The sequence below is a fragment of the Oncorhynchus tshawytscha genome, unplaced genomic scaffold, assembly GCF_018296145.1.
Source record: "Oncorhynchus tshawytscha isolate Ot180627B unplaced genomic scaffold, Otsh_v2.0 Un_contig_2_pilon_pilon, whole genome shotgun sequence".
In the NCBI taxonomy this organism is placed as follows: domain Eukaryota; kingdom Metazoa; phylum Chordata; class Actinopteri; order Salmoniformes; family Salmonidae; genus Oncorhynchus; species Oncorhynchus tshawytscha.
Window position 1 is genome coordinate 23,720 of NW_024609069.1, and position 72,089 is coordinate 95,808.

The window sequence follows — 72,089 nt, forward strand, 5'->3', positions numbered from 1 at the left end:
GGGGAAAGAGAGGGGAGATAGGGAAGAGTGGAGGAGTGAGGGGAGGATAGAGAGGGGAGATAGGGAAGAGTGGAGGAGTGAGGGGAGGATAGAGAGGGGAAAGAGAGGGGAGATAGGGAAGAGTGGAGGAGTGAGGGAGGATAGAGAGGGGAAAGAGAGGGAGATAGGGAAAAGTGGAGGAGTGAGGGGAGGATAGAGAGGGGAAAGAGAGGGGAGATAGGGAAGAGTGGAGGAGTGAGGGGAGGATAGAGAGGGGAAAGAGAGGGGAGATAGGGAAGAGTGGAGGAGTGAGGGGGAGGATAGAGGGGAGGAAAGAGAGGGGAGATAGGGAAGAGTGGAGGAGAGGGGAAAGAGAGGGGAGATAGGGAAGAGTGGAGGAGTGAGGGGAGGATAGAGAGGGGAGATAGGGAAGAGTGGAGGAGTGAGGGGAGGATAGAGAGGAGAGATAGGGAAGAGTGGAGGAGTGAGGGGAGGATAGAGAGGAGAGATAGGGAAGAGTGGAGGAGTGAGGGAGGATAGAGAGGGAGATAGGGAAGAGTGGAGGAGTGAGGGGGAGGATAGAGAGGGGAGATAGGGAAGAGTGGAGGAGTGAGGGGAGGATAGAGAGGGGAGAGGGGAAAGAGAGGGGAGATAGGGAAGAGTGGAGGAGTGAGGGAGGATAGAGAGGGGAGAGGGGAAAGAGAGGGGAGATAGGGAAGAGTGGAGGAGTGAGGGAGGATAGAGAGGGAGAGGGGAAAGAGGGGGAGATAGGGAAGAGTGGAGGAGTGAGGGGAGGATAGAGAGGGGAAAGAGAGGGGAGATAGGGAAGAGTGGAGGAGTGAGGGGAGGATAGAGAGGGGAAAAAGAGGGGAGATAGGGAAGAGTGGAGGAGTGAGGGGAGGATAGAGAGGGGAAAAAGAGGGAGATAGGGAAGAGTGGAGGAGTGAGGGGAGGAGAGAGGGGAAAAAGAGGGAGATAGGGAAGAGTGGAGGAGTGAGGGGAGGATAGAGAGGGAAAGAGGGGAGATAGGGAAGAGTGGAGGAGTGAGGGGAGGATAGAGAGGGGAAAGAGAGGGGAGATAGGGAAGAGTGGAGGAGTGAGGGGAGGATAGAGAGGGGAAAGAGAGGGGAGATAGGGAAGAGTGGAGGAGTGAGGGGAGGATAGAGAGGGGAAAGAGAGGGGAGATAGGGAAGAGTGGAGGAGTGAGGGGAGGATAGAGAGGGGAAAGAGAGGGGAGATAGGGAAGAGTGGAGGAGTGAGGGGAGGATAGAGAGGGGAAAGAGAGGGGAGATAGGGAAGAGTGGAGGAGTGAGGGGAGGATAGAGAGGGGAAAGAGAGGGGAGATAGGGAAGAGTGGAGGAGTGAGGGGAGGATAGAGAGGGAAAGAGAGGGGAGATAGGGAAGAGTGGAGGAGTGAGGGAGGATAGAGAGGGGAAAGAGAGGGGAGATAGGGAAGAGTGGAGGAGTGAGGGGAGGATAGAGAGGGGAAAGAAAGGGGAGATAGGGAAAAGTGGAGGAGTGAGGGGAGGATAGAGAGGGGAAAGAGAGGGGAAATAGGGAAGAGTGGAGGAGTGAGGGGAGGATAGAGAGGGGAGGGGAAAGAGAGGGGAGATAGGGAAGAGTGGAGGAGTGAGGGGAGGATAGAGAGGGGAGAGGGGAAGAGAGAGAGGGAGATAGGGAAGAGTGGAGGAGTGAGGGAGGATAGAGAGGGGAAAGAGAGGGGAGATAGGGAAGAGTGGAGGAGTGAGGGGGAGGATAGAGAGGGGAGAGGGGAGAGGGGAAAGAGAGAGGGAGGGAGGGAGGGAGGGAGAAGAGAGGGAGATAGGGAAGAGTGGAGGAGTGAGGGGAGGATAGAGAGGGGAGAGGGGAAAGAGAGGGGAGATAGGGAAGAGTGGAGGAGTGGGGGAGGATAGAGAGGGAGAGGGGGAAAGAGGGAGGGAGGGAGGGAGGGAGGGAGGGAGGGAGGGAGGGAGGGAGGGAGGGAGGGAGGGAGGGAGGGAGGGAAAGAGAGGTGAAAGAGAGAGGGGAAAGAGAGGGAGAGAAAGAAGAGAAGAGAGAGAGAGAGGGAGAGAAAGAAGAGAAAGAGAGAGAGAGAGAGAGAAAGAAGAGGAGAGAGAGAGAGGAGAGAGAAAGAAGAGGAGAGAGAGAGGAGAGAGAAAGAAGAGGAGAGAGAGAGGAGAGAGAAAGAAGAGAGAGAGAGAGAGGAGAGAGAAAGAAGAAAGAGAGAGAGAGAGAGAGAAAGAAGAGAAGAGAGAGAGAGGAGAGAGAAAGAAAGAGAAGAGAGAGAGAGAGAGAGAGAAAGAAGAGGAGAGAGAGAGGAGAGAGAGAGAGGGGAGAGAGAGAGGGGTAAGAGAGAGGGGTAAGAGGGAGAAGGAGGAGATGAGAGGGAAAGAGAGGGGAGTTAAAGGGGAGAGTGAAGAGGGAGAGAGAGAGGTAAGGGAAGGGAAGGGAGAGAGAGGGGAAAGAGAGAGGGGAGAGGGAGCGAGGGGAGAGAGATAGAGAGAGGGGACATATTGAGAGAGGGGGGAGAGATAGTGAGACAGAGAGGGGAGAGCAGAGGAGAGACATTAAATATGGAGAGGGGAAAGAGAGAGGAGAGGGAGAGAGAGGAGAGGGGAAAGAGAGAGGAGAGGGGAAAGGGAGATAGAGAGAGGGGAGAAAGGGGGATAGGAGAGAGGGGAGAGGAGGAGAGAGGGAGATGGAGAGAGGGGAACGAGAGAGGAGAGGGAAAGGAGAGAGAGGGAGGACAGGGAGATGGGAAGAGAGGGGAGGAGAGAGAGAAGAGAGAGAGAGGAGAAAGAGAGAGGGAAGAGAGGGGAGAAAGGGAGGGGAGAGAAACTTTGTCCCTGACCTGTTTGGAGAGGACCTTGGTCTTCATGGTGCCTCTTGCTTGGTGGTGCCTCTTGCTTGGTGGTGCCTCTTGCTTGGTGGTGCCTCTTGCTTGGTGGTGCTCTTTGCTCAGTGGTGTTGCAGACTCTGGGCCTTTCAGAACAGATGTATATATACACTGAGATCATGTGACATATCATGTGACACTTAAATTGCACGCAGGTGTGCTTTCTTTAACTAATTATGTAACTTCTGAAGGTAATTGGTTGCACCAGATGTTATTTAGGGGCTTCATAGCAAAGGGGGTGTATACATATGCACGCACAACTTTTTTTTTTTTGTTGTTTTTTTGTTGAACAAGTGATTATTTAAATTTCACATCATCAATTTGGACTATTTTGTGTATGTCTATTACATGAAATCCAACTAAAAAATACATTTAAAATACATGGACATTTAGCTAGCTTGCATTTGCTAGCTAATTTGTCCTGGAATATATTTGTTATATTACCTGAATTGGACAAGGTCCTTTTTTTCTTGCACACTCCTTGCACACCTTGCACACTCCTTGCACACCCCTTGCACACCGCATTGCAAACATATCATACCCGCTAACCACTACAGACAGCCTACATTGTTGTCACCATTTTAGCTAATGTCATAGCTAGTCAACATAGCTACTAGAACTAATGCATTAGTAAACCCACTACAATCATGCAGTACAGTGTACAGTCAGCAAGCAGTTGAGCAGTTACACCCGCGGGCCCTGCTGGCAATACATTTATGTGTTCCAGTGTTGGAAAGCCATAGCCAGCTAGCTAACATATTATCCCTATTTATTTGAGTCAGGTGTTTGAGAAGGCTAAAGGCTAAACTTCTCCTTCATTTTTAAAGAATTTAATTTGATCAAAACTGTTTAACTATTGTTTCCACTATCTTTGAGTCACCTACTCAACACATATTATGCTCTGCAGTGCTAGCTAGCTTTAGCTTATGCTGTAAGTACTAGATGTATTCTCTGATCCTTTGATGCGGTGGACAAAATGTCAGTTCATGCTGCAAGAACTCTAAATGGTTGAGGACGTCCTAATAGGTTGAAGTTGTCATAATTACTCTGTAAGTCTGTGGAAGGGGGTGAGAACCATGAGCCTCCCAAGTTTTGTATTGAAGTCAATGTACCCAGAGGAGGAGGTAAACTATCTGTCCTCTGGTTACACCATGGTGCTATCCTACAGAGTGCTGTGTAAGCTGCTGTAGACCTCTAATTGTATTAATATTTAGAATAGTTTTATCAAAAGAGGATAACTGTTTTAATGTTTCACTTTTTTAATGAGATTCCTTGGATGGTCCTCCCCTTCCTCCTCTGAGGAGCCTCCACTGCTGGGATCATTGACCTGTCTGTCACTGTAAGTTTAATAGTTTTGCTATATGTTCATTGCTTATCCCTTAGTTATAAGAGATGGTTACTACTTACATGATGTTTTAGCTAGTAACTATGTATTTATACTCTGAGGATAAAAGGAACAACTTGTGAAGGAGTTTTTACGTTTACAAGACTAATACAACTGCAGAGACCAGCTACCGACCAGCTACACCAACCTGACTAAAGAGAGAGACTAACCAAAGACAAACCTTACTGAGGAGTGAGATCAGCTACTAACCAGTTACAACAACCTGACTAAAGAGAGAGACCAGTTACAGACCATTCACTTCGACCTGACAAAAGAGAGAGACTAGTTACTGACCATTTACAACAACCTGACAAAAGAGAGAGACCAGTTACAGACCAGCTACTACAACCTGACAAGAGAGAGAGAGACCAGCTACAGAACAGTTACAACACCCTGACTAAAGAGAGAGACCAGTTACAGACCAGCTACAGCAACCTGACTGAGGACAGAGACCAGCTACAAACCAGTTACAACAACCTAACTAAAGAGAGAGACCAGTTACAGACCAGATACAACAACCTGACTAAAGAGAGAGATCAGCTGGAGAAGGAGGAGAGGAGATAAGAGGAGAGGAATCTAGGAAAGACTAATTGAGATAGAGCTTAGTGTCAGAGAGAGACATAGAGGAAGAAGAAGAACATTAGGAGAATGAGGAAGAGTGAACAAATAATTGATCTGTTTAGATATAGAGGAGAGTGTGTAGTCATACTGTATTCTGTAAAATGCTTCTTCATTATTTGTGTTAACAACATTGCCATCGGCTTATGCTTAACTGTAAGTGACAGTTTTAACTGATGAGAAACTGTCAAATCAACACGTCACTGGCCACCACTTGACTTCCCCACTTTAGCTTCTAACAGAAAAGTTTTAGTTTCCGACCATGCTTATGTTTTAAACATATATTTTAGTAGATACAAAATGTGACCTGAGTTCACATATAGATCAAATAGTATTACTGAGACTTTGAAACCCCAGCCTTCAAACTGAGGTCACGTTATGTCTTGTATTCTGTGACCAGCCACCTATTTCATCACATACATCACCAATGGTCTGAGGCCATATAGGGAGGGGCCTTTTATCTATCTATACTGTCTGTGTGTGACATCGGTGTGAAGAGTTAGACAGAAGCGTCGGTGGGAAATCAATCTCTGCATCTTTCTCAGAAGTTAAAAAGGGAGTTGTGTGTGTGTGTGTGTGCTCTCAATCTTCAGTGTTTGTGTCCAACTGCAAGTCACACTGTTTAATGTAAAATATATATATATATATAATTAAAACCTCTTATGGATAAGGGAGACGTCTCAACTGGCTAATTGCTGGGGGAAATGCACAGCGCCAGATTCAAATAAAATGCTATAAAATTCTAACTTTCGTGAAATCACACATGTAAGATACTCAATTAAAGCTACACTCGTTGTGAATACAGCCAACATGTCAGATGTAAAAAATGGTTTTAGGCGAAAGCATAAGAAGCTATTATCTGATAGCCTGCACCATCTGCACCAGCAGTAAACAAAGGAGCAGGCACTACACAAAACGCTGAAATAAAATATAAAACATGCAATACCTTTGACGAGCTTCTTTTGTTGGCACTCCAATATGTCCATAAACATCACAAATGGTCCTTTTGTTTGATTAATTCCGTCCGTATATATCGAAACTGTCCATTTATAAAGCATGTTTGATCCAGAAAGAAACAGCTTACAAAAATGCAACGTCACTACAAAATATTTCAAAAGTTGCCGATAAACTTTGCCAAAATATTTCAAACTACTTTTGTCATAGAACGTTAGGTATTTTTAAACGTTAATAATCGATCAAATGGTTGACGGGGCAATCTGTGTTCAATACAGGAAAGAAAAGAAACCAGCGCTGCTTTTCACGTCTTGCGCAACTCACAAAGTGTCCCCAGTTCCGAGTTGGCCTACTTCTTCATAGCACAAAGGAATAACCTAAACCATATTCCAAAGACTGCCGACATCCAGTGGAAGCGGTAGGAACTGAAAATAGGTTCCTATTAAATATCCAATGGCAAAGACAATATAGGGAACAGAGAGGGGAAAAAATAATAATTCTGAACAGTTAGTCCTCTGGGTTTTGCCTGCTACACAAGTTCTGTTATACTCACAGACAAGATTCAAACCGTTTTAGAAACTTCAGAGTGTTTTCTATCCAAATCTATGAATAATATGCATATCTTATATTCTTGGCATGAGTAGCAGGAAGTTGAAATTGGGCACGCTATTTATCCAAAAGTGAAAATTCTGCCCCCTAGCTTTAATAGGTTAATTAAAGGACTAATGAATCACTATGATATGGACTAACATCTAGTTGATAAAGGACTAATGAATCACTATGGTATGGAGTAGCATCTAGTTGTTAAAGGACTAATGAATCACTATGGTATGGACTAACATCTAGTTGTTAAAGGACTAATGCATCACTATGGCATGGACTAATATCTAGTTGATGAAGAACTAACGAATCACTATGGTATGGAGTAGCATCTAGTTGTTAAAGGACTAATGAATCACTATGATATGGAGTAACATCTAGTTGATAAAGGACTAATGAATCACTATGGTATGGAGTAACATCTAGTTGTTAAAGGACTAATGAATCACTATGATATGGAGTAACATCTAGTTGATAAAGGACTAATGAATCACTATGGTATGGAGTAACATCTAGTTGTTAAGGACTAATGAATCACTATGGTATGGAGTAACATCTAGTTGTTAATGGACTAATGAATCACTATGGTATGGAGTAACATCTAGTTGTTAAAGGACTAATGAATCACTATGGTATGGAGTAACATCTAGTTGTTAAAGGACTAATCAATCACTATGGTATGGAGTAACATCTAGTTGTTAAAGGACTAATTAATCACTATGGTATACATCTAGTTGTTAAAGGACTCAAATCAAATCAAATCAAATGTATTTATATAGCCCTTCGTACATCAGCTGATATCTCAAAGTGCTGGACAGAAACCCAGCCTAAAACCCCAAACAGCAAGCAATGCAGGTGTAGAAGCACGGTGGTTAGGAAAACTCCCTAGAAAGGCCAAAACCTAGGAAGAAACCTAGAGAGGAACCAGGCTATGAGGGGTGGCCAGTCCTCTTCTGGCTGTGCCGGGTGGAGATTATAACAGAACATGGCCAAGATGTTCAAATGTTCATAAATGACCAGCATGGTTGAATAATAATAAGGCAGAACAGTTGAAACTGGAGCAGCAGCACGACCAGGTGGACTGGGGACAGCAAGGAGTCATCATGTCAGGTAGTAATGAACAGTGTCATATGTCATAGTAATGAATCACTATGGTATGGACTAACATCTAGTTGATAAAAGACCAATTTATCACTATGGTATGGAGTAACATCTAGTTGTTAAAGGACTCATTAATAACTATGGTATGGAGTAACATCTAGTTGTTAAAGGACTCATTAATAACTATGGTATGGAGTAACATCTAGTTGTTAAAGGACTAATGAATCACTATGGTATGGAGTAACATCTAGTTGTTAAAGGACTCATTAATAACTATGGTATGGAGTAACATCTAGTTGTTAAAGGACTAATGAATCACTATGGTATGGAGTAACATCTAGTTGTTAAAGGACTCATTAATAACTATGGTATGGAGTAACATCTAGTTGTTAAAGGACTAATGAATCACTATGGTATGGAGTAACATCTAGTTGTTAAAGGACTAATGAATCACTATGGTATGGAGTAAACAGTTGTTCTAGTTGTTAAAGGACTCATTAATAACTATGGTATGGAGTAACATCTAGTTGTTAAAGGACTAATGAATCACTATGGTATGGAGTAACATCTAGTTGTTAAAGGACTAATGAATCACTATGGTATGGAGTAACATCTAGTTGTTAAAGGACTCATTAATAACTATGGTATGGAGTAACATCTAGTTGTTAAAGGACTCATTAATAACTATGGTATGGAGTAACATCTAGTTGTTAAAGGACTAATGAATCACTATGGTATGGAGTAACATCTAGTTGTTAAAGGACTCATTAATAACTATGGTATGGAGTAACATCTAGTTGTTAAAGGACTCATTAATAACTATGGTATGGAGTAACATCTAGTTGTTAAAGGACTCATTAATAACTATGTTATGGTGAAGCAGTGTGTAATAGATTGATAATTGACATGATGACAAATATGACATATTGTTGAGATTTTTTATTGTAAAAAGTTTCCTTTGTTTAATTCTTCTATTGGAAAGTGTATTTAGATGTCTTGTTTTCGACCCAAATCAATAAACATATTAAACAGCATCATCTTAGTTAATTTATTCATTTACTAGACCTACTATTGACCAATAATAACTTGTGTTTGGGTTGACAAATCACTTATATTATTAGGCCAAAAAAACATGAATGAGAGTTAGAAATAAAGCACAGAACAGAATGAACAAGGAATGAAGAGGAAGTTACACACAACTGCTTCCTATTCACCCATGTAGTGCACTGAATAGAGAATAGGGTGCCATTTGTCTCACATCCCAATAGTCTCCTTCTTATTGGTGGATAGAGCCTTGACACATTCTAACACCTACAGCCTTCTTATTGGTGGATAGAGACTTGACACATCCTGTCACCAGCTGTGGGCCACAGACAGAGAACAGAGAAGTACAGGATTTAGACACATTAGACCAACTACTGAGTCAGTTAGAAAGGTAATCATACAGTAGATATTACCATTAGGAGTCAGTTAGAAAGGTAATCATACAGTAAGTTAATACAGTAAGTAAACGTAAGTAAGAATCATAAATATTACAATAAGAGGTCAGACAGACTTAATTAGTTGATTTATCGATTGATTGGTTTAATCATTGATATTCGGTACGGTTAGTTAAGATGGCCGAGTACGTCAACAAACAGGTGATTGAATTGAATGAAGTTACTGAAGAAAACCGGAACAGATTAACGAAGAGCGTGAAGACTGAGACCCATCTCTCAGGTAAGAACTAAGTATTCTAAGTATCTTATTTTCTCACACAGTAGCTGAGGCACGCAGACAGGTCTGCACGTACAAACTGAACGCATTCACACACTAATACCACACACTAGAAAAACACTTGTACATTTGTATTGTTCTGTCTTCTGGGTGGTTCAGTTAGAATGGAGCAGGGTGTTCAAAACCTGCTGGGGTCACGTACACCAAAATGTATCAATTCAATGTATTTTTTTACTTCAGGTATTAGAACTATTTGGAACTATTTAAATAAAATTGATGATAACCTTTTTTAGCAACAACACAGTGGACACCCCACCAATGTTTTTGGTAAACAGCTGAGGGGCTGGAAAAATGTAACCACTCAAATTCATAGAGAGAGCTACAGTATGTCTGCAAGGAGTGACCATTCATGATAAAAAATGATACCATGATGCTGAACCATGAGGCTACATACACAGTGTTTGTTTACAAATCCATAGTTTATCATTTTATGGTAAAACAAGTTTATATTTGGGTTCTGATGGGGCTAGACAGTTAAACTAAGCTCATGAGGTATTTCTCAGTTACATTTTTCAAGAATCAAATAGGTAAATATCATTCATTTAAATTGATGTTAAAAAAATTGATATAGCAATCGCAGATCTACTCTTTAAATCATGCTTCAGCTATATTGTGTAATTTCTACATACAGCAGCTTCCTGGTAATCAGATTTGAGATAAACCACACTCTTGAGCAAACAGTTGCTGCCAACCCTCCATTGGGGGAAAACCAATGACACATTCGAAATGTTTGGTTCTCAGAATTAGTTAGGGACGTGGGATGATGTGTGTTATGTTTTAATCTTAATCATTAATGATGATGATGGTATGTGTATGTGTGTGTGTGTGTGTGTGTGTGTGTGTGTGTGTGTGTGTGTGTGTGTGTGTGTGTGTGTGTGTGTGTGTGTGTGTGTGTGTGTGTGTGTGTGTGTGTGTGTGTGTGTGTGTGTGTGTGTGTGTGTGTGCGTGTGTGTCTGTTGCCGTGTGTGTGTTCCTCTGCAGATGGAAGAACAGGAGTCTACAGGCTGGCTGCTGGGTGTTTAGGAGTGCTGTGTGTTCTACAAGTCACTCTCAACATCTCCCTGAGGCTGGCTTTCTGTGAGTGTATTGTTATCTAATCATTACACTATATCAGAGTCCCAAATGACACACTATTGGGGCGGCAGGGTAGCCTAGTGGTTAGAGTGTTGGACTAGTAACCGGAAGGTTGCAAGTTCAGATCCCCGAGCTGACTAGGTACAAATCTGTCGTTCTGCCCCTGAACAGGCAGTTAACCCACTGTTCCTAGGCTGTCATTGAAAATAAGAATTTGTTCTTAACTGACTTGCCTAGTTAAATAAAGGTCAAATTTAAAAAAAATAGCCCTCTAAAGTAATGCACTCTATAGGAAACAGAGCGCCATTTGGGAACCTGTTCCATGTGGGACCCTATTTCATGTTTAATGGATTCATTTTGACCAGGGCCCAAAGGACAGATATGTATGTCATTGTCACACCATAGTTCTGTTCTCACAAAGCAAGGAACACAATTCAGACTTACAGACGTTACATAGTTTGTGGGACCAGTAGTTTGACAATATGTTTGAGAAACACACAAAGAACGACAACACCACAATTGTTATCTCCCAAATAGCACCCTATCCTCTTTAAAGGGCACTACTTTTGACCAGGGTACATAGGGCTTTGGTCCTCGGTACTGCACTATAGAAGGAATAGGGTATCATTTGGGATGCATCACATGCAGGAACTTCTTTGTTTTTCAGCCGGTTCTAACGAAGAGAGGAACCAGTTAGAGGCCTGTTACAACACCCTGGCTACAGAAAGGGACAGGTTGAGTGGCATGGTCAGTGTTCTGACCTATGATAAGGTGATTCTGCAGAAGAGGCTCTCTGGGTGTGGTAAGTTGTCAAGTCAGTCACTTGGGGCTGCGTCCCCATTCTCTACCTTTCCGTCTCCTGAAGTGTGCACTTGTAGTGTGCACTCCGACACTGGCAGTGTTCCGATTTTCTAACTTTCTCCAGAAGTGTGCACATTTCAGTCGTACATTTAAATGCATTGGATTGGTGTAAGCACGGCTAGAAGGAGTTTTCACCATATTCCTTTAAATCCATGAGTGAGAGTGTATGAGTGTACACTTCGGGAGAAGGGCATAGCATCGGAATTTAACCCTTGTGGGCAGCCTCGTTATGGATTTACTAGCAGTTAATTACGATGTTAGAATATGTTGTTCCATAAAGTATAATGTATTTCTCTGACAGAGCTAAACAGTTGTTGGAAAAGCTGACGGGAAGGAAACCTGTCCCAATAATCTCTCCTTTCTCCAGCAGTGTGCACTTGTTCACTTCCCTTCATGGATTTAAACAGACATGACAGGTATATGGGAATTCCCTCTAGCGTCCATGCCTACACCAACCAAATGCTTTTAGATTTCAGGAGAAAGAAGAGTTTACTGGAACGCAACCCAGACCTGAATATTTAAAAACAATATGGTGGACGCTGTGTGTGTGTGTGTGTGTGTGTTGTCTGTAGGTACTGGAAGAGGGGTGGAAGGGAGATACATGGCAGTCCCAACGATGAGGACTGTGTTAAAGTGTCCTAAAGGATGGAGGATGTTGGGATCCAGCTGCTACTTCCTTTCTACTGAGATGAAAACCTGGCAGGAGAGCAGACTGGACTGTTTTGAGAGAGGAGCAGACCTGGTGATCATAAACAGTGAAGAGGAAAAGGTGAGAGAGAGAGAGAGAGAGAGAGAGAGAGAGAGAGAGAGAGAGAGAGAGAGTTAATTTTTATTGTTTATTTCACTTTATATATTCACTTTATATATTATCTACCTCACTTGCTTTGGCAATGTTAACACGTTTCCCATGCCAATAAAGCCCTTGAATTGAATTGAATTGAATTGAGAGAGAGAGAAGAGAGGAGAGCAAGGGAGAAAGCGAGGGAGACAAGAGAGGAGAGCGAGGGAGACCTCACTGGAGAGAATTGTACATGAGCAAATGTATGAATATGTTAACAAACAGGATGGAATGTATGACTTTCAGTCTGGTTTTATAAAAACATACTCCACTGATTCATGTCTACTTTACTTGACTTCATCAGGAAAGAGATTGATGAGGGGAATCTGTGTGGAATGGTACTGCTGGACCTACAGAAGGCCTTTGATACAGTTAACCACTGTCTCCTAATCTCCAAACTGGAGGCTTAAGCAGTATCCCTCTAGGCTGGGTAAAGTCCTATTTATCAGGAAGTAGTAGAGGTTAATGGTTCACTGTCTCAGGCAAAACCAATGAGCCTCTGCTGTTTTTATTGTTTAATGATATGAAAGATGCTTGTTCTTGCCGTCTTTTCTTTATGAGGATGACTCTACACTACTGGTGTCTCACAAAAGTTAAACTATGTTGGAGAGCATGCTTAGCACAGAGCTTACTAACATTAGCAAATGGCTTGGAGATAACAAGCTATCTCTGCAATTAGGGAAAACTGAAGCAATTATTTTTGGATCCAGGCGTAAATTGTGTAGGTTGTCTGAAATCAGAGTGGAGTTAGGGGGTGAGGTGCTGACTACTAAAACCTCTGTTAGCTACTTGGGATGTATCCTTGATGGAAGCTTGGATGGTGTGAGCATGGCCAATAAGGTGCTAGGGAAGGTTAATGCCAGGACTAAGTTTTTGTCTAGAATGTCCAAGCTGCTTGATAAGGACTCCATGAAAGTGCTAGCTACTGCCCTCATTCAATGCCATTTTGACTATGCTTGTACTTCCTGGTTTGGGGGCTTATCTAAACTTATGTAGGGGAAGTTCAAGATAGCCCAGAATAAGTTGATCAGGGTAGTATTGAAGGTGAGTCCACGTACTCACATAGGTAGGAGCTGCTTTCTGGAACTGAACTGGCTGCCTGTTGAGGCTAGGGTGTCCAATATGAGACTAAGTTTGGTTTACAGGAGTATTTATGGTCCTGCACCCAGATATTTAAGTGATTACTTTCCTCGTGGTAGGGATGCACACAATCACAGCACCAGATCAGGTATTAATGTGCTTGTATGGCTTTTAAGTTTGATGTGTGCTTGTTTTTTTTTTAAATGGTCGAAATAATAAACTAAACTAAACTAACCATAACAGAAGTTGTTGTACCAGCTGCATGGTGATGCAGATCTCCTGGTCTGGATTGGTCTGACTGACTCCGTTAATGAGGGGACCTGGAAATGGGTGGACGGCACACCACTGACCACATCGTAAGAGAAATTACTACTTTTATAATACGGCTCTAACATCTGGATAGCATTTAGGATGATGTTTCTACCACAGTATCTGACAGTGTCTGACATTTTCACCTGTGTGTCTAATGTGTGTCCTGTCCTCAGTGGAATGCATAAACAACATTTGGGGAGTTTGCCACACCAAGATTTAAATGCTAAAATCGTCACTGGACAGCATGGCCAATTTATTTACCATTTTCTGGCCCATGGTGCTGCGAGTGAATGTTTATCTTTTTAAGCTTGGAAAAGAAAACATTTCAGACAGATGTTTAAATCCTTAAACCACACACCCTCTCCACCGAATAGCAGGCAGGGGAAGCAAAATAGTGATTGCTTTGCAATGTTTGCAGTTAGCCACTGATTCCTTCCAAACCACTCATTGTTCAATTTGCGATTTCCAACTTGTTGTGTAATGTTCATGTCCAATGGCCAATGAGCACTGATACATTTTATTTATAATTTCTGTTCATATGACAAGGATTTAAAAGGATTTGCCAGTAGATTGTGGACATGATTCATGAGGATGACTGCTTGTCTAGATTGCTAGCTAAGATTTTGAAAGTAACATGATCAGTCCAATCAAAGCTACAGTGTATTCGTAAAGTATTCAGACCACTTGACTTTTTCCATATTTTGTTATGTTGCAGCCTTATTCTAAAATGGATCAAATGAAATAAAATCTTCATCAATATGCACACAATACCCCATCAGGACAAAGTGAAACAAATGTATTACAAATAAACAACTGAAATACCTTATTTACATAAGTATTCAGACCCTTTGCTATGAGACTCGAAATTGAGCTCAGGTGCATCCTGTTTCCATTGATCATCCTTGAGATCTTTCTACAACTTAATTGGAGACCACCTGTGGTAAATTCAAATTATTGGATTTGATTTGGAAAGGCACACATCTGTCTATATAAGGTCCTACAGTTGACAGTGCATATCATAGCGAAAATCAAGCCGTGAGGTCGAAGGAATTGTCCATAGAGCTCTGAGACAGAATTCTGTCAAGGCACAGATCTGGGGAAGGGTAGAAAGCTATTTTTGCAGTATTGAAGGTCCCGAAGAACACTGTGACCTCCCTCATTCTTAAATGGAAGAAGTTTGGAACCACCAAGACACTTCCTAGAGCTGGCCGCCTGGCCAAACAGAGAAATAAGGGGAGAAGGGCCTTGGTCAGGAAAGTGAAGAAAGTGAAGAACCCGATGATCACTCTCACAGAGCTATGGAGTTCCTATCTGGAGATGGGAGAACCTTCCAGAAGGACAACTATCTCTGCAGCACTCCACCAATCAGGCCTTTATGGTAGAGTGGCCAGACCGAAGCCACTCCTCAGTAAAAGGAACATGACAGCCCACTTGGAGTTTGCCAAAAGGCACCTAAAGGACTCTCGGACCACGAGAAACAAGATTCTCTGATGAAACCAAGATTGAATGCCAAGCGTCATGTCTGGAGGAAGCCTGGCACCATCCCTACGGTGAAGCATGGTGGTGGCAGCATCATGCCGTGGGGATGTTTTTCAGCGGCTCGCACTGAGAGACTAGTCAGGATCGAGGTAAAAATAAACAGTGCAATGTACAGATAGATCCTTGTTGAAAACCTGCTCCAGAGAGCTCAGGACTTCAGAATGGGGCTAAGGTTCACCTTCCAACAGGACAACGAACCTAAGGACACAGCCAAGATAACGTAGGAGTGGCTTTGGGACAAGTCTCTGAATGTCCTTGAGAGGCCCTGCCAGAGTCCGGATTTGAACCCGATCTAACATCTCTGGAGAGACCTGAAAATTGCTGTGCAGTGACACTCCCCATCCAACCTGACAGAGCTTGAGAGGATCAGCAGAGAACAATGGGAGAAACTTCCCAAATACAGGTGTGCCAAGCTTGTAGCTTCATAAACAGTCTGAATTCTTAAGTAAATGTAATATTTCCGTTTTTAAATTTTATACATTTGGAAATATTTCTAAAAAGCTGTTTCTTTCTTTGTCATTATGCAGTAAATTAAATAGATTAATGAGGGAAAAAACTATTTAATCAGTTTTAGAATAATGCTTTAACGTAACTAAATGTAGAAAAAGTCAAGAGGTCTGATTACTTTCAGAATGCAATGTATAGCGTGATTTGATGTCATTTCATCTGTGGCAAATGGCCTTGAGTCTTCTTGATGGGATCTTCTAATGTAAATCTACGGCAGCACCCAAGGGGGCTTGAACTGCCTAGCTCTCCCTGTAGATTCTGCTGTGACGTAGTGTCCCCATTAGTAACGGAACACTGAGCCAATCACAGCACAACTAAAGAACTCTACCAACCCGAACGCCCTGTATATTCCGCTGGCTGAAAACACCCCCACAGAAAGCACTAAGCAAAGCTGAAACACCTGCATTTTGCAGCTGTCTTACTCAAGAAAACAAAAAGGAAAAAACTTTGGAGGGAGGGACCTTGGATATTCTCTCCCAATGCGTTTTGAGAATGAGGTGAGGAGAGAGGACAGAAGGAATTGAGGGAAGGTGAATTCAGAAAGAACCAAGGGGTGCATTCAAATATTCTATATTTTCTCCATAAGTGTACACTTGTTCACTTCCATTTATGGATTCGGAAGGTAATCACCAGTATATGGTAATTCCCTCTAGCCCACATGCCTACACCAACCCAATGCCTTTATATTTGTGGGAAGTAGTGGATGAACGCACCCTTCAGGAGAAAGGAGAGATCATTGGAACGCAACACAGATCTGAATATTAGAAAACTAATATGGTGGACTCTATGTGTGTGTGTTATGTGTGTGTGTTATCTGTAGGTACTGGAAGAGTGGTAAGCCGGACTATGGTGGTACCAACAACAAGGATTGTGTCGAGGTCAACCATCGGGACAACGTTTTGGCCAACTGGAACGATGCACCCTGCAACCGCATGCTGCACTGGATCTGTGAGAAATTACAGAAATAGCTACATATACCTCAAAGTTTAGGGTCACTTAGAAATGTCCTTTTTTTATAGAAAATAAAATGTTTTGTCTATTAAAATGAAATCAAATTGATCAATAATACAGTGTAGACATTGTTAATGTTGTAAATGACTAATGTAGCTGGAAACGGCAGATTTCTTATGGAATATCTACAGTATTGGCCAAAAGTTTTGAGTATGACACAAATATTAATTTTCATAAAGTTTGCTGCTTCAGTGTCTTTAGATAATTTTGTCAGATGTTACTATGGAATACTGATGTATAATCACAAGCATTTCATAAGTGTCAAAGGCTTTTATTGAAAATTACATGAAGTTGATGCAAAGAGTCAATATTGGCAGTGTCGACCCTTCTTATTCAAGACCTCTGCAATCCGCCGTGGCATGCTGTCAATTAACTTCTGGGCCGCATCCTAACTGATGGTAGCCCATTCTTGCATAATCAATGCTTGGAGTTTGTCAGAATTTGTGGGGTTTTGTTTGTCCACCCGCCTCTTGAGGATTGACCACAAGTTCTCAATGGGATTAAGGTCTGGGGAGTTTCCTGGCCATGGACCCAAATTATTGATTTTTTGTTCCTCGAGCCACTTTGTTATCACTTTTGCCTTATGGCAAGGTGCTCCATCATGCTGGAAAAGGCATTGTTCGTCACCAATCTGTTCCTGGATGGTTGGGAGAAGTTGCTCTCAGAGGATTTGTTGGTAACATTCTTTATTCATGGCTGCGTTCTTATGCAAAATTGTGAGTGAACTCACTCCCTTGGCTGAGAAGCAACCCCACAAATGAATGGTGTCAGGATGCTTTACTGTTGGCATGACACAGGACTGATGGTAGGGCTCACCTTGTCTTCTCCGGACAAGCTTTTTTCCAGATGACCCAAACTATAGGAAGTCCAGCAAACCCAGAGTCACCTCTTCACTGTTGACATTGAGACTGGTGTTTTGCGGGTACTATTTAATGAAGCTGCCAGTTGAGGACTTGTGTGGTGTCTGTTTCTCAAACTAGACACTCTAATGTACTTGTCCTCTTGCTCAGTTGTGCACTGGGGCCTCCCACTCCTCATTCTATTCTAGTTAGAACCAGTTTGCACTGTTCTGTGCTTTTCTTTCAAAAACAATGACATTTCTAAATGACCCCAAACATTTGAACGGTAAGTGTACATATAGGTCAAATCCACATCTTGTTTAAATGTGTTTATTATTTCATTACCTACAAATGTTTGATGTACATTAACATTTTCCTTAAGATTGTGAAATTAACTGTGAGCACATTTACATGGTACCTGACATTATCTTTCTTGCTTTCACCTGTAGTTAATTTGTGGCAATAGATTATTGGCAGCCTTTAGAATCAGTCACAATACTTTATCAGTTTCAGCTTTGTCCTTTTCCCTCTAAACAGTTTATTAATTAAGTATTACTTCTATGAAATTATGAAATGGAATGAAATGGCATTGCTTCTATGAAATAAAAAATATGAGGATACTGTGTTGTGTTCTGTGTATTGGCCATAGAGACTATAACACATTAACATTTAAACTTAGGTTAACAGAAAGAAGAAAACATTAAGGTAATATGGAAATGTTTTAGCTTTGCTTTCGGACTAATCTGAAAAAATATGTGCAAACTCTACACTTGGTGCCAATGCTTAGCTAGTCTTACTAACAATATTTCTGGTCTGATATCAATCATCGTTTTCACACTGACCACATTAATTAAGTACAGCCCTCCTCCTGCCCTACATTTGACGACAGCCTTATGGGGCCTGGTCAAAATTTGTGCACTAAATAAGGAATATTCATATGGCACTCATGGCATTCTCTCAACCAGCTTCACCTGGAATGTTTTTCCAACAGTCTTGAAGGAGTTCCACATATGCTGAGCACTTGTTGGCTGCTTTTCCTCCACTCTGTGGTCCAACTCATCCCAAAACATCTCAATTTGGTTGAGGTCGGGGGATTGTGGAGGACAGGTAATCTGATGCAGCACTCCATCACTCTTCATCTTGGTCAAAAGCCCTTACACAGCCTGGAGGTGGGTTGGGTCACTGTCCTGTTGAAAAACAAAGGATAGTCCCACTAAGCGCAAAGCAGATGGGATGGCGTATCGCTGCAGAATAGCCATGCTGGTTAAGTGAGCCTTGAATTCTTAATAAATCACAGACAGTGTAACTAGCAGAGCACCCACACACCATCACACCTCCTCCACTATGCTCCACGGTGGGAACCACACATGCAGAAATCCAGTGTTGGGCCGCCAAGGCCAGCAAGGCCTTCTCTGCTGGCCTAAACATCATCAGAATATGATTTTTTTTTTTTAAATATATTTCCCCACAAATATGTATTAAATTATTCCCCAGAGTAAAGTTATAGTCTTCATTTCATAGCTTTCCTCTTGGTTGCACTGCTTCCAGCCCCAGGTTGAGATTTGGAGGGCTGGTCTTTACGTCTTTATGGCTGGTCTTTATGTTTATGATCTTTTATCCAATCATATTCAGCCATCATGTGTTGCCAGGGGTCTAAAATCTGCCCCCAGGCCTTCAGAATCAACAGTGGGGGCGCTTGTAGCTTAAAGTGAATGGAAATTAAAATTTTGTGTCAACCAATCAGCTTTAGAGTTGGCTATTGCACGCCTGCTGGCTGGCTCCAGTGTTACACAGGAGCCAGCTAGCAGGCGCTACTGCAGAAACGTCTTTTGATTGGATTACCAATATTGAGAGGCAGGTCCTATATGGGCAGGTCTATGCAGAATCTCAGAACTAGGAAACTGAATTTGATAAACAAATTAATTTGCGTACTACTAAGCTGTTTTTTCAACCCACAATGGCGGAAGGAGAAGATATCGATTTGGTCGAGGATATAATTATAACGCCATTCTCAAGACAAACTTTTCGAGAAAAGTTAGACATTGTCAGGAGAGGTCGAGCTACAAAGCCTGTCACAGGCGGGAAAGGGGTTCGTTCGCCACTTTCAAAGTTCCAACTACGAGCGCTATCAATGGCTCACAGGCTCCGAGAAGCACTGCAAACTGTACTGCTGGGAATGCCTGTTATTTGCAAGTGATCGATTTGGTGTTTGGAGCCACACTGGCTTTGCAAACTTGAGTTGTCTAACCAAGGCAGCAACGACACCAAAGTACGGCTGGGCTTTTACAAGCAATGGTGCTTTTGAAAACTTTTGGGGACCCCGAGTGGATCTACAGCTCAACGAACAAGCGCGCACGAAGCTGCACAATGAAAAGGTATTGTACTCTTCCCCTGCAATTCTCTGAATAAAAATGTCAATTTCAAGGTGACGCAATGCCTAGTTATACTGCGTTTCTGTCTAAATGTATAGTGTCTAGAGCCATGATTACTATAATGATGGTAATAAGAGGTGGATTAATTCGGGTGGGACTGTGTAGGACTTCACTGAAGGCCCAGGCCCCAGGCCCACGGCACGCTACTGCAGAAATCATCTGTGTTTCTGCGTCTCAAAGACACAGTGATTGAAACCAAAAATCAAACATTTGGACTCATCAGACCAAACACTAGATTTCCACTGCTCGTGTTTCCTGGCCCAAGCAAGTCTCTTCTTACTATTGGTGTCCTTTAGTAGTAGTTTCTTTGCAGCAATTTGACCAAGAAGGCCTGATTCACAGTCTCCTCTGAACAGTTGATGTTGAGATGTGTGTTACTTTAACTCTGTGAAGCATTTACTAGGGCTACTAATTCTGAGGCTGGTAACTAATAAACTTATCCTCTGAAACAGAGGTAATTTTGGGTCTTTCTTTCCTGTGTCGGTCCTCATGAGAGCCAGTTTCATCATAGCGCTTGATGGTTTATGCAACTGCACTTTAAACCACCCCCCACAAAAATTGTGAAAAATTGTGAAAAAAAAAAATTTGGGGGAAAAAAACATTTTTAAATGTTAAGAAAAAATATATATATATACATTTACAAAGTAACATGGGTAACTACTAACTACACTTTCAATATTTGGAGGACCCTCAGTCCTCTATCAAATCTATTTATCTAGTGAGTGTGTGGGTAGAGTCTAGTGAGTGTGTGGGTAGAGTCTAGTGAGTGTGTGGGTAGAGTCTAGTGAGTGTGTGGGTAGAGTCAGTGAGTGTGTGGGTAGAGTCTAGTGAGTGTGTGGGTAGAGTCTAGTGAGTGTGTGGGTAGAGTCTAGTGAGTGTGTGGGTAGAGTCTAGTGAGTGTGTGGGTAGAGTCTAGTGAGTGTGCGGGTAGAGTCTAGTGAGTGTGCGGGTAGAGTCTAGTGAGTGTGCGGGTAGAGTCTAGTGAGTGTGCGGGTAGAGTCTAGTGAGTGTGCGGGTAGAGTCTAGTGAGTGTGCGGGTAGAGTCTAGTGAGTGTGCGGGTAGAGTCTAGTGAGTGTGCGGGTAGAGTCTAGTGAGTGTGCGGGTAGAGTCTAGTGAGTGTGCGGGTAGAGTCTAGTGAGTGTGCGGGCAGAGTCTAGTGAGTGTGCGGGTAGAGTCTAGTGAGTGTGCGGGTAGAGTCTAGTGAGTGTGCGGGTAGAGTCTAGTGAGTGTGCGGGTAGAGTCTAGTGAGTGTGCGGGTAGAGTCTAGTGAGTGTGCGGGTAGAGTCTAGTGAGTGTGCGGGTAGAGTCTAGTGAGTGTGCGGGTAGAGTCTAGTGAGTGTGCGGGTAGAGTCGGGTAGAGTCTAGTGAGTGTGCGGGTAGAGTCTAGTGAGTGTGCGGGTAGAGTCTAGTGAGTGTGCGGGTAGAGTCTAGTGAGTGTGCGGGTAGAGTCTAGTGAGTGTGCGGGTAGAGTCTAGTGAGTGTGCGGGTAGAGTCTAGTGAGTGTGCGGGTAGAGTCTAGTGAGTGTGCGGGTAGAGTCTAGTGAGTGTGAGTAGAGTCTAGTGAGTGTGCGGGTAGAGTCTAGTGAGTGTGCGGGTAGAGTCTAGTGAGTGTGCGGGTAGAGTCTAGTGAGTGTGCGGGTAGAGTCTAGGAGTGTGCGGGTAGAGTCTAGTGAGTGTGTGGGTAGAGTCTAGTGAGTGTGTGGGTAGAGTCTAGTGAGTGTGTGGGTAGAGTCTAGTGAGTGTGTGGGTAGAGTCTAGTGAGTGTGCGGGTAGAGTCTAGTGAGTGTGCGGGTAGAGTCTAGGGAGTGTGTGGGTAGAGTCTAGGAGTGTGTGGGTAGAGTCTAGTGAGTGTGTGGGTGTGGGTAGAGTCTAGTGAGTGTGTGGGTAGAGTCTAGTGAGTGTGTGGGTAGAGTCTAGTGAGTGTGTGGGTAGAGTCTAGGGAGTGTGTGGGTAGAGTCTAGTGAGTGTGTGGGTAGAGTCTAGGGAGTGTGCGGGTAGAGTCTAGTGAGTGTGTGGGTAGAGTCTAGGGAGTGTGTGGGTAGAGTCTAGTGAGTGTGTGGGTAGAGTCTAGTGAGTGTGCGGGTAGAGTCTAGTGAGTGTGCGGGTAGAGTCTAGTGAGTGTGCGGGTAGAGTCTAGTGAGTGTGTGGGTAGAGTCTAGTGAGTGTGCGGGTAGAGTCTAGTGAGTGTGCATAGTCAGTGCAAGAGAGTCAGTGCAAAAAAACAACAAAAAGGGGTCAATGTGTATTTTTTTAATTACATTTTAAGATATATCTTTAGTTCATGTAGAATGACATTTCTGAGTGGAAACTTTTTATGAACATGATTGGAAGCAATATATCATTGTTGTTTTTTATTTCCATATCACAAGGTAAAATGGTCAAATCTCTCACCCTGTGGTCAGTGGGGTGCCGTCCACCCACTTCCAGGCCCCCTCAGTAACAGTCAGTCAGACCAATCCAGGCGCTCAGGTGGAGGTTGAAGAGAAACTCCTGTTGGTGAGAAAGATACTGATATTGTCAACTACTATAGACTACATGTGTTAAATACTGGAAGATACACTACTCACCAAGAGATGTTTGATTCTCTCACCTGTTCCTTATCACTGTTTACATCACCAGGTCTGCTCCTCTCTTCAGACAGTCCTGTCTTCTCTCCCCCAGGGTTTTTTCACAGTAGACAGGAAGTACCAACTGGATTCAAACTTCTGCCAGTCTTCAGGACAGGTTTGTTATACAAGACAGAAATATTATTTTCCATCTCATTATTCTGCATCTATTATTGAAGAATACAAACACAAGTTTACTGCATACTAGATATGTGATGTTAAAATCAAATCATTTATCAGGTAAACTCACTCAGATTTGAGAACTTTGTCATAAGATCATCTCTCTCCTTCTGTTGCCGGTCTCTCTCTTTAGTCAGGGTGTTGTAACTGGTCTGTAGCTGGTCTCTCTCTTTAGTCAGGGTGTTGTACCTGGTCTGTAGCTGGTCTCTCTCTTTAGTCAGGGTGTTGTAACTGGTCTGTAGCTGGTCTCTCTCTTCAGTCATAGTGTTGTAACTGGTCTGTAGCAGGTCTTTCTCTGTAGTCTCATTGCCTATGTTATCTGGAAAGGATTGATACATATAGCTCCTGGTTAATTCACTCACGAAACAGTAATTCAAGAAATCTAAATGCATATTCCCATGACAACGACTGAGATGATTGGCATGCGGTGTTTACATTTCACCAGTAAAATGTGATGAATTATCATTCAAGATTGACATGGATGTTTAGTCTATTTTGAAATGAGCTGTTCCTGACTTGGTGAAGGACAAAGAACATTTTCTTGAGACAATGTGGATATAGTCAGACGTTGTAATCTGAGGATGCATTTGATGTATATTCTATAAAGAGATTCATAAGATGCCATCTGTCGGTACATACTTTGATTGAGAAATAATGATGTCATAAACTATTTTTTGTACTCCCTCACCTAAACAAGTATCACTCCACCACTGTTTACAAAAGACATGATTGACATCGGTGAAAGTGGACAGAATATCAGCTGATTATTGATGATGATTGATGCAAATCTGCTAATTAGCTAGGTCGATAATTCTTTCACTGATTAGGATTTAATCTTCAATGCTCTCAAATATTAACTTCATAATGTAGCCTGATCTTCATGGTCTGACCTTCAGCTTATAATGGCTTCATAAAGCCTTCATATCAAAGGCTTCATAAAGCCTTCATAATGTAGTCATAAGCACTACATAAATGTGTTATTAAGCATCTAAGTGTATGTCATGCTTTATAAAGGGTTCATAAACGTGGCATAACTGTGTGACAATATCTCCCATGTCAAGTGTGACATAACCCACTATGTTGAATATGATATAAACGTGTAAAGGGTGATATGTTGTGCTGAAGGATGAAGCTCTAAAGTTAAGTCATTTTAGTCACATTACACCTAATCTTGTTCCCAGACACTTCCGCCCAAATGCTCGGAAGGTCTGGTGGACCAATGCATAAAACTTGGCCTTCATTAGTTAGGTTAGATTTAAAAGCACATTTTAATTAAGAAGAGAAGTTATGGAAATGGGCAGGGCTTAGCCATAATGATGACTTTGTAGCTGTGTTAACTATTGATGACCAGTGGGAATGTTTTTGCTGAAGGACATAGGCTGATGGAAAATATTTTACTCAATATGGCCAATCAATTTTAGTGCTTGATATCCCAGGCTTATACAGCGCATTTGGAAAGTATTCAGACCCCTTGATTTTTTCATATTTTGTTATGTTACAGCCTTATTCTGAAATGGATTAAATTGTTTTCTCCCCTCTTCAATCTACACACAATAACCCATAATGAGGCAAAAACAGGTTTATAGACATTTTTGTAACTTCATTAAATATTACAAAATGTAAATATTACATTTACATAAGTATTCGGACCCTTTACTCAGTACTTTGTTGAAGCACCTTTGGCAGCAATTACAGCCTTGAGATGCCTTAGGTATGACACCACATTCATGGCACACCTGTATTTGGGGTGTTTCTCCCATTCTTCACTGCAGATCCTCTCTAGCTCTGTTAGGTTGGATGTGGAGCATTGCTGCACAGCTATTTTCAGGTCTCTCCAGAGGTGTTCAATCTGGTTTAAGTCCGGGCTCTGGCTGGGCCAATCAAGGACATTCAGAAACTTGTTCTGAAGCCTCTCCTGCATTGTCTTGGCTTTGTGCTTAGGGCCCTTTTGGAAGGTGAACCTTCACCCCAGTCTGAGGTCCTGAACTCTCTGGAGCAGGTTTTCATCAAGGATCTCTCTGTACTTTGCTCCGTTCATCTATACCTCAATCCTGACTGTCACGTTGTTACGTCCTGACCTTAGTGAGTGTGTGATGGTATAGATGGTATTGAGTACAGTATATTCATATGAGATGAGTTGTCACGTCCTGACCTTAGTTCCGCGTGAGTATGCGTGAGTAGGAGTATGGGTGGATATTCTAGGTTTTGTATTCTAGGTTTTGTATTTCTGTGTTTAGCCTGGTATGGTTTCCAATCAAAGGCAGCTGAGAACCATACTTAGGCAGCCTGTTTTCCCACTATGGGTTGTGGGTAGTTATTTTCTGTTTAGTGTTTTTGTTGCACCTTGCAGAACTGTTCGTTTTTCGGTTTGTTGTTTTGTTCCAGTATTCATCTTTATTAAAAGTATTATGAATACGTACCACGCTGGACTTTGGTCCTCTTCTCCTTCTCCCGACGACACTCGTTACACTGACTAGTCTCCCAGTATCTGCTGCTGAAAACATCCCCACAGCATGATGCTGCCACCATCATGCATCACCGTGGGGATGGTGCCAGGTTTCCTCCAGACATGGAGCTTGGCACTCAGGCCAAAGCATTCCATTTTGGTTTCATCAGACCAGTGAATCGTGTTACTCATGGTCTGAGAGTCTTTGGTGTCTCCAAAATCTCTGCAGCATTCCAAGCGGACTGCCACGCGCCTTTTACTGAGCAGGGACTCTAATCAAGTTGTAGAATATCTCAAGGATTATTAATGGAAACAGGATGCATCTGAGCTCAATTTCAAGTCTCTTAGAAAATAGTCTGAATATCTATGTAAATAAGGTATTTCTGTTTATGATTTTTTTTTATACATTTGCTAAAAAATCTACTTTGTCATTGTGTTGTATTGTGTGTGGATTGATGAGGGGAAAAATTATTCTATCAATTTTTTAATAAGTCTGTAACAAAATGTGAGAAAATTGTCTGGCATCTGAATACTTTTTGAATGCACTTGGCTTGTGTAGTCAAGTAGAGCTGATGCAGTTTTTTTTATTTTTTGTCACATTTTTTGAAAAATAAGTACATTTGAGCATTAATGGTTTCATTACTGGCAGTGCTTGACTTTGACTGAAATAGGTTCTGGTACTCATTTTGGATTCGGTACTGTTTCATATTTAGGTGTAGGAGCTCCACACTATGTTTGATCTGATATAGAGGAACAGGAGCTCAAGCAGTAGAACATTTGAGGTGCCGGTACTCTGCTCCGGTGAGATCCTGCCCAAGTCAAGCGCTGGTTACCGGAAGAATATCAGGACCACTTTGAAAGTATCAGAGCGTTGTATTGAGGATTTACAAAAAATGGAGAGTTGGCGCCACCTTGCGGAAATATTGAAAACAGGCTGGTGGATCGCATCCTGACAAAACCCCTGGGAAGAAGTTCTGGCTTGGCTACTCTTGGTGTTGCCAACTTCGAAGGTACGAGAGGGCCGGGGTTCAAGCCCTTATCTCATCTCCTGAAGTTGTTTTCACCTTTCATCTGTTGCCTCGTATTTACGCGCGCGCGCGTGTGTGTGTGTGTGTGTATAGATGACTCGGTTCAGTCCAAGAAGAATGATAGAGGACTTCCAGCTAGATGGGGTGACGCTCACCCGCATTGCCATGATTACCCAGGACTATTACCCAGTGGAATTGGAAATTAACTTATATCTGGGCTGCACAGTAATGACACAGTTCATTTGTATAAAATGTTTCAAATACTTATTGTTCATAAACATATTTTCCAATCGGATATTGAAAACAGTGGTGGGGTATCCACTGTGTTGCTGTTAGAAAGATTATTTTCAATTGATCTTATTAAATAGTTCTACATAGTTCCAATATTGAATTGATGCATTTTAGTGTATGAGACCCCAGCAGGTTGTAAACCCCAGGCTCTGTACCAACTGAACCACACAGAAGACAGAACAATACAAACACGTACAAGTGTTTTTCTATGATGTGCTATTAGTGTGTGTGCACGTGCCAGAATACGTGTGTGCTTTCGGTTTGTGCGTTCATACCTGTCTGCATCTGTGTGTGTGTGAGAGAGAGAAAGATAATTCTTTGTACCTGAGAGATGGGTCTCAGTCTTCACGCTCCTCGTTGCTCTGTTCCGGTTTTCTTCATTAACTTTGTTTAATTCAATCATCTGTTTGTTGACGTACTCGGCCATCTTATCTAACCGTACCAAATATCAATGATTACCCCAATCAATCAATTAATCAACTAATTCAGTCTGACCTTTTATTGTAATACATATGATTTTTACTTTTACTTATAGTATTAACTTACTTACGATTACATTTCTAACTGACTCCTAATGGTAATATCTACTGTATGATTACCTTTCTAACTGACTCCTAATGGTAATATCTACTGTATGATTACCTTTCTAACTGACTCCTAATGGTAATATCTACTGTATAATTACCTTTCTAACTGACTCCTAATGGTAATATCTACTGTATGATTACCTTTCTAACTGACTCCTAATGGTAATATCTACTGTATGATTACCTTTCTAGCTGACTCCTAATGGTAATATCTACTATATGATTACCTTTCTACCTGACTCCTAATGGTAATATCTACTGTATGATTACCTTTCTAACTGACTCCTAATGGTAATATCTACTGTATGATTACCTTTCTAGCTGACTCCTAATGGTAATATCTACTATATGATTACCTTTCTACCTGACTCTAATGGTAATATCTACTGTATGATTACCTTTCTAACTGACTCTAATGGTAATATCTACTGTATGATTACCTTTCTGACTGACTCTAATGGTAATATCTACTGTATGATTACCTTTCTAACTGACTCTAATGGTAATATCTACTGTATGATTACCTTTCTAACTGACTCCTAATTCTAATATCTACTGTATGATTACCTTTTATCTGACTCTAATGGTAATATCTACTGTATGATTACCTTTCTAACTGACTCCTAATGGTAATATCTACTGTATGATTACTAGTAATTGAGTAGTTGCTTTGATATGCATCTCCACTGGTACCTCTCTGATGTCTGTCTGTGGTCCACTACAGTTGATTAGAATGTATTAAGAATCCTATCACCTTCAAGAAGGAAGTTGGTAGACCTAACAGGATATTCTAAACCGAGTGATATAACATGATAGCTGCATGACAACAAGTAATGAGGAGTTATTTCGAAGTGTATGAAGAACATCTGTCTGCATCTTAATCAGGGGTTTAAAAGGTGAACTTCACAGAACACAATGTGTGTGTGTGTGTGTGTGTGTGTGTGTGTGTGTGTGTGTGTGTGTGTGTGTGTGTGTGTGTGTGTGTGTGTGTGTGTGTGTGTGTGTGTGTGTGTGTGTGTGTGTGTGTGTGTGTGTGTGTGTGTGTGTGTGTGTGTGTGTGTGTGTGTGTGTGTGTGTGTGCCAATTCAGTACTGCTCTGCCCTCTGTGTGTGTCCAGGTCACACTGTTTTAACAATCCAATCACATTCAATCAGGAAGCTGGAAGACCTTGTAAAGGACATTTTTCCTTTATTTTTTTATCTGTGCCTTAGTTCTTCTTATTAAAGCAATTTATGTAATAATTGATCATGGAAAAATCACAAGCCTATGGCAAATCACATAACATGTTTATATTAAAAACATTGAATACAATTATTTTACAGATTACAGTATGTCTACAGATTCTTAAACTATAGAGAAAATTGACACCACTCGAACTGGGCTTTCTTTGACAATGCAATCACGAATTCATTGAATGAATATTAAAAAGTGTTGATTATTTGGTGTGAGGAGAGCACAGCGCACTGAAGAAAGCAGTAAGATGTGAGACACAGTGTTATGTTTCTGCCAAATTTTCACTGCTAGCGTTCGAGGCCAAGAGTGCAAGCCACTTCATTTAGGCTGCGCAGGTATCTGTATCTGTGTTACAGTATGGTGTCATGTAGAAGAGGCTGGTGGGAGAAGCTGTAGGAGGACAGGCTCATTGTAAAGGATGGAATGGAATTCAGGAAAAGGAGCCAAACATGTGTTTAAAATATGTTTGATGCGTTTGATACCGGTCCATAAATTGCATTCAGCAATTAAAATGAGCCCGCCTGCCCTCCCACCAGTCTCCTCTGTTGTCATGGTGATGTTAAACCCTTTTCTCACAGATCCAGTAACGATTGTTAAAACATGACTGGTCATTCCATGCCTTTACAGGAAGCCAGGTTTCTGTGTTCAGCTCAACACAGTCCTCCTCCCCATTTGCTGGGTTGTCACCACCATTATCAGGTTGCTGTGAGTACCAGTAACTACAGGGTAAAGAAGACAGAGAAAATAAAATAATAAACATTTTGATTTGTCACATGCTCTGAATACAACAGGTGTAGACTTGAATGTAAAATGCTTACTTAGGGGTCCTTTCCCAACAATGCAGAGTTAAAATGTTAGATAAAAAGCTAAATAGAAAAAGGAAATAGTAACACAATAAAATAACAACAACAAGGTATACCGAGTCTATGTGCAGGGGTACGAGGTAGTTGAGGTCATTAAGGGGGACTAGGCAATCAGGATAGATAAACAGAGTAGCAGCACTGCATGTGAAAAGTGTGAAGCTGTGTATGTGTGAGTGTGTGACATCAATATGCGTGTGTGTGTGTTTTGAGTGTGTGTGTGTAGTGTGTGTGTGTGGGAGTATCAATGTAGGATGTCTGAGTGTTTGAGTTTGTGGGTAGAGTCTAGTGAGTGTGTGGGTAGAGTCTAGTGAGTGTGTGGGTGGAGTCTAGTGAGTGTGTGGGTGGAGTCAAGTGAGTGTGTGGGTAGATTCCAGTGAGTGTGTGGGTAGATGTTAGTGAGTGTGTGGGTAGATTCTAGCGAGTGTGTGGGTAGATTCTAGCGAGTGTGGGTAGATGTTAGTGAGAGTGTGGGTAGATGTTAGTGAGTGTGTGGGTAGATTCCAGTGAGTGTGTGGGTAGATTCCAGTGAGTGTGTGGGTAGATTCTAGCGAGTGTGTGTGGGTAGATTCTAGCGAGTGTGTGGGTAGATTCTAGCGAGTGTGTGGGTAGCGTTTATTGAGTGTGTGGGTAGACTCTAGTGAGTGTGTGGGTGGATTCTAGTGTGTGTGGGTGGATTCTAGTGTGTGTGTGTGGGTAGAGTCTAGTGTGTGTGTGGGTAGAGTCTAGTGTGTGTGTGGGTAGAGTCTAGTGAGTGTGTGGGTAGAGTCTAGTGAGTGTGTGTGTGGGTAGATTCTAGTGAGTGTGTGGGTAGATTCTAGTGAGTGTGTGGGTAGATTCCAGTGAGTGTGTGGGTAGATTCTAGCGAGTGTGTGTGGGTAGATTCTAGCGAGTGTGTGGGTAGATTCTAGCGAGTGTGTGTGGGTAGATTCTAGCGAGTGTGTGGGTAGCGTTTATTGAGAATGTGGGTATTGTCTAGTGAGTGTGTGGGTAGATTCTAGTGAGTGAATGGCTAGCGTTTATTGAGTGTGTGGGTAGATTCTAGCGAGTGTGTGGGTAGATTCTAGCGAGTGTGTGGGTAGATTCTAGCGAGTGTGTGGGTAGATTCTAGTGAGTGTGTGGGTAGATTCTAGTGAGTGTGTGGGTAGATTCTAGTGAGTGTGTGGGTAGTGTTTATTGAGTGTGTACATACAACCAGTGCAAGAGAGCCATTGCTTACAGTCAGAGCAAAAATCAACAAAAGAGGTCAAAGTAAACAGTCAAGCTTGGAACCAACAAACGCAACTTTATTTGTATTATTTTGTATAAAATGTTAATGTGCAAATAGTACTTGGTTTCTATGATATATCTTCAGTGCTCGTGGAATGACATCTATGAATGGAAATATGATTTGAAGCAATATGTCATTTGTTAAAAGTCTCCAAACATCTGGAGGATCAAATCTCACCTTGAACTCCTTACACTGTGGTCAGTGTTACCAGAGCAGTAGTCTCTTACCTTGGGGTGGTCAGTGTTATTATAGGCAGTAGTCTCTTACCTTGTTCTGGTCAGTGTTATTATAGAGCAGTAGTGTCTTACCTTTGGGTTATCAGTGTTGTTAGAGCTGTAGTCTCTTACCTTGCGGTGGTCAGTGTTATTAGAGCAGTAGACTCTTGGGTGATCAGTGTTATTAGAGCAGTAGTCTCTTACCTTTTGGGTGGTCAGTGTTACTAGAGCAGTAGTCTCTTACCTTGGGGTGGTCAGTGTTGTTAGAGCATTTGTCTCTTACCTTGGGGTGGTCAGTGTTATTATAGAACAGTAGTCTCTTACCTTGGGGTGGTCAGTGGTGTGCCGTCCACCCATTTCCAGGTCCCTTCAATAACAGAGTCAGACAGACCAATCCAGGCTCCCTTATTGAGGCCAAAGAGAAACTCCTGTTCATGAGAAAGATACTGATATTGTCAACTACTAAAGACCACATGTGTTAAATACTGTAAGATACATCACTGACCAAGAGATGTTTGATTCCTCACTCACTCTCACTCACTCACCTGTTCCTCCTTGCTGTTTATGATCACCAGGTTTGCTCCTCTGTTCAGACAGTCCAGTCTGCTCTCTTCCCAGGTTTTCATCTCAGTAGACAGGAAGTAACAGCTGGATCCCCACAGCCTCCAACCGTCTGGACAAGTTTTTCTGATTTTCTGACAAATGTTTATCCCTGATGAAGAAATGTAAATAATATGTGAAATATATAACACTTGTTTATTGTATTGAATATTTTTTTACATTGTCATTTAACTATTGGTGAATCCTTGATTGGTGCAGGTTCCACCCTGGACGTAACATGGTAAACATAAATCTGTCTCCTTCCATTTAGTATGATATGTTACATTTCACATGGTGTGTTTTATTTTGTTGATGTCAATCATCAGTTACTTATGAAATGTTTTCACTTTGTTGTAGCTAATGTTAGCTATGTGGCTAGGTTGCTAACCTAAACTAGGTAAGATATTAAGGTTAGGGTTCCGGGTTAGAGTTAAGGGAATGGTTAGCTGACATGCTAAGTATATTATGGCAAAGTAGTTCAAAAGTGTCAAGTAGTTGCACAGTTGCTAATAAGTTACAGATACTGAAGTCGTCCATGATGTGATTCGAACACGCAACCTTTGGGTTGTTAGACGGGTGCATAATATAATATGGCCACCCATCCTTCCTCCTTTTTGTTTTTGCAAGTAAGTAACCTTCTATCTTATGTAAACATACCAAACGTAACATATCATACTATTCTGAGTGTCACAGATTTACATTTACTATCTTTGAAGTCAGACTGGAGAATGAAAGGTAGAGAAGAGGGATACAGCCCTAGTGACTGACTTGACTACTTACCATGCTCAGAGAGCCTCTTCTCCAGCGCCACCTTCTCATTGGTCAGAACACTGACCCTGTTTCTCAAAATGTCCCTGTCTCTAGTCAGGGCATTATAACGCTCCTGTAACTGGTTTTTGCTATCTGTATTCTGTGCCTGGTCTCTGTTCCTCAATAACTGGTTTCTCTCCATCTCTAGCTGGTTCATGTTATTTTTACACTGGTCTATCTCCTCCTGCAACTGGTCTCTGTCTGTACACAGGTCAATGATACCACTACTGGTAACTGACTGGTCTCTGCCCCTCAGCAACTGGTTTCTCTCCCTCAGTAACTGGTCTCTCTCCCTCTCTAGCTGGTTCATGTTCGTCTGACACTGGTCTCTCTCCTTCTGCAGCTGGTCTCTGTCTGTACACAGGTCAATGATACCACTACTGGTATCTGGCTGGTTTCTGTCTTGCACCAGACCAGTGGTGTTGTAACAGTTCTCTAACTGGTTCCTCTTTTCGTTATAGCCAGCTGAAAAACAAAGAGGTTCCTGCATGTAATGCGTCCCAAATACCACACTATTCCTTTTGTAGTGCAGAACCGAGGACCAAAGCCCTATGTACCCTGGTCAAAAGTAGTGCCCTTTAAAGAGGATAGGGTCCTATTACTGGTTGTGGTGTTTACATTGTTCACCATGTTCAGTGACTTATACAAGGCCAAGGGCACCAGTTACTATAGTTACTCAAATCTCTGTGGACAATGTCAACATTATTATAATACTTTTGGGGGGGGTCAGCTTTTTTATTGAGGACAGATAATTGCTTCCATCAATGCAATTGTCTGCATCATTTCCAATCCGCCATATATGTTTTTGGTAAATATACACCTATCTACATATTTACATACACATGCCCATATACACATGTAAAAATATACATAAACATTCATACATACATATACACATTGTAGAATACACCTTTATTATTCCCCACAGATCCTATCACCCCTCCCCCAATTGGAGTAAACTAATACACATTAACACTTAGGTTTCTACCTTAAGTTTATACATATTTTACAGACACAATCTATATGACAAAAGTTATATTTAGTTTGTTTTCAGTCCTTCCTCTATTTCTGATGTCCATCCAGTTAGATTTACAAGTGGGGCAAAAAAGTATTTAGTCAGCCACCAATTGTGCAAGTTCTCCTACTTAAAAAGATGTGAGAGCCCTGTAATTTTCATCATAGGTACACTTCAACTATGACAGACAAAATGAGAGAAAAAATCCAGAAAATCACGTTGTAGGATTTTTTATGAATTTATTTGCAAATTATGGTGGAAAATAAGTATTTGGTCAATAACAAAGTTTATCTCAATACTTTGTTATATACCCTTTGTTGGCAATGACAGAGGTCAAACATTTTCTGTAAGTCTTCACAAGGTTTTCACGCACTGTTGCTGGTATTTTGGCCCATTCCTCCATGCAGATCTCCTCTAGAGCAGTGATGTTTTGGGGCTGTTGCTGGGCAACACACACTTTCAACTCCCGCCAAAGATTTTCTATGGGGTTGAGATCTGGAGACTGGCTAGGCCACTCCAGGACCTTCGTTGCCCAGGTGGTGTGTTTGGGATCATTGTCATGCTGAAAGACCCAGCCATGTTTCGTCTTCAATGCCCTTGCTGATGGAAGGAGGTTTTCACTCAAAATCTCACGATACATGACCCCATTCATTCTTTCCTTTACACGGATCAGTCGTCCTGCTCCCTTTGCAGAAAAACAGCCCCAAAGCATGATGTTTCCACCCCCATGCTTCACAGTAGGTATGGTGTTCTTTGGATGCAACTCAGCATTCTTTGTCCTCCAAACACGACGAGTTGAGTTTTTACCAAAAAGTTATATTTTGGTTTCATCTGACCATATGACATTCTCCCAATCTTCTTCTGGATCATCCAAATGCCCTCTAGCAAACTTCAGATGGGCCTGGACATGTACTGGCTTAAGCAGGGGGACACGTCTGGCACTGCAGGATTTGAGTCCCTGGCGTCGTAGTGTGTTAGTGATGGTAGGCTTTGTTACTTTGGTCCCAGCTCTCTGCAGGTCATTCACTAGGTCCCCCGTGTGGTTCTGGGATTTTTGCTCACCGTTCTTGTGATCATTTTGACCCCACGGGGTGAGATCTAGCGTGGAGCCCCAGATCGAGGGAGATTATCAGTGGTCTTGTATGTCTTCCATTTCCTAATAATTGCTCCCACAGTAGATTTCTTCAAACCAATCTGCTTACCTATTGCAGATTCAGTCTTCCCAGCCTGGTGCAGGTCTACAATTTTGTTTCTGGTGTCCTTTGATAGCTCTTTGGTCTTGGCCATAGTGGAGTTTGGAGTGTGACTGTTTGAGGTTGTGGACAGGTGTCTTTTATACTGATAACAAGTTCAAACAGGTGCCATTAAAACAGGTAACGAGAGGAGGACAGAGGAGCCTCTTAAAGAAGTTACAGGTCTGTGAGAGCCAGAAATGTTGTTTGTTTGTAGGTGACCAAATACCAAATTTCCACCATAATTTGAAAATTCATTAAAAATCCTACAATGTGATTATCTGGATTTTTTTTCTTCAAATTTTGTCTGTCATAGTTGAAGTGTACCTATGGTGAAAATTACAGGCCTCTCATCTTTTAAGTGGGAGAACTTGCACAATTAGTGGCTGACTAAATACTTTTTGCCCCACTGTATATTTGTACCTGCTCTATTTCACAACATTTCTGAACCTATTTACATTTTACAGACCCTGTATGTTTTACGTTTGTTATTGGTCCCTTCCTTTAGCTCCATTCAACTTCTCCCATCAATCTCTTAAAACCATCCATTAGGGATTTCTATTTGCAATATATTTTTCAACTGTGCTGTGATGCTTCAAAAAAGTACAGAACCTTTCTATTCTCATAGTTTCTAGAGATTGTAAATTAAAGAAACATTTTTTCTATAATTATAGTATTGATCGATTGACTCAATCGATTCAAATTACCCAGTATTGCTATCTGCAGCGTTAGTTCTAGGTAAATTTTGCCATTCTTCAGCCATTCCTGGACCTGTGACCAAAAACGAGCTACATAAGGACAGTACCAAATTAAATTATCTAATGACTCTGCCTCCTTGCAGCAAAATCTGCAGAGCTGGGAAGATTGTATCCCCCATATAAATAACATTATATTGGTTGCAAAAATGTTGTACGATCACTTAAATTGAAACAGTAGAGTTTTGAATCCGGCGTTGTTTTGTTTGTCAATTCATTAACCGTGTGCCATGGAATTGGTACATTGAAAGTCTCTTCCCCACTATTTTGTCATTTATATGCACAGCTGTTTTTTGGTCCTTTTACTTTATTTATCACAAACTTCTTTAACCATTTTTGTGTTTTTAATGTAGGGCCGACAGACAAGTTCTGTACTTTTTCCCCCTTCAACTTACCTCTTCCATTTTTGTGGCAATGCTGCAATCAGTTGGTATGTACATTTGGTTAGAGCAGACATTTCCATGTCTGTGTTATCTGCATGTGTGACATAACTCCACCAGTCCTATTCATGATAGCATTTACGAAGATTATACCTTTTTTGAACATTTTATCGAAAAATACATTTTTTTTTATTAGTTAGTATATTTGAATTTAACCTCCAATATTGCTTGATTTATTTGTTCTTTCTTTTCAGATGGATTAAACTGAAATTGCAACCAACCTTCTAAGGCTTGATTAAAAAATAATGATATTTTGGAGATGATTACACTTTAATATAACCGGAAGTGAGCAGCTGCAATCTGAATAAAGGGAAAAGGCCATTCTTGAACATGGGGTGAGACATTGTTACTACAGTAATTTGCTGGACAACCATTTCAGATTTAAGTATAACTTTTGTATTTAATCATTTCTGCCCTCCAAATTGATGTTCGTGATATAAATAGGCCCTTTTAATTTTGTCTGGCTTGCCATTCCAATAAAATATCATAGTTAAACTGTGATATGACTAAAGAGTTCATCAGGATGATTTTTCCACAAATAGACAGGTATTTTCCTTTCCATGATAACAAGATCTTATCTATTTTTGCTAACTTTCTATTAATTTCCTATTGATTGGAGTGAGATTTCTTTCTTTCGGGTTTTGTGTTCAGTATGTCCACATCCCCGTCAGACCATTTTATTGGTAAACTACACGGTAATATAAAAGTTGCATTTTTAGTGATCCAATACATAATATAGTACACTTTTCATCATTTGGTTTTAATACAGAGAGGACAGAAAAAGTGTCTAGATTGTTTATGAGGCTGTGGAAGGATTCTATTTCTGGTTTTAAAATAAAGCATGAATCATCAGCATACAATGACACCTTTGTTTTTAAGCCATGAATTTCTAATCCCTGTTGTTGAATGTAATTTTAACAGCTAACATTTTGATGGCAATAATAAATAGATATGCTCGATAGTGGACAACCCTGTTTTACTCTTGACAGTTTAAAACTTTCTGAGATGTAGCCATTATTTACTCTTTTACACCTATGGTTACTATACATAACTTTAACCCATTTTATAAGAGATTCTCCAAAATCGAAATATTCTATGCATTTATATATAATCTCCAGTCGTACTTTTTCAAAAGCCTTTTCAAAATCAGCTATGAAAAGCACACCTGGTTTTTCCGACATTTCATAGTATTCTATTGTTTCCAGCACTGGTCTTATATTATCTCCAATGTATCGTCCATGTAAAAACCTGTCTTATTAGGATGAATAGTAACTGTCAAAACCTTTTTTATTTCTATGTGCCAAGCAGTTAGCTAGAATATTTGCATCACAACACTGAAGTGTAATAGGCCTCCAATTTTCCAAATCTACTGGATCTTTATATACACCACTTGGATCCTGTTTCAGTAATAATGAAATCAATATTTTTTTTGTGTGTGTCAACAATATTGTCAAACTACTGGTCCCACACGTTGTGTAATGTCAAGTCTGAATTGTGATCCTTGCTTTGTGAGTACAGATCTATGGTGTGATAATGAAAAACATATCTGTCCTATGGGTCCTGGTCAAACGTAATGCAGTACAGTGCATTCGGAAAGTGTTCAGAACCCTTTCATTTTTCCACATTTTGTTACAGCCTTATGCTAAAATAGATTCAAATATTGTTTTTCCTCATCAATCTACACACAATTCTCATAATGACAAACAAAAACAGGTTTTGTACATTTTTGTAAATGTATAACATCTTATACATTTACATCAAATGTATAACATATTATGCTTCACGGAGTCGTGGCTGAATGAAGACAATATCAACATACAGCTGGCTGGCTATACGATGTACCAGCAGGATAGAACTGCGGAATCTGGTAAGGCAAGGGGCGGCGGTCTATGTATTTTGCAAAACAACAGCTGGTGCAATATATCTAAGGAAGTCTCGAGCTATTGCTGGCCTGAGGTAAAGTTTCTCACGATAAGCTGCAGGCCACATTACCTACCGAGAGAGTTTCCATCTATATTCTTTGTAGCTGTTTACATACCACCACAGTCAGAGGCTGGCACTAAGATAGCATTGACTGAGCTGTATTCCGCCATAAGCAAACGAGAAAACACTCATCCAGAGAATGCGCTCCTAGTACCCGGGAACTTGAATGCAGGCAAACTTAACCAAATTTCTATCAGCATGTTAAATGTATAACCAGAGGGAAAAGAACTCTGGACCACCTATACTCCACACACAGAGATACATACAAAGCTTTCCCTCACCCTCCATTTGGCAAATCTGACCATAATTCCATCCTGCTGAAGCCATGAAGTGCTTTGAAAGGCTGGTCATGGCTCATATACACACCATCATTCCAGAAACCCTAGACCCACTCCAATTTGCATACCGCCCCAACAGATCCACAGATGATGCTGTCTCTATTGCACTCCACACGGCCCTTTCCCACCTAGACGAAGGAACACCCATGTGAGAATGCTATTCATTGACCCCAGCTCAGCGTTCAACACCATTGTGCCCTCAAAGCTCATCAATAAGCGAAGGACCCTGGGACTAAACACCTCTCTGCAACTGGATCCTGGACTTCCTGACGGGCCTCCCCCAGGTGGTGAGGGTAGGCAACTACACATCTGCCACGCTGATCCTCAACACGGGGGCCAGCTGCACTATCGAGAGCATCCTGACTGGTTGTATCACTGCCTGGTGTGACAACTGCTCGGCCTCCGACCGCAAGGCACTACAGAGTGTAGTGCGAGCAGACTAGTACATCACTGGGGCCAAGCTTCCTGCCATCCAGGACCTCCAGGCAGTGTCAGAGGAAGGACCTAAAAATTGTCAAAGACTCCAGCCACCCTAGTCATAGACTGTTCTCTCTGCTACCATACTACAAGCGGTACCGGAGCACCAAGTCTAGGTCCAAGAGGCTTCTAAACAGCTTCTACCCCCAAGCCATAAGACTCCTGAACATCAAGTCAAATGACCTCCCAGACTATTTGCCCCCTCCCCCACCCCTCTCCACACCACTGCCACTCTCTGTTGTCATCTATGCATAGTCACTTTAATTAACTCTACCTACATGTAAATACTACCTCAACTAACCGGTGCCCCCGTGAATTGACTCTGTACCGGCACACACCTGCATATATTGTTATTTTTTACTGCTGCTCTTTAATTACTTGTTATCTCTTATTCTTATCTGTATTTTTTAAACTGCCCTGTTGGTTAGGGGCTCGTAAGTAAGCATATATCACTGTAAGGTCTACACTTGTTGTATATTCGACGCATGTGACTAACACAATTTTGTTTAATTTAATTTAACTTAAAATAAAAATAGAAATACCATATTTTAAAAAGTATTCAGACCCTTTGCTATAAGACTCGAAATTGAGCTCAGGTGCATGCTGTTTCCATTGTTCATCCTTGAGATGTTTCTACAACTGGAATGGACTCCCTTGTGGTAAAGTCAATTGATTGGACATGATTTGTAAAGGCACACACCTGTCTATATAAGGTCCCACAGTTGAGAGTGCATGTCAGAGCAAAAACCAAGCCATGAGGTCAAAGGAATTATTAGAACTCCCAGACAGCATTGTGTCGAGGAACAGATCTGGGGAAGGGTACCAAAACATTTCTGCGGCACTGAAGGTCCCCAAGAACACAGTGGCCTCCATCATTCTTAAATGGATTAAGTTTAGAACCACCAAGACTCTTCCTAGAGCTGGCTGCCCGGCCAAACTGAGCAATCGGGGGAGAAGGGCCTTGGTCAGGGAGGTGACCAAGAACCCAATGGTCACTCTGACAGAGCTCCATAGTTCCTCTTTTGAAGCTTCCAGAAAGACAATCATCTCTGCAGCGCTCCACCAATCAGGCCTTTATGGTAGAGTGGCCAGACTGAAGCCACTCCACAGTAAAACGTACTTGACAGCCCTTTTGGAGCTTGCCATAAGACAACTGAAGGACTCTCAGACAATGAGAAACAAGATTCTCTGCTCTGATAAAACCAAGAATGAACTTTTTGGCCTGAATGCCATACCAAAGAAGACTTGATTATGTAATCGCTGCCAAAGGTGCTTCAGTTTTTCATTGTTAATAAATTGTAAAACATTCTAATAATTCTTTGTCGTTTTTGGCTATTGTGTTGTTTTGTGGATTGATGAGGATAAAATACATCTTTAGAGAAAAGCTGTAACGTAACAAAATGTGGAAAAAGTCAAGGGGTCTGAATACTTTCCAAATGCATCCCAAATCACTATTAAAAGCATTGCTATTGACCATTCCCCTAGTAGGGTGTCTTGGGATACAACCTCACTCACAGAAAGCCAGTCTCAGGGAGATGTTGAGAATGACTTGTAGAACACACAGCACTCCTAAACACACAGCAGCCATCCTGTAGAGTCTTGTTCTTCCATCTGCAAAGGAACACGCACACCATTGTCCCACTTCACTAATGAATATGTTTAAAACACAACACACAACATCCTACATCACTAATGACTATGATTAAAACACAACACACATCCTCCTACATCACTAACGATTATGATTCGAACTTTGAGAAACAAACATTTCCATTGCGCCATTGGTTTTCCCTTGATTTAGGGTTGGCAGCAAGTGTTTCCTCGAGTGCTGTCATCTCAATTCTGAAAACAGGAAGCTACTGTGTGAAGAAATTACATGCAGCTTTAGCATGATTTAAAGGGGCAATCTGCGATTGCTGTAGCATGGTTTACATGGGCAATCTGCGTAAATCACTTTTTTTTTTTTACATTTAAATGAATGATATTTCCCCATTGATTCTGGAGAATGTAACTTAAAACGTAAATGCTCTATGAACTTAGTTTCTAAACCCATCAGGACCCAAAATATAAGTTTGTTCTACCATGGAATTGTAAACAAACACTGTGTAGCCTCAGATGTTTGAAACGATCATTTTAATCTCCAGGGTGATCAGTCCTTGAAAACTCTGTCTATGAGAGCTCTGTCTATGAATTTGAGAGTGGTTACATTTTTACAACCCCTGCGGGTGTCCACTGTGCTGTTGTTTAAAAATGGTTATTTTCAAATATTCGTACATAAATAGTTCCTCATTTTTAAAACTGAAGTGAAAAATACATTGAATTGATACATTTTGGTGAACATGACCACAGCAGGTTTTGAACCCGAAGCTCCGTACCAACTGAACCACCCAGAAGAAGAAGTGTTTTCTCTTATGTGGTATTAGTGTGTGTTTGCATTGTTAGGTGTGTGTTACAGTGTGTGTGAGAGAGAATAAGATACACAGAATTCTTTGTCCTTACCTGAGAGTTGGGTCTCACTCTTCACGCTCCTCGCTGCTTTGTTCCTGTTTTCTTCAGTAACTTCATTTAATTCAATCACCTGTTTGTTGACGTAGTTTGCCATCTTAACTAACCATACCGAATATCAATGATTACCCAAATCAATCAATGAATCAACTTCAAATTCAGTCTGTCTGACCTCTTATTGTAATATAAATTATTGTAGCATTTACATATAGTATTAACTTACTTATGATTACCCTTCTAACTGACTCCTAATGGTAATATCTACTGTATGATTACTAGTAGTTGAGTAGTTGCTTTGATATGCATCTCCACTGGTACCTCTCTGTCTGTGGTCCACTACAGTTGAGAGAATGTTGTAAGTACCCAATCACTTTCAAGCAGGACGTCGTATTTCGCAAGGCCTGTTTGTGGCATTGTTCATAAGGAACTGACATTATGGCTTATACTCCATGACTGGCAATCAATGCCCATATAGGGGATTATTTTCCTCTCTATGTTGTCTGTGTGTGACATCAGTTTGAGGAAATATTCAGAAGTTTGTAAGAAATCTGTCTGCATCTTTATCAGAGGTTTAAAAGTGGAACTTTACAGACGTTTGTGCGTGCGTGCGGATCTGCCTGTGTGCAGCTTGCGGATCTGCCTGTGTGCAGCTTGCGGATCTGCCTGTGTGCAGCGTGCGGATCTGCCTGTGTGCAGCTTGCGGATCTGCCTGTGTGCAGTGTGCGGCTCTACCTGTGTGCAGCATGTGGATCTGCCATGTGTGCAGCGTGCGGATCTGCCTGTGTGTAGCGTGCGGATCTGCCTGTGTGCAGCGTGCGGATCTGCCTGTGTGCAGCGTGCGGATCTGCCTGTGTGCAGCGTGCGGATCTGCCTGTGTGCAGCGTGCGGATCTGCCTGTGTGCAGCGTGCGGATCTGCCTGTGTGCAGCGTGCGGATCTGCCTGTGTGCAGCGTGCGGATCTGCCTGTGTGCAGCGTGCGGATCTGCCTGTGTGTAGCGTGCGGATCTGCCTGTGTGCAGCGTGCGGGTCTGCCTGTGTGCAGCGTGCGGGTCTCTGCCTGTGTGTAGCGTGCGGATCTGCCTGTGTGCAGCGTGCTGTTCTGCCTGTGTGTAGCGTGCGGATCTGCCTGTGTGCAACGTGCGGATCTGCCTGTGTGCAGCGTGCGGGTCTCTGCCTGTGTGCAGCGTGCGGGTCTCTGCCTGTGTGCAACGTGCGGATCTGCCTGTGTGCAGCGTGCGGGTCTCTGCCTGTGTGCAGCGTGCGGGTCTCTGCCTGTGCAGTGTTCTGTTCTTCCCTCTGTCTTTGTCCAACTGCAGGTCACACTTTAAAAATCCAATCACATTTGATCAGGAATCTGGTAGACCATGTTAAAGGACAGTGTTCCTTTGTTTATTAATCTGTGCTTTTGTTCAAATTCTCTCTCTGTCACCTGTTCCATATCACTGTTTATGATCACCAGGTCTGCTCCTCTCTCCAGACAGTCCTGTCTGCTCTCCTTCCAGGTTTCAGTCTCAGTAGACAGGAAGTACCAACTGGATTCAAACTTCTGCCAGCCTTCAGGACAGGTTTGGTCTACAAGACAAAAACATTTAATTATTATGCACCTCTTATTATTAAACAAATCAAATAAAAATTTGTCACATACACATGGTTAGCAGATGTTAATGCGAGTGTAGCGAAATGCTTGTGCTTCTAGTTCCGACAATGCAGTAATAACGAACAAGTAATCTAACTAACAATTCCAAAAAACTACTGTCTTATACACAGTGTAAGGGGATAAAGAATATGTACATAAGGATATATGAATGAGTGATGGTACAGAGCAGCATAGGCAAGATACAGTAGATGATATCGAGTACAGTATATACATATGAGATGAGTATGTAAACCAAGTGGCATAGTTAAAGTGGCTAGTGATACATGTATTACATAAGGATGCAGTCGATGATATAGAGTACAGTATCTACGTATGCATATGAGATGAATAATGTAGGGTAAGTAACATTATATAAGGTAGCATTGTTTAAAGTGGCTAGGGATATATTTACATCATTTCCCATCAATTCCCATTATTAAAGTGGCTGGAGTAGAGTCAGTGTCATTGACAGTGTGTTGGCAGTAGCCACTCAATGTTAGTGGTGGCTGTTTAACAGTCTGATGGCCTTGAGATAGAAGCTGTTTTTCAGTCTCTCGGTCCCAGCTTTGATGCACCTGTACTGACCTCACCTTCTGGATGCCCCAGGACTACCTGACATGATGACTCCTTGCTGTCCCCAGTCCACCTGGCCATGCTGCTGCTCCAGTTTCAACTTCCACGGTGATACAGCCCGCCAGGATGCTCTCGATTGTGCATCTGTAGAAGTTTGTGAGTGCTTTTGGTGACAAGCCGAATTTCTTCAGCCTCCTGAGGTTGAAGAGGCGCTGCTGCGCCTTCCTCACGATGCTGTCTGTGTGAGTGGACCAATTCAGTTTGTCTGTGATGTGTATGCCGAGGAACTTAAAACTTGCTACCCTCTCCACTACTGTTCCATCGATGTGGATGGGGGGGTGTTCCCTCTGCTGTTTCCTGAAGTCCACAATCATCTCCTTAGTTTTGTTGACGTTGAGTGTGAGGTTATTTTCCTGACACCACACTCCGAGGGCCCTCACCTCCTCCCTGTAGGCCGTCTCGTCATTGTTGGTAATCAAGCCTACCACTGTTGTGTCGTCCGCAAACTTGATGATTGAGTTGGAGGCGTGCGTGGCCACGCAGTCGTGGGTGAACAGGGAGTACAGGAGAGGGCTCAGAACGCACCCTTGTGGGGCCCCAGTGTTGAGGATCAGCGGGGAGGAGATGTTGTTGCCTACCCTCACCACCTGGGGGCGGCCCGTCAGGAAGTCCAGTACCCAGTTGCAGAGGGCGGGGTCGAGACCCAGGGTCTCGAGCTTGATGACGAGCTTGGAGGGTACTATGGTGTTGAATGCCGAGCTGTAGTCGATGAACAGCATTCTCACATAGGTATTCCTCTTATCCAGATGGGTTAGGGCAGTGTGCAGTGTGGTTGAGATTGCATCGTCTGTGGACCTATTTGGGCGGTAAGCAAATTGGAGTGGGTCTAGGGTGTCAGGTAGGGTGGAGGTGATATGGTCCTTGACTAGTCTCTCAAAGCACTTCATGATGACGGATGTGAGTGCTACGGGGGCGGTAGTCGTTTAGCTCAGTTACCTTAGCTTTCTTGGGAACAGGAACAATGGTGGCCCTCTTGAAGCATGTGGGAACAGCAGACTGGTATAGGGATTGATTGAATATGTCCGTAAACACACCGGCCAGCTGGTCTGCGCATGCTCTGAGGGCGCGGCTGGGGATGCCGTCTGGTCCTGCAGCCTTGCGAGGGTTAACACGTTTAAATGTCTTACTCACTTCGGCTGCAGTGAAGGAGAGACCGCATGTTTTCATTGCAGGCCATTGTCAGTGGCACTGTATTGTCCTCAAAGCGGGCAAAAAAGTTATTTAGTCTGCCTGGGAGCAAGACATCCTGGTCCGTGACTGGGCTGGGTTTCTTCCTGTAGTCCGTGATTGACTGTAGACCCTGCCACATGCCTCTTGTGTCTGAGCCGTTGAATTGAGATTCTACTTTGTCTCTGTACTGGCGCTTAGCTTGTTTGATAGCCTTGCGGAGGGAATAGCTGCACTGTTTGTATTCAGTCATGTTACCAGACACCTTGCCCTGATTAAAAGCAGTGGTTCGCGCCTTCAGTTTCACACGAATGCTGCCATCAATCCACGGTTTCTGGTTAGGGAATGTTTTAATCGTTGCTATGGGAACGACATCTTCAACGCACGTTCTAATGAACTCGCACACCGAATCAGCGTATTCGTCAATGTTGTTGTCTGACGCAATACGAAACATCTCCCAGTCCACGTGATGGAAGCAGTCTTGGAGTGTGGAGTCAGCTTGGTCGGACCAGCGTTGGACAGACCTCAGCGTGGGAGCCTCTTGTTTTAGTTTCTGTCTGTAGGCAGGGATCAACAAAATGGAGTCGTGGTCAGCTTTTCCGAAAGGGGGCGGGGCAGGGCCTTATATGCGTCGCGGAAGTTAGAGTAACAATGATCCAGGGTCTTTCCACCCCTGGTTGCGCAATCGATATGCTGATAAAATTTAGGGAGTCTTGTTTTCAGATTAGCCTTGTTAAAATCCCCAGCTACAATGAATGCAGCCTCCGGATAAATCGTTTCCAGTTTGCAGAGAGTTAAATAAAGTTCGTTCAGAGCCATCGATGTGTCTGCTTGGGGGGATATATACGGCTGTGATTATAATCGAAGAGAATTCTCTTGGTAGATAATGCGGTCTACATTTGATTGTGAGGAATTCTAAATCAGGTGAACAGAAGGATTTGAGTTCCTGTATGTTTCTTTCATCACACCATGTCACGTTAGTCATAAGGCATACGCCCCCGCCCCTCTTCTTACCAGAAAGATGTTTGTTTCTGTCGGCGCGATGCGTGGAGAAACCCGCTGGCTGTACCGCTTCAGATAGCGTCTCTCCAGTTAGCCATGTTTCCGTGAAGCAGAGAACGTTACAGTCTCTGATGTCCCTCTGGAATGCTACCCTTGCTCGGATTTCATCAACCTTGTTGTCAAGAGACTGGACATTGGCAAGAAGAATGCTAGGGAGTGGTGCACGGTGTGCCCGTCTCCGGAGTCTGACCAGAAGACCGCTTCGTTTCCCTCTTTTTCTGAGTCGTTTTTGGGTCGCTGCATGTAATCCACTCCGTTGCACTGGTTGTAAGGCAGAACACAGGATCCGCATCGCGAAAAACATATTCTTGGTCGTACTGATGGTGAGTTGACGCTGATCTTATATTCAGTAGTTCTTCTCGGCTGTATGTAATGAAACCTAAGATGACCTGGGGTACTAGTGTAAGAAATAACACGTAAAAAAACAAAAAACTGCATAGTTTCCTAGGAACGCGAAGCGAGGCGGCCATCTCTGTCGGCGCCGGAAGTACAGGAAAAACACTTCTGGTTGGTTCAGTTGGTATGGAGCATGGTGTTCAAAACCTTCTGGGGTCACGTACACTAACATTTATCAATTAATTTGTTTTACTTCAGGTATTAAAACTATTTTGAACTATTTAAACGTGATTCATTGAAAATAACCTTTTTAAACAACACAGTGAACAGGGCTGGAAAAATGAAACCACTCTTAAATGCATAGACAGAACTATGCATGCAAGGACTGATCCTCCAAGAGTTCAAAATGATAGTTTCAACAATCTGAGGCTACACAGTGTTTGTTAACAGTTCCATGGCAGAACAAGCTTATATTATGGGTCCTGATGGGGTTTGAAAGTTAAACTAATCTCATGAGGCATTTACAGAATAAGCTACATACAAGAATCAATGGGGAAATATTATTCATTTAAAAGTAAAAAATAAAATGTGATATAGCAATCACAGATAGACCCTGTAATTCATACTTTGGCAATATTGTGTAATTTTGGTAATTTCTTCATACAGTAGCTTCCTGTTTATCAGATTTGAGAGGACCACAAGCTTGAGCAAACTGTTGCTGCTTACCCTCAATCGAAAGAAAACCAATGACGCAATGGAAATGTTTGGCTTTCAGAATTCTAATGTGTGTGTGTGTGTGTGTGTGTGTGTGTGTGTGTGTGTTTGGTTTGTGCGTTCATACTTGCCTGCATCTGAGTGTGTGTGAGAGAGAAAGATTGATATTTTGTAGTTCTTACCTGAGCGATGGTTCTCAGTCTTCAGGCTCCTCGTTGCTCTGTTCCGGTTTTCTTCAGTAACTTAATTTAATTCAATCACCTGTTTGTTGACATACTCGGCCATCTTAACTAACAGTACCGAATATCAGTGATTAAACCAATCAATCAATTAATCAACTAATTAATTCATTCATTCTGACCTCTTATTGTAATATATATGATTTTATTTACTTTACTTGTAGTATTAACTTAGTTTATGATTACCTTTCTAACTGACTCCTAATGGTAATATCTACTGTATGATTACCTTTCTAACTGACTCCTAATGGTAATATCTACTGTATGATTACCTTTCTAACTGACTCCTAATGGTAATATCTACTCTGATTACCTTTCTAACTGACTCCTAATGGTAATATCTACTGTATGATTACCTTTCTAACTGACTCCTAATGGTAATATCTACTGTATGATTACCTTTCTAACTGACTCCTAATGGTAATATCTACTGTATGATTACCTTTCTAACTGACTCCTAATGGTAATATCTACTGTATAATTACCTTTCTAACTGACTCCTAATGGTAATATCTACTGTATGATTACCTTTCTAACTGACTCCTAATGGTAATATCTACTGTATGATTACCTTTCTAACTGACTCCTAATGGTAATATCTACTGTATGATTACCTTACTAACTGACTCCTAATGGTAATATCTACTGTATGATTACCTTTCTAACTGACTCCTAATGGTAATATCTACTGTATGATTCTAACTTCAGTGACTAGTAGTTGAGTAGTTGCTCTGATGTGCATCTCCACCATGTTCCTCTCGTATCTTTGTCTGTTGTCCACTAACATTGATATATACAAGTATCCAATCACCTCCACTCAGGAAGTTAAACATGACAGGATATTCTAAACAGAGTGATATAACATGATAGCTGCATGACAACAAGTAATGAGGAGCGCATTCTTTCATCCTATCACTTTGACTGTTCTGTTTGTGGCGTCTCCAGCCTTCAAATGGAGTTCACATTATGACTCTATCTCTCTCTGTGCCACCGATGGAAATATAGGGGCCCTTTAATTGTATCTAAGCTGTCTGTGTGTGACATCAGTGTGAAGAGTTATTCAGAGGTGTGTGTGGGACTTCTGTCTGCATCTTTATCCAAAAATGTGTCTGTGTGTGTCTGTGTGTGTGTCTGTGTGTGTTTGCCTGCGTGTAGCGTGTATCTTCTCAGTACTGTTCTGCCGACCGTCTGTGTCCAACTGCAAGTCACATCGTTTTAACAATCCAATCACATTCAATCAGGAAGCTGGTAAATTGCTAGGTTCCTTTCTTACTGAGCCTTTCTTTTCTGAGCCTCATCTTTTACTGAAGAGATTTATACTAATAATTGATTATGAAAAAAGCACAAGCCTATGGCAAATCACATAACATGTTTCTATTTAAAACAATTAATACAAGCATAATAATGAGCTACTGTATAACTCTTCACAAATACAGTTATGTTGAGAGGTAAATGATATGTCATAATATTTATTTACAGGCTCAGAATACCCAATATTAACATCAGCACAGTCCTTGTTACAATATATCCTGGTTCACAACCATTATCAGGTTGTTTTGCCCCTCAGTGCAGTATCAGCAGTGTGTTGGTGTGTCTGTGTCTTAGAGAGAGAGAGAATGAAGTTGTGTGCACTGTAGGGTGCTGTATGTGTGCATGTCCTCCCACCAGCTTCCTCTGTTGTCATGGTGATGTTAAACCACTTTCTCACAAATCCAGTGACGATTGTCTAAACATGACTGGTCATTCCATGCCTTTACAGGACGCCATGTTTCTGTGTTCAGCTCAACACAGTCCTCCTCCCCATTTTTTGGGTCGTCACCACCAGTATCAGGTTGCTGTGAGTACCAGTAACTACAGGGTAAACAAGACAGAGAAAATAATTAATAAACATTTTGATTTGCCACATGCGCCGAATACAACTGGTGTAGAATTTACCATGAAATGCTTAGTTACGGGTCCTTTCCCAACAATGCAGAGTTAAAGTAATTAAGTAATTAAGAAATTCATAAATTTGCAAAACAATTTTGAAAAAATAGTAACACAAAAATAAAAAGTAACGAGTCTATATACGAGTACCAATGCCGATTCAATGTGCAGGGGTACGAGGTATGTAGTTGAGGTAATTGAGTTAATACGGAAAATATTCACACAGCTTGACTTTTTCAATTGTTATGTTATAAAGTGGGATTAATATTGACTTAAATAGTATTTTTTGACAATAATTTACATAAAATACTAACATTTCTTCGAAGATTTGCATAAGTATTCAACCAGTAAATGTTAGAATCACCCTTTGTCTTTTGGGTAATTTTTTAAAGAGCTTTCCACACCAGGATTGTGCAACATTTCTCCATTATTCTTAGAAAAAAATATTCAAGCTCTGTCAAATTTCATTGCTGATCTTTGCTAGACAACTATTTTTTGATCTTGCCATACATTTTCAAGCAGATTTAAATCAAAACTTTCAAAACTACGAACATTCACTGCCTTCTTGGTTAGGAACTCCAGTGTCGGTTTGGCCTTGTGTTTTAGGTTATGGTCTTGTGTCACGCCCTGACCTTAGTATTCTTTGTTTTCTTTATTATTTTAGTTAGGTCAGGGTGTGACATGGGTGATGTATGTGTTTTTGTTCCTGTCTAGGGGTTTTGTATGTCTATGGTTAGTTGCCTGTGTCTGCACTTGTTTATATATGCATATTATTAGCAGATTTGCATAGAAAACACTCTGAAGTTTCTAAAACTGTTTGAATCACATCTGTGACTATTTGGCAGGCGAAACCCAGAGGACAAACCACTCTCTTTTCAATGAGATTTCATTGGGAATCCAGATTTCTAAGGGACTTTCTTGCAGTTCCTACCGCTTCCACTGGATGTCAACAGTCTTTTGAAATTGGTTGAGGTTTTTTGTTTGAGAAATGAAGAAATAACACTGTTCAGAATGAGGCTTGAGAGAATGTGAATGTGTGATTCCATCGCCGCTCCATTTTTCATATGTTCATTTGTTTTGTCTTGTTCCCTGCACACCTGGTTTTCATTCCCCAATCAATCTACATGTATTTAGTCCTCTGTTCCCCATATTGTCTTTGTGTGTAATTGTTCATGGTGTATGTTCACGCGAGATACTTTTATAGTTTATGTTCCGTGTGTTTGGGCACTTATGTCATTTTTCGTGCCCATTGTTGAACGGAATAAAAGTGTGCCTGTTTACTCTACTCTGCTCTCCTGTACCTGACTTCGGCTCCCTTACACAGCCATAACACCCATTTTTCATGGTTCACAAGAAGAAACGCTGGTGATACAGAGCAAGACACAGGGAGTCCTGTGAGATTAAGGAGAAGGGGAAACCAGGCAACTCTTCCCTCCATTCTATTGGCTAATGTACAGCCACTTGATAATAAGATGGATGACCTCTGATCGAGATTTGCTACCAACGGGACTCGCGTAACTGCAATATTCTCTGTGTTTCTTATCATGGCTTTTAGCAGCAAGATTTGCGACCTGTTGCCAAGAGAAAAGGGCAACCAGTGAAGAACAAACACCATTGTAAATACAACCCATATTTGTGTTTATTTATTTTCCCTTTTGTACTTTGTTATAACACGGTACGTAGCCATAATGTGACATTTGAAATGTCTCTATTCCTTTGAAACTTTTGCGTGTAATGTTCACAGTTCATTTTAATGTTTTATTTCACTGTTTATTATCTATTTCACTTTATTTTGCAATGTAAACATGTTTTCTTTGCAATAAAGTACTTTGGAATTGAATTGAGAGAGAGCGACATCTTTGTATATAACCTACATGCAAGGCCTAAAAATAAACAATACGTCTTAACATTGACAAAGGCTACTGGCTGATAAACCAAATTTATTGACAGAGACTTTTTTATTTATTTATTTTATTTGAGTGAGATAAAAGTCTCCAACTTCAGCGATTTTTGCAATTCGTTCCAGTCACAGGCAGCAGAGAACTGGAAGTAAAGGCGGCCAAATTAGGTGTTGGCTTTAGGGATGATCAGTGATATACACCTGCTGGAGCGCGTGCTACGGGTGGGTGTTGCCATCGTGACCAGTGAACTGAGATAAGGCGGAGCTTTACCTAGCATGGACTTGTAGATGACCTGGAGCCAGTGGGTCTGGCGACGAAAATGTAGCGATTTCCAGCCAACTAGAGCATACAGGTCACAGTGGTGGGTGGTATAAGGTGCTTTAGTAACAAAATGGATGGCACTGTGATAAACTGCATCCAGTTTGCTGAGTAGAGTATTGGAAGCTATTTTGTAGATGACATCGCCGAAGTCAAGGATTGGTAGGATAGTCAGTTTTACTAGGGTAAGTTTGGCGGCGTGAGTGAAGGAGGCTTTGTTGCGAAATAGAAAGCCGACTCGAGATTTGATTTTAGATTGGAGATGTTTGATATGAGTCTGGAAGGAGAGTTTACAGTCTAGCCAGACACCTAGGTACTTATAGATGTCCACATATTCTAGGTCGGAACCGTCCAGGGTGGTGAGGCTAGTCGGGCGTGTGGGTGCAGGCAGCGAACGGTTGAAAAGCATGCATTTGGTTTTACTAGCGTTTAAGAGCAGTTGGACGCCACGGAAGGAGTGTTGTATGGCATTGAAGCTCGTTTGGAGGTTAGATAGCACAGTGTCCAAGGAAGGGCCAGAGGTATACAGAATGGTGTCGTCTGCGTAGAGGTGGATCAGGGAATCGCCCGCAGCAAGAGCAACATCATTGATATATACAGAGAAAAGAGTTGGCCCGAGAATTGAACCCTGTGGCACCTGCATAGAAACTGCCAGAGGACCGGACAACATGCCCTTCGATTTGACACACTAAACTCTGTCTGCAAAGTAGTTGGTGAACCAGGCAAGGCAGTCATTAGAAAAACCGAGTCTACTGAGTCTGCCGATACGAATATGATGATTGACGAAAGTCGAAAGCTTTGCCCAGGTCAATGACGCCGGCTGCACAGTACTGTCTTTTATCGATGACGGTTATGATATCGTTTAGTTCCTTGAGCGTGGCTGAGGTGCACCCGTGACCGGCTCGGAAACCAGATTGCACAACGGTGGGATTCGAGATGGTCAGTGATCTATGAGGGTGCCCTTGTTTACAGATTTAGGGTTGTACCTGGTGGGTTCCTTGATGATTTGTGTGAGATTGAGGGCATCTATCTTAGATTGTAGGATTGCCGGGGTGTTAAGCATATCCCAGTTTAGGTCACCTAACAGAACAAACTCTGACGCTAGATGGGGGGCGATCAATTCACAAATGGTGTCCAGGGCACAGTTGGGAGCTGAGGGGGGTCGGTAGCAGGTGGCAACAGTGAGAGACTTATTTCTGGAGAGAGTCATTTTTTAAATTAGTAGTTCGAACTGTTTGGGTATGGACCTGGAAAGTATGACATTACTTTGCAGGCTCTCTCTGCAGGAGACTGCAACTCCTCCCCCTTTGGCAGTTCTATCTTGATGGAAAATGTTATAGTTGGGTATGGAAATCTCAGAATTTTTGGTGGCCTTCCTAAGCCAGGATTCAGACACGGCAAGGACATCAGGGTTGGCAGAGTGTGCTAAAGCAGTGAGTAAAACAAACTTAGGGAGGAGGCTTCTGATGTTGACATGCATGAAACCAAGGCTTTTTCGATCACAGAAGTCAACAAATGAGGGTGCCTGGGGACATGCAGGGCCTGGGTTTACCTCCACATCACCCGCGGAACAGAGGAGGAGTAGGATGAGGGTGCGGCTAAAGGCTATCAAAACTGGACACCTAGAGCGTTGGGGACAAAGAATAAAAGGAGCAGATTTCTGGGCGTGGTAGAATATATTCAGGGCATAATGCGCAGACAGGGGTATGGTGGGGTGCTGGTACAGCGGAGGTAAGCCCAGGCACTGGGTGATGATAAGAGAGGTTGTATCTCTGGACATGCTGGTTGTAATGGGTGAGGTCACCGCATGTGTGGGAGGTGGGACAAAGGAGGTATCAGAGGTATGAATAGTGGAGCTAGGGGCTCCATTGTAAACTAAAACGATAACTAACCTGAACAACAGTATACAATGCATATTGACATTTGAGAGAGACATACAGCTAGGCATAAAGTAATCGCAGGTGTTGATTAGGAGAGCTAGCTAAAACAGGTGGGACAACAACAGCAGGTAAAATGTCAATGACTAGGCAGAGAGGGTCGGATTAACTACACACAGAGCCTGAGTTCGCGGCTGGAGCCGACTGATAAAAAATAAATAAACAGAATGGCGTACCGTGATTAATGGACAGTTCAGCAGGCATCAGCTATGTAGGCAAGTGATCATAGTGTCCAGGGGGCAGCAGTAGATGGAGCACGCGGGCGACACAGCGTTTAAAGTTAGTAGCCCGGAGCTAGTAGGAGCGTCTGCTCCGACGGAGGCCGGTTGAAGGCACAGTGGATGGAGTATTCGTCGGCAGACCAGTCGTGGTGGTGCGGCGGGGCGCTGTGTCGACAGAGAATCCAAGCCAGATGGCGAAAGAGGTATTGTAGAATGTAGTTTGCTAGCCGGGAGATGTGCCTGGCTAACGGCTAACTGGTGCTAGCTTCGTGGAACCACTATAGCCAATCGGTAGCAGTGGTGATCCGGTGCCAAGGTCCAGAGTTTACAGCAAGGATCCGGTGGTGTATTGGGCTCTAGCCGTGTATGAGTGGGGTTCGGGTGAACAGCTGAGTAGGCCGGGATGTGGGCCTCAGGGATAGCTTCGGTACTGGGTGCCACGGTGAGTGCAAGCGAGCTGTGATCTAGCTGTGAAGATCAGAAGTAGTGGTCCAGGGATTACAGCAGGAATCCGGCGTTGTTGTGGAGAGACAGTCTGATACTGGTAGACTGGCGAGTATTATCCAGGCTAAAAACAGGGCTGGTATCTGTGCAGAAGGTAAAAGCCGCTAGCAGTGGCTAACAATGACTAAATAGCTTGTAGCTAATTAGCTGGTTAGCTTCTGGAGGTTCTTGAATGTGTTCTAAAATTAAAAATAATAGCGATTCCGTATCACATTGGGTGAGGCAGGTTACCGTATGGTATAATAGAATTAAAAATCGAAAAGAGATTGAAATATATATACAAAAAAATATGAAAAATACAAAAGTACACGAGAGGACGAACAAACAAGTCTTCACTGCTACGCCATCTTGGAATCGAGCTGTCACGTTCTTTCAAAATCGAACCCAGAAGCAAACCAGGACAAGGAGAGTAGGAAGAAGGTGAGTATTTATTTACAAGTGAATGTGAATGGGTAGATATATCCAGGTGGCGTAGCGGGCAGCGGTGGTGAGTTGATGGGAGTAAATAGGTGGATCCAATGGGTAGCGGAATCCTCCGACAACCAGGCGGGAATGGGGTAAATGATCCGGGTGAGTAACTGAAGACAGAACAAACGGAGGTAAGTTTAAGGCAAGCAATATGTAAAAAACAACAAAACAAATTCTATCCAACTTGAGGCTGATACTATGGCACAACATACTGTTCATGGCTAACGATCCGGCAGGGAATGGATGTCAGGTCAGAGCTTTTGAAGGGGAGAGGTGATGATCAGGACAGGTGTGCAGATTACTGATGGGATACAGGTGCGGGTGAACATGATCTCCCAACAAGCTAATTCGCCCGGCAACCAGACAGGATGCGTTCCAGGACACCGGAAACACACTCCAGGACAGAAACACAGGCAAACACAGACTCAGGAAGCGGGATTCGTGACACGAGCACCCTGTAATGCAGCACCCTGTAATACCTACAACTTACTGAACCACTGTGCTATAGAGGAATGAGCACTGTGCTCAACAATGACTGGTTTCAGCTTTACCTTCAGTTACTACAAGAGGAATGTACACTGTGCTCAACAATGACTGGTTACAGCTCTACCTCCAGTTACTGATAGAGGAATGAGCACTGTGCTCAACAATGACTGGTTACAGCTCTACCTCCAGTTACTGATAGAGGAATGAGCACTGTGCTCAACAATGACTGGTTACAGCTCTACCTCCAGTTACTGATAGAGGAATGAGCACTGTGCTCAACAATGACTGGTTACAGCTCTACCTCCAGTTACTGATAGAGGAATGAGCACTGTGCTCAACAATGACTGGTTACAGCTCTACCTCCAGTTACTGATAGAGGAATGAGCACTGTGCTCAACAATGACTGGTTACAGCTCTACTCCAGTTACTGATAGAGGAATGAGCACTGTGCTCAACAATGACTGGTTACAGCTCTACCTCCAGTTACTGATAGAGGAATGAGCACTGTGCTCAACAATGACTGGTTACAGCTCTACCTCCAGTTACTGATAGAGGAGTGAGCACTGTGCTCAACAATGACTGGTTACAGCTCTACCTCCAGTTACTGATAGAGGAATGAGCACTGTGCTCAACAATGACTGGTTACAGCTCTACCTCCAGTTACTGATAGAGGAATGAGCACTGTGCTCAACAATGACTGGTTACAGCTCTACCTCCAGTTACTGATAGAGGAATGAGCACTGTGCTCAACAATGACTGGTTACAGCTCTACCTCCAGTTACTGATAGAGGAATGAGCACTGTGCTCAACAATGACTGGTTACAGCTCTACCTCCAGTTACTGATAGAGGAATGAGCACTGTGCTCAACAATGACTGGTTACAGCTCTAACCAATGCAAAACATATATCTTTAGCTTAAATTGACAGATTTATATCAGGGCCGTGGTTGTGTGCAGTGTTTTAGGGGGCATATCCAGCCCTACCGCACCTCCTTACCCATCCAAATAAAATATTGAAATATTGATCATTTATTTGACCGAGATGCGCGCCAACCGAAAGACGCATCAATCTCGTTAAAGCATCCAAGCGAGCAAAACAGCACCACTCTGTCTCGGTGTGTGTAGCCATGTATCTGATGCTGTCTGGACCAAAAGAGTATGGAATGTCATACGATTTCTGACCAGACAGCATCAAATAGACGGGCTGCATATAGAGGGCTGCTGTTTCGCTCAATAGGTTGCTTTCTCCGGTGACATAGTTTCAACAGAGAGGAAGACGCAAAGCGAGAGGGCTCACTCTCGCCAAAATATGTCCAGTAAAATCCCAATGCGTTTCTATGGGAACAATGTGCAGACTTAAGCTTGTCACCTTTGGGACAAGACTCTCATTGATAGGGCATCTCGTCATTGTATACATGTCTCTGGTTTCAGCATCTTGCCAATAGGAAAGGACAATTGACGGGTGCACAGTACACTGTTTTAAGATGCTGGATTGCCCTAAGGCAAAATGTATATTCGCCAAAATTATATAATTACTCCTGTCTAAATAAAATCATTAAACATACTTCACCAGGGAGCATGACTTAGCCACAGAGGATTATTAGCTTCTTTAATAACCTTTCTGGGGCAGGGGTTCCGCTAGCGGAACACAGACAACATTCCGCTGAAAAGGCAGCGCGTGAAATTCAAAAATATATTTTTAAATATGTAACTTCCACACATTAACAAGTCCAATACAGCAAGTGAAAGATAAACATCTTGTTAATCTACCCATGGTGTCCGATTTCAAAAATGATTTACAGCAAAAGCACAACATATGATTATGTTAGGTCAGAGCCAAGTCAAAAACACACAGCCATTTTTTAGGCCAAAGATAGAAGTCACAAAAAGCAGAAATATAGATCAAATTACCTTTTACCTTCACTAACCTTTGATGATCTTCATCAGATGACACTCATAGGACATCATGTTACACAATACATGTAAGTTTTGTTCAATAATGTGCATATTTATATCTAAAAATCTCAGTTTACATTGCCGCATTACGTGCAGTAATGTTTTGCTTCCAAAACATCCGGTGATTTTGCAGAAATACTCACAATAAACATTGATAAAAGATGCAAGTGTTATTCACGGAATTAAACTTATCCTCTATACAACCACTGTGTCAGATTTCAAAAAAACGTTATGGAAAAAGAATAATCTGAGAACGGCACTCAGAACCCAAAATAGCCAAAGAAATAGCCGCCATATTGGCGTCAACAGAAGCTACAAATAACACTATAAATATTCACTTACCTTTGAATATCTTCATCAGAAGACACTCCCAGGAATCCCAGTTCGACAATAAATGACTGATTTGTTCCATAAAGTTCCATAAAGCCCATTTAGCCACTTGTTGTTAGCATGTTCAGCCCAGTAATCCATCTTCATGAGGCACTAGCAATTCCTCCAGACAAAGACTCAAAAAGTTCCATTACAGGTCATAGAAACAAGTCAAATGACGTATGCAATCCATATTTCGGATGTTTTTAACATTAACCTCTTGATCCTACTTGAGAGGCAGACGTCCCAACTAGAGCTCTGGAAATGCAAATGCGCTACGCTAAACGCTAATAGTATTAGTTAAAACGCAAACGTTCATTAAAATACACATGCTTGGTATTGAATTAAAGCTACACTCGTTGTGAATCCAGGCACCAAGTCAGATTTTTAAAATGCTTTTCGGCGAAAGCATGAGAAGCTATTATCTGATAGCATGTAACACCCCAAAAGACCCGTAGGGGATGTAAACAAAAGAATTAGCATAGTCGGCGCTACACAAACCGCACAATAAAATATAAAACATTCATTACCTTTGACCATCTTCTTTGTTGGCACTCCTTGATGTCCCATAATCAATACTGGGTCTTTTTTCGATTAAATCGGTCCATATATAGCCTAGATATCGATCTATGAAGACTGTGTGATAAACGGAAAAAAATAGCGTTTCGTAACGTAACGTCATTTTTTAAAAGTTAAAAAGTCGACGATAAACTTTCACAAAACACTTCGAAATACTTTTCTAATGCAACTTTAGGTATTAGTACACGTTAATAAGCGATAAAAATCATCAGGAGGCGATGTAAATTCGATAGCTGGTCGTCTGGAAAAAATGTCCGGAAAAACACCGGGCCAATGCATCAAGTTGGTGGTCGGAGGGAATCGGTTCCCTTTGGTCGGTTCTACCAAGAATCAAATCCGAATCAAATGAGAAGACTCTATACATCCTGTGGAAGCTGTAGGTACTGCAACCTCGGCCTCATTTAATACGGTTCACCTTTAACAATGGGTTGAAGTGGCGCATGGATATTTTTTTCCATTTCCAGTGATCAGATTTTCCTGCGCTTTTCGATGAAACAGACGTTCTGTTATAGTCATAGCCGTGATTTAACCAGTTTTAGAAACGTTAGAGTGTTTTCTATACACACATACTAATCATATGCATATACTATATTCCTGGCATGAGTAGCAGGACGCCAAAATGTTGCGCGATTTTTAACAGAATGTTCGAAAAAGTAGGGGGTAGGCTTAAGAGGTTTTAATCATCGATAAGGTTCCAACCGGAGAATTTCATTGTCTAAAGAAAAGCATTGGAACGAGAGCATACTCTCTCGTGACCGCGCATCATGAGACCGAAGCTCTCTGCCAGACCACTCACTAAAAGAGCTCCTATGAGCCCCTCCTTTATAGTAAAATACTAAAACCAATATCTAAAGACGGTGACATCTAGTGGAAGCCCTAGGAAGTGTGTGCACATCCATAAACTAACAGTGATTTCAATAGGCATTGTTTTGAAAATCGACTTCTCACTTCCTGTTTGGATTTCTTCTCAGGTTTTTGTCTGCCATATGAGTTCTGTTATACTCACAGACATCATTCAAACAGTTTTAGAAACGTCAGAGTGTTTTCTATTCAATACTAATAATAATATGCATATATTAGCATCTGAGACAGAGTAGGAGTCAGTTCAGTTTGGGCACGCTATTCATCCAAAAGTGAAAATGCTGCCCCCTATCCCTAAATAGTTGTGTGTTTGTGAAGCACACGAATGGGTAGTGGGTGTGGCAATCGGTAGCTGATTGAGTTGCGGCTGTCAGTGAAAAGCATCTAAAATATGTGTGACGATAATGTGTTTTGAGTATAATTGAAAATGTTGCATCAATAAGAAGGGGAGGGGGATGTGACGAAGTTTTGGTGTATCTCTTTCCAGAATGCGTTTATGTGTTGGAAAGTGCCCATTTAGCAGTGTCTGCTTTCTGATTGTCTTAACACACTACGGACACCACACATTTTTTCTTCGCCTCGCACAAGTCAACGAAGTCTGTTTTTTTAACATCCATTGCAAATGATAATTCCTCAGTGTTTGAAACATCTTTCCAACACTCCCATCCTCGATAATCACCAAGACGTGTGAAATAGCAAAATATAATGATGTGATGATCCCTGATATCCAGTGGAAACGTCATAAAAAACAGCTTTCTGTCCAGAGCTCACTGGCATAGGAGAAACTATGAACCCGGAATAGACTAGTTGATACAATGTTGCAAGTCCGCTAGTGACACCTTTGGGCCGGACCAAGTGATAATTAGATACAATGTTGCTCATCACTCTGCAATAGCTCAAGAAGACAGATAGAAATGGAGGCAAACAGGCGGAATAGAGAGATGAATGTGATTGAAAGAACCATCATTTTCATCAGGATATATTCCACTGTTTTTATTTGTCGGCTTTAGGCCGATGTATGTATTTTACTTAATTGATGATGGAAGTTATAGGCCTACTGCTGCCTCTATGAGTTCTATGTTCTCATTTCTTTAGGCCGATGGATAACAGTGTATGATGTGTTCATATGGTAGTTGAATTTTACCTTCTAGGTTTTTTATATCTTTTGTATGATTTTTATGATTAACCACGTGACAATGATTTTGAGAAACAAAAACATTATTATTCAGTCTTATTGTTCCACGAAATAAACATGTAAAAATAGTCATAGCTGGCACGCAGATCGGTGGAAGTGGCAGCATAAATTGTAAGCTTCCCCAAACTTGAAACTCACTAACTGGCTATGGTCTTTACTATTAATGCCAATAAACAAATTGTGAATGCGCAAGCGAGTGCACATAGGAGTTCCCATTAAAAACGTGCCCCTACTGAAAACAAATGCCAATTCAACTGATTCATTCTGGGGATTTTTGTACTATGCTAATAGGATTGACACAGGGGTGCGTCATTAGACTCTTAATGATTGTTTAGTATAGAGCAGAGTTCCTTAAACAGCAGTGCAGAGAAAGTACTTATGAGAAGCCAATTTCTCAGAGATCCAATTGTTTGAAGAGGAACAGTGACTGTCCGGGAGTATGAACCACACAGAGAAACGGTCCTACTTCTTAAACTGTGGTCAGGGAAATTATAGAGCAATAGTCTCTGACCTTAGTGTGGTCAGTGTTATTAGAGCAGTGATCTCTTACCTTGGGGTGGTCAGTGATTTTATATAGCAGTAGTCTCTTACCTTGGGGTGGTCAGTGTTATTAGAGCAGTAGTCTCTTACCTTGGGGTGGTCAGTGGGGTGCCGTCCACCCATTTGCAGGTCCCCTCAGTAACAAAGTCAGTCAGATCAATCCAGACATGACTGAATGTTTCAATGCCATTGATAAATGCCTGTTGTTGTGACAGAAAACAACGTTGTTAATAGGCTATTCTTCTAATATCTCTCTCTAACCACTAGGTGGCAACGTCGCTTAAAAATTAAGTGTTGCGAGAGAGAGAGACAATAAAGAGAGACCTACATGCAATGCTACATAATGGATTATAAATCTTAACATAAAAAAGTAACCACGGAACACAATGAACAAGGGGGATGACCAAAACAAAACACTGTCTGGTCTAAATACTGCATCCCAAATAGTACCCTTTTCCCTATGTAGTGACTGTATAGAGAATAGGGCTCCATTAAGAACACATCTCAAGAGTCTCCTTCTTATTGGTGGATAGAGCCCTGAAACATCCTGACACCTACAGCCTTCTCATTGGTGGATAGAGCCCTGAAACATCCAGCTGTTGGACACAGACAGAGAGCAGAGAAGTACAGGATTTAGACACATCAGAATAACTACTGCTCAGTCAGTTAGAAAGGTAATCATACAGTAGATATTACCATTAGGAGTCAGTTAGAAAGGTAATCATACAGTAGATATTACCATTAGGAGTCAGGTAGAAAGGTAATCATACAGATATTACCATTAGGAGTCAGTTAAAAGGTAATCATACAAGATATTACCATTAGGAGTCAGGTAGAAAGGTAATCATACAGTAGATATTACCATTAGGAGTCAGGTAGAAAGGTAATCATACAGTAGATATTACCATTAGGAGTCAGGTAGAAAGGTAATCATACAGTAGTTATTACCATTAGGAGTCAGGTAGAAAGGTAATCATACAGTAGATATTACCATTAGGAGTCAGATAGAAAGGTACTCATACAGTAGATATTACCATTAGGAGTCAGGTAGAAAGGTAATCATACAGTAGATATTACCATTAGGAGTCAGTTAGAAAGGTAATCATACAGTAGATATTACCATTAGGAGTCAGGTAGAAAGGTAATCATACAGTAGATATTACCATTAGGAGTCAGGTAGAAAGGTAATCATACAGTAGATATTACCATTAGGAGTCAGGTAGAAAGGTAATTATACAGTAGTTATTACCATTAGGAGTCAGGTAGAAAGGTAATCATACAGTAGATATTACCATTAGGAGTCAGGTAGAAAGGTAATCATACAGTAGATATTACCATTAGGAGTCAGGTAGAAAGGTAATCATACAGTAGTTATTACCATTAGGAGTCAGGTAGAAAGGTAATCATACAGTAGATATTACCATTAGGAGTCAGGTAGAAAGGTACTGTTAGTTAAGATGGATGACTGAGTCAACAGACAGGTTATTGCATTAAACAATGTTTTTGAAGAAAACCAGAATACAGCAATGAGGAGAGTGAAGAGTGAGACCCATCGCTCAGGTAAGAACTAAGAAATCACACACACACACACACACACACACACACACACGCGGCCATCTCTGTCGGCAACTTCCGGCGCTACTTCCGGCGCCGACAGAGATGGCCGCCCGCTTCGCATTCCTCGGAAACTATGCAGTTTTTTGTTTTTTACGTGTTATTTCTTACATTAGTACCCCAGGTCATCTTAGGTTTCATTACATACAGTCGAGAAGAACTACTGAATATAAGATCAGCGTCAACTCACCATCAGCACGACCAAGAATATGTTTTTCGCGACGCGGATCCTGTGTTCTGCCTTACAAACAGGACAACGGAGTGGATTCCATGCAGCGACCCAAAAACGACTCCGAAAAAGAGGGAAACGAGGCGGTCTTCTGGTCAGACTCCGGAGACGGGCACACCGTGCACCACTCCCTAGCATTCTTCTTGCCAATGTCCAGTCTCTTGAAAACAAGGTTGATGAAATCCGAGCAAGGGTAGCATTCCAGAGGGACATCAGAGACTGTAACGTTCTTTGCTTCACGGAAACATGGCTCACTGGAGAGACGCTATCCGAGGCGGTGCAGCCAACGGGTTTCTCCACGCATCGCGCCGACAGAAACAAACATCTTTCTGGTAAGAAGAGGGGCGGGGGCGTATGCCTTATGGCTAACGTGACATGGTGTGATGAAAGAAACATACAGGAACTCAAATCCTTCTGTTCACCTGATTTAGAATTCCTCACAATCAAATGTAGACCGCATTATCTACCAAGAGAATTCTCTTCGATTATAATCACAGCCGTATATATCCCCCCCAAGCAGACACATCGATGGCTCTGAACGAACTTTATTTAACTCTCTGCAAACTGGAAACGATTTATCCAGAGGCTGCATTCATTGTAGCTGGGGATTTTAACAAGGCTAATCTGAAAACAAGACCCCCTAAATTTTATCAGCATATCGATTGCGCAACCAGGGGTGGAAAGACCTTGGATCATTGTTACTCTAACCTCCGCGACGCATATAAGGCCCTGCCCCGCCCCCCTTTCGGAAAAGCTGACCACGACTCCATTTTGTTGATCCCTGCCTACAGACAGAAACTAAAACAAGAGGCTCCCACGCTGAGGTCTGTCCAACGCTGGTCCGACCAAGCTGACTCCACACTCCAAGACTGCTTCCATCACGTGGACTGGGACATGTTTCGTATTGCGTCAGATAACAATATTGACGAATACGCTGATTCGGTGTGCGAGTTCATTAGAACGTGCGTTGAAGATGTCGTTCCCATAGCAACGATTAAAACATTCCCTAACCAGAAACCGTGGATTGATGGCAGCATTCGTGTGAAACTGAAAGCGCGAACCACTGCTTTTAATCAGGGCAAGGTGTCTGGTAACATGACCGAATACAAACAGTGCAGCTATTCCCTCCGCAAGGCTATCAAACAAGCTAAGCGTCAGTACAGAGACAAAGTAGAATCTCAATTCAACGGTTCAGACACAAGAGGCATGTGGCAGGGTCTACAGTCAATCACGGACTACAAGAAGAAATCCAGCCCAGTCACGGACCAGGATGTCTTGCTCCCAGGCAGACTAAATAACTTTTTTGCCCACTTTGAGGACAATACAGTGCCACTGACACGGCCTGCAATGAAAACATGCGGTCTCTCCTTCACTGCAGCCGAGGTGGGTAAGACATTTAAACGTGTTAACCCTCGCAAGGCTGCAGGCCCAGACGGCATCCCCAGCCGCGCCCTCAGAGCATGCGCAGACCAGCTGGCCGGTGTGTTTACGGACATATTCAATCAATCCCTATACCAGTCTGCTGTTCCCACATGCTTCAAGAGGGCCACCATTGTTCCTGTTCCCAAGAAAGCTAAGGTAACTGAGCTAAACGACTACCGCCCCGTAGCACTCACATCCGTCATCATGAAGTGCTTTGAGAGACTAGTCTAGGACCATATCCCCTCCACCCTACCTGACACCCTAGACCCACTCCAATTTGCTTACCGCCCAAATAGGTCCACAGACGATGCAATCTCAACCACACTGCACACTGCCCTAACCCATCTGGACAAGAGGAATACCTATGTGAGAATGCTGTTCATCGACTACAGCTCGGCATTCAACACCATAGTACCCTCCAAGCTCGTCATCAAGCTCGAGACCCTGGGTCTCGACCCCGCCCTGTGCAACTGGGTACTGCACTTCCTGACGGGCCGCCCCCAGGTGGTGAGGGTAGGCAACAACATCTCCTCCCCGCTGATCCTCAACACTGGGGCCCCACAAGGGTGCGTTCTGAGCCTTCTCCTGCTCTCCCTGTTCACCCACGACTGCGTGGCCACGCACGCCTCCAACTCAATCATCAAGTTTGCGGACGACACAACAGTGGTAGGCTTGATTACCAACAACGACGAGACGGCCTACAGGGAGGAGGTGAGGGCCCTCGGAGTGTGGTGTCAGAAAAATAACCTCACACTCAACGTCAACAAAACTAAGGAGATCATTGTTCAGGAAACAGCAGAGGGAACACCCCCCTATCCACATCGATGGAACAGTAGTGGAGAGGGTAGCAAGTTTTAAGTTCCTCGGCATACACATCACAGACAAACTGAATTGGTCCACTCACACAGACAGCATCGTGAAGAAGGCGCAGCAGCGCCTCTTCAACCTCAGGAGGCTGAAGAAATTCGGCTTCTCACCAAAAGCACTCACAAACTTCTACAGATGCACAATCGAGAGCATCCTGGCGGGCTGTATCACCGCCTGGTACGGCAACTGCTCCGCCCTCAACCGTAAGGCTCTCCAGAGGGTAGTGAGGTCTGCACAACGCATCACAAGGGGGCAAACTACCTGCCCTCCAGGACACCTACACCACCCGATGTTACAGGAAGGCCATAAAGATCATCAAGGACATCAACCACCCGAGCCACTGCCTGTTCACCCCGCTATCATCCAGAAGGCGAGGTCAGTACAGGTGCATCAAAGCTGGGACCGAGAGACTGAAAAACAGCTTCTATCTCAAGGCCATCAGACTGTTAAACAGCCACCACTAACATTGAGTGGCTGCTGCCAACACACTGACAATGACACTGACTCAACTCCAGCCACTTTAATAATGGAAATTGATGGGAAATGATGTAAATATATCACTAGCCACTTTAAACAATGCTACCTTGTATAATGTTACTTACCCTACATTATTCATCTCATATGCATACGTATACACTGTACTCTATATCATCGACTGCATCCTTATGTAATACATGTATCACTAGCCACTTTAACTAACTAACATCTGCTAACCATGTGTATGTGACAAATAAAATTTGATTTGATTTGATTTGAAATAATGTATGAAAACAAGTATATATTTAGGGTTCTGATGGGGTACAATAGTTAAAGAATCTCTTGAGGCATTTATAAATTATATTGTTCAAGAATCAATCGGGACATATCATAAATGTTTAAGACAAAAAAATGTATGTAGCAACTGCTGATTTCACTTTAAATATGCAAATAGATGCTTCTTGTTTTTTATATATTTAGGACTAGAGTATCACTTGTAAGCCATTCTAAACCTGGCTGCAGCTCTTTGTTAAGTGGTGCAGTGATTTCCCTTGCTGTGGTAGCTGCTATGTATAATGTTGAATCATCGGCATACATAGACACACAGGCTTTACTCAGTGCTAGTGGTAGGTCATTAGTAAAAACAAAACAAAGTTAAGGGCCTAGAAAGCTGCTCTGGGGTATCCCAGACTACCTGGATTATGTTAGAGAGGCTTCCAATAAGATAAACAGAAGGTAAATGAAGTCCCCTGTATATATTCAACATGTTCATTAGTGATATAGAGCTATAAGAGACATTTATAATAAGGTTGATGTGTCTGGTGTATATGAGTGGAACTTAAATTAGATATTTACCTTATTTGTTGGATATTTAACAATTATTTACTAACAAACAGTAAGATATTTCTGTCCTGCTAATGTTGTGTTTCATGTCCTCCACTCTAGCACCCAGCAGCTAATCTGGGTGTATGGTTTAACTAGGGATAGCTTGAGCTGACAATTGATTGACTTGGTGATAAAACTATCAGCTGGCATTCCAGTGACAGGATGTGGGGTGGTTGTAACTGGGATATAGACAACTAGAACAAAGGCCTCAATGGTCCTTAGACATCCTGACATCTGGGAAATTAGGTCAGGGTCGGGGTTAAGATAACACCAGGTGCAGATAAAGACAGGATGAGCCCAAAGTGGTTTATGGTGCCCCTCAATCTATATGGGGGTGGAACCAGCTACAGAACAATTACAACAACCTGACTAAGGAGAGAGACCAGCTACAGAACAATTACAACAACCTGACTAAGGAGAGAGACCAGCTATGGAACAATTACAACAACCTGACTAAAGAGAGAGATCAGCTGGAGAAGGAGGAGAGGAGATAAGAGGAGATAAGAGGAGAGGAATCTAGGAAAGACTAATTGAGATAGAGCCTTAGTGTCAGAGAGAGACATAGAGGAGGTAGAAGAACATTCAGAGATTGAGGAAGGGAGAGAAAAAAGACAAATAATTATTTTGTTTAGATTTAGAGGAGAGTGTGTAGTCATTCTGTACTCTGTAAAATGCTTCTTCATTATTTTTATTAGCAACATTGCCATCAGCTTATGCTTAGTTAAAAATACATGTTTTCATAAAACAGTGTGACCTGCAGTTGGACACACACAGCTGGCAGAACAGTACTGAGAGAATACACACACACACACACACACACAGCTGGCAGAACAGTACTGAGAGAATACACACACACACACACACACACAGCTGGCAGAACAGTACTGAGAGAATACACACACACACACACACACACACACACACACACACACACACACACACACAGCTGGCAGAACAGTACTGAGAGAATACACACACACACACACACACACACACACACACACACACACACACACACACACACACACACACACACACACACACACACACACAGCTGGCAGAACAGTACTGAGAGAATACACACACACACACACACACACACACACACACACACACACACACACACAGCTGGCAGAACAGTACTGAGAGCACACACACACACACACACACACACACACACACACACATATACACACTTCCCTTTGAAAATTCTGAGAAAGATGCCGACGTAGATTTCCCCCACACACTTCTGAATAACTCCTTACACTGATGTCACACACTTCTGAATAACTCCTGACACTGATGTCACACACTTCTGAATAACTCTTCCCACTGACGTCACACACAGACAGTATAGAAAGACAAAAGGCCCCTATATGTCATCAGGCCATTGGTGATGTATGTGATGAAATAGGTGGCTGGCCACAGAATACAAGCCATAACGTGACCTCTGTTTAAGGGCTGGAGTGTCAAAGCCTCAGTAATACTATATGACCTCGATGTGACTTCAGAGGGTCACATTTTTTTTATCCACTAAAATATATGATTACTTCAATTATTACCCTGAATCATATGTTTAAAAATATACACGGTGGGAAACAGAAATGTTTTCGTTTGAAGCTAAAGTGTGGGAAGTGATGAGTTGATTTGACAGTTTCAGTTAAAACATTGTCACTTACAGTAAGGCACAGGGACAGACACAGGACAGAGGTAATGATGTCACAAGAACCTGGGAAGTCTTAACATAGACCTGTTAGACAGAAAACCGTACGTTGTTGGACATTTCTGAGCACATTTATACTGAGCCCTCCTGAAGAGTCTTACCAGTCAACGCCACGTAAAAAGTTAGCTATTCGCTGGCGCAAGTGAGGACACTTTAGGCTGAGGAGTAAGTTTCACACATCCCCATGTGCTACACATGCGCACACATACACGCACACACACACACACACACACAAGTTACTGTAATACAGTATGTTGTAATTTAACATTAAGGACATCTAGTTGTTAAAGGACTAATGAATCACTATGGTATGGAGTAACATCTAGTTGTTAAAGGACTAATGAATCACTATGGTATGGAGTAACATCTAGTTGTTAAAGGACTAATGAATCACTATGGTATGGAGTAACATCTAGTTGTTAAAGGACTAATGAATCACTATGGTATGGAGTAACATCTAGTTGTTAAAGGACTAATGAATCACTGTGGTATGTAGTAACATCTAGTTGTTAAAGGACTAATGAATCACTATGGTATGTAGTAACATCTAGTTGATAAAGGACTAATGAATCACTATGGTATGTAGTAACATCTAGTTGATAAAGGACTAATGAATCACTATGGTATGGAGTAACATCTAGTTGTTAAAGGACTCATTAATCACTATGGTATGGAGTAACATCTAGTTGTTAAAGGACTAATGAATCACTATGGTATGGAGTAACATCTAGTTGTTAAAGGACTCATTAATAACTATGGTATGGAGTAACATCTAGTTGTTAAAGGACTAATGAATCACTATGGTATGGAGTAACATCTAGTTGTTAAAGGACTAATGAATCACTATGGTATGGAGTAACATCTAGTTGTTAAAGGACTAATGAATCACTATGGTATGGAGTAACATCTAGTTGTTAAAGGACTAATGAATCACTATGGTATGGAGTAACATCTAGTTGTTAAAGGACTAATGAATCACTATGGTATGGAGTAACATCTAGTTGTTAAAGGACTAATGAATCACTATGGTATGGAGTAACATCTAGTTGTTAAAGGACTAATGAATCACTATGGTATGGAGTAACATCTAGTTGTTAAAGGACTCATTAATAACTATGGTATGGAGTAACATCTAGTTGTTAAAGGACTCATTAATAACTATGGTATGGAGTAACATCTAGTTGTTAAAGGACTAATGAATCACTATGGTATGGAGTAACATCTAGTTCTTAAAGGACTAATGAATCACTATGGTATGGAGTAACATCTAGTTGTTAAAGGACTCATTAATCACTATGGTATGGAGTAACATCTAGTTGTTAAAGGACTAATGAATCACTATGGTATGTAGTAACATCTAGTTGTTAAAGGACTAATGAATCACTATGGTATGTAGTAACATCTAGTTGTTAAAGGACTAATGAATCACTATGGTATGGAGTAGCATCTAGTTGTTAAAGGACTCATTAATAACTATGGTATGGTGAAGCAGTGTGTAATAGATTGATAATTGACATGATGATAAATAGGAGAGAGGGAAGATTTGTTTATTGTAAAAAGTTTATTTTGTTGAATTATTCTATTGGAAAATGTATTTAGATGTCTTGTTTTCGACCCAAATCAGTAAACATATTAACCAGCATCATCTTAGTTAATTTATTAATTTACTAGACCTACTGTTGACCAATAATAACTTGTGTTTGGGTTGACAAGGTTGACAAAAGAGGAAGAAATAAAGCACAGAACAGAATGATCAAGGAATGAAGAGGAAGTTACACACAACTGTCTGGTCCACAAGCCTGAATCCCAAATGGCATCCTATTCCCTATGTAGTGCAGATAAAGAGAATATGGTGCCATTTGTTTCACATCCCAATAGTCTCCTTCTTATTGGTGGATAGAGCCTTGAAACATCCTGTCATCAGCTGTGGGCCACAGACAGAGTGATTTCCCAGAAAACAGAAAAGTACAGGATTTAGACACATGAGACCAACTACTGCTCAGTCAGTTAGAAAGGTAATCATACAGTAGATATTACCATTAGGAGTCAGTCAGAAAGGTAATCATACAGTAGATATGACCATTAGGAGTCAGTTAGAAAGGTAATCATACAGTAGATATTACCATTAGGAGTCAGTTAGAAAGGTAATCATACAGTAGATATTACCATTAGGAGTCAGTTAGAAAGGTAATCATACAGTAAGTTAATACAGTAAGTAAACGTAAGTAAGAATCATAAATATTACAATAAGAGGTCAGACAGACTTAATTCGTTGATTTATTGATTGATTGGTTTAATCATTGATATTCGGTATGGTTAGTTAAGATGGCCGACTACGTCAACAAACAGGTGATTGAATTGAACAAAGTTACTGAAGAAAACCGGAAGAGATTAACGAGGAGCGTGAAGACTGAGACCCATCTCTCAGGTAAGAACTAAGTATTCTAAGTATCTTAGTGTCTCACACAGTAGCTGAGGCACGCAGACAGGTCTGCACGTACAAACTGAACGCATTCACACACTAATACCACACACTAGAAAAACACTTGTACATTTGGATTGTTCTGTCTTCTGGGTGGTTCAGTTAGAATGGAGCAGGGTGTTCAAAACCTGCTGGGGTCACGTTCACCAAAATGTATCAATTCAATGTATTTTTTTTCTTCAGCTATTGAAAGTATTAGGAACTATTTAAATATGATTAATTGAAAATAACCTTTTTAAACAACAACACATTTTAAACCCAGACTGAGGAGCTGGAAAATATAATCACTCTCAAAATCAAAGAGAGAGCCACAGTATTTCACCTTTATTTACCTAGGCAAGGCAAGTTAAGAACAAATTCTAATTTTCAATGATGGCTTAGGAACTGCCTGTTCAGGGACAGAACAACAGATTTGTACCTTGTCAGCTCAGGGATTTGAACTTGCAGCCTTTTAGTTATTAGTCCAATGCTCTAACCACTAGGCTAACCTGCCACCCCAGAGCCTCTGCAAGGAGTGACCATCCATGATCAAAATGATAGTTTAGTTATTAGTCCAACGCTCTAACCACTAGGCTAACCTGCCACCCCAGTGTCTCTACAAGGAGTGACCATCCATGATCAAAATGATAGTTTAGTTATTAGTCCAACGCTCTAACCACTAGGCTAACCTGCCACCCCAGTGTCTCTACAAGGAGTGACCATCCATGATCAAAATGATAGTTTAGTTATTAGTCCAACGCTCTAACCACTAGGCTAACCTGCCACCCCAGTGTCTCTGCAAGGAGTGACCATCCATGATCAAAATGATAGTTTAGTTATTAGTCCAACGCTCTAACCACTAGGCTAACCTGCCACCCCAGTGTCTCTACAAGGAGTGACCATCCATGATCAAAATGATAGTTTAAACCATTTGAGGCTACACAGTGTTCATTTACATTTCCATAGTTTATAATTCCATGGTAAAACAAGTTTATATTTGGGTTCTGATGGGGTTAGACAGTTCAACTAAGATCATGAGGTATTTCTATGTTACATTTTTAAAGAATCAATTCAGTAAATATTATGAATTTAAATGTGTTTAAAATTGTAAATACAGAAATCGCAAATTGACCCTTTAAATCATGCTATGACTATATTGTGTTACTTTGGTAATTTCTTCATACATTTGCTTCCTGTTTATCAGATTGGAGTTGACCGCAAGGTTGAGTAAACTGTTGCTGCCAACCCTCAAATTGGGGGAAAACCAATGACACATTGGAAATGTTTAGTTAGGGATGTGTGTTCTCTTTTAATTTGAATCATTAGTGATGATGGTGTGTGTGTGTCTGTCGGCGTGTGTGTATGTGTGTGTGTGTGTGTGTCTTTCGGCGTGTGTGTCTGTCGGCGTGTGTGTGTGTCTGTCGGCGTGTGTGTATGTGTGTGTGTGTGTGTCTGTGTCTGTCGGTGTGTGTGTGTGTGTGTCGGCGTGTGTGTGTATGTGTGTGTGTGCGTGTGTGTGTGTGTGTGTGTGTGCGTGTCTGCCTGTGTTTCTCTGCAGATGGAAGACTAAGACTCTACAGGCTGGCTGCTGTGTGTTTAGGAGTGCTGTGTGCTCTACAAGTCACTCTCAACATCTCCCTGAGGCTGGCTTTCTGTGAGTGAGGTTGTGTCCCAAATGACACCCTATTAGCGCTCTGGTCAAACATAGTGCACTATATAGGGTATAGGGTGCCATTTGGGACTCTATCTCATTTGGGACACTATTCCCATTTGGGACACTATTCCATGTGTAGTGCATTACTTTTGACCAGGGCCCATAGGACAGATATGTATTTTATTATCACAGCATAGTTCTGTACTTACAGTGCAAGGATCACAATTCAGACTTGATGATACATAACTTGTGGGAACGGTAGTTTTCAATATTGTTGACACAAAACAATTATGTTGACATGGTCCATAGAAAAAGTAGTATCTACTGTAACTGGTAGACTTGGCCTTGTGTACGTCACTGAAAATGGTGAACAATGTAAACAACACAACCAGGTCTGTGGTCCAAATAGCACCCTATCCTCTTTAAAGGGCACTACTTTTGACCAGGGTACATAGGGCTTTGGTCCCCGGTACTGCACTATAGAAGGAATAGGGTGTCATTTGGGATGCATCACATGCAGGAACTTCTTTGTTTTTCAGCCGGCTCTAACGACGAGAGAAACCAGTTAGAGACCTGTTACAACACCACCAGCCTGCCGCAAGACAGAGACCAGTCAGATACCAGTAGTCGTGTCATTGACCTGTGTACAGAAAGAGACCAGCTGCAGAAGGAGAGAGACCAGTGCCGGAAGAACATGAACCAGCTAGAGAGGATGAGAGGCCAGTTACTGAGGGAGAGAGACCAGTTACAGAGTGAGAGAGACCAGTTACTAAAGGAGAGAGACCAGTTACAGAGTGAGAGAGACCAGTTACTAAAGGAGAGAGACCAGTTACTAAAGGAGAGAGACCAGTTACAGAGTGAGAGAGACCAGTTACAGAGTGAGAGAGACCAGTTACGGAGTGAGAGAGACCAGTTACGGAGTGAGAGAGACCAGTCAGAGAAAACAGATGACAAAATACAGTTACAGGAGCGTAATAATGCCCTGACTAAAGACAGGGACATGTTGAGAGACAGGGTCAGTGTTCTGACCAATGAGA

The 72,089-nt window shown here is 42.0% G+C and overlaps 3 protein-coding genes across 6 annotated transcripts in view; 2 read left to right on the top strand and 1 right to left on the bottom strand.

Moving 5' to 3' along the window:
- Positions 1-8,884: 8,884 nt before the first annotated feature.
- LOC112239120 (C-type lectin domain family 4 member M-like) lies at positions 8,885-16,602 on the top strand. Of its 4 annotated transcripts, none has more exons than XM_042314106.1 (6): positions 8,886-9,251; positions 10,290-10,385; positions 11,050-11,184; positions 11,816-12,012; positions 13,420-13,517; positions 16,340-16,602. In XM_042314106.1, exons 1-6 carry the CDS (start codon positions 9,149-9,151, stop codon positions 16,485-16,487), a joined length of 777 nt encoding a protein of 258 aa, XP_042170040.1. In that variant the 5' UTR covers positions 8,886-9,148; the 3' UTR covers positions 16,488-16,602. The 4 variants fall into 4 exon arrangements, with proteins under 4 accessions (XP_042170041.1, XP_042170040.1, XP_042170039.1 ...); XM_042314105.1 differs by having other exon boundaries at positions 13,408-13,517; positions 16,340-16,601; XM_042314104.1 differs by having other exon boundaries at positions 8,887-9,251; positions 13,405-13,517; positions 16,340-16,601.
- An 11,502-nt stretch (positions 16,603-28,104) lies between these two features.
- Positions 28,105-41,068, bottom strand: LOC121844227 (C-type lectin domain family 4 member M-like). Its single transcript, XM_042314108.1, has 6 exons — positions 40,668-41,068; positions 39,684-39,779; positions 31,899-32,393; positions 31,064-31,230; positions 30,843-30,946; positions 28,105-28,892 (listed from the first exon to the last, which is right to left on the bottom strand). Exons 1-6 carry the CDS (start codon positions 40,768-40,770, stop codon positions 28,733-28,735), a joined length of 1,125 nt encoding a protein of 374 aa, XP_042170042.1. The 5' UTR covers positions 40,771-41,068; the 3' UTR covers positions 28,105-28,732.
- Positions 41,069-68,381: 27,313 nt separating this feature from the next.
- Positions 68,382-72,089, top strand: part of LOC121844228 (CD209 antigen-like) — a 7,545-nt gene continuing 3,837 nt past the window's right edge. The window contains exons 1-4 of the mRNA XM_042314109.1: positions 68,382-68,952; positions 69,258-69,365; positions 70,957-71,052; positions 71,592-72,089. The exon at positions 71,592-72,089 is cut by the window's right edge and continues 33 nt beyond it. Of these exons, the coding sequence (XP_042170043.1) occupies positions 69,263-69,365; positions 70,957-71,052; positions 71,592-72,089 (697 nt within the window). The 5' untranslated portion in view covers positions 68,382-68,952; positions 69,258-69,262. The remainder of the gene's footprint in view (positions 68,953-69,257; positions 69,366-70,956; positions 71,053-71,591) is intronic.

Excerpts from the sequence above, each read along its gene's own strand:
- LOC112239120 (XM_042314104.1), top strand. The coding sequence starts at position 9,149 with ATGGCCGAGTACGTCAACAAACAGGTGATTGAATTGAATGAAGTTACT. Across the intron at positions 9,252-10,289 it reads GACTGAGACCCATCTCTCAG|ATGGAAGAACAGGAGTCTAC; the intron begins GTAAGAACTAAG and ends GTTCCTCTGCAG. Across the intron at positions 13,518-16,339 it reads GGCACACCACTGACCACATC|GTACTGGAAGAGTGGTAAGC; the intron begins GTAAGAGAAATT and ends TGTTATCTGTAG.
- LOC121844227 (XM_042314108.1), bottom strand. The coding sequence starts at position 40,770 with ATGGCAAACTACGTCAACAAACAGGTGATTGAATTAAATGAAGTTACT. Across the intron at positions 39,780-40,667 it reads GAGTGAGACCCAACTCTCAG|ATGGAAGAACAAGACTCTAC; the intron begins GTAAGGACAAAG and ends GTTCCTTTGCAG. Across the intron at positions 28,893-30,842 it reads ACACCACTGACCACCCCAAG|TTACTGGTACTCACAGCAAC; the intron begins GTAAGAGACTAC and ends TTTACCCTGTAG.